At 46.4% G+C, this 72,089-nt stretch overlaps 3 protein-coding genes across 3 annotated transcripts; all 3 read right to left on the bottom strand.

Annotated features, from left to right (window-relative positions):
* Positions 1–7,044: 7,044 nt before the first annotated feature.
* LOC142802750 (uncharacterized) lies at positions 7,045–40,512 on the bottom strand. Its single transcript, XM_075887779.1, has 5 exons — positions 40,301–40,512; positions 39,787–39,897; positions 38,813–39,004; positions 36,033–36,158; positions 7,045–7,168 (listed from the first exon to the last, which is right to left on the bottom strand). Exons 1-5 carry the CDS (start codon positions 40,371–40,373, stop codon positions 7,101–7,103), a joined length of 570 nt encoding a protein of 189 aa, XP_075743894.1. The 5' UTR covers positions 40,374–40,512; the 3' UTR covers positions 7,045–7,100.
* A 219-nt stretch (positions 40,513–40,731) lies between these two features.
* LOC142802772 (kelch-like protein 10) lies at positions 40,732–56,200 on the bottom strand. Its single transcript, XM_075887811.1, has 6 exons — positions 55,872–56,200; positions 54,564–54,770; positions 48,082–48,287; positions 46,445–46,677; positions 41,347–41,542; positions 40,732–40,756 (listed from the first exon to the last, which is right to left on the bottom strand). Exons 1-6 carry the CDS (start codon positions 56,112–56,114, stop codon positions 40,732–40,734), a joined length of 1,110 nt encoding a protein of 369 aa, XP_075743926.1. The 5' UTR covers positions 56,115–56,200.
* A 9,097-nt stretch (positions 56,201–65,297) lies between these two features.
* LOC142802751 (kelch-like protein 35) lies at positions 65,298–66,950 on the bottom strand. The gene is made up of 2 exons (XM_075887780.1): positions 66,811–66,950; positions 65,298–65,470 (listed from the first exon to the last, which is right to left on the bottom strand). Exons 1-2 carry the CDS (start codon positions 66,929–66,931, stop codon positions 65,316–65,318), a joined length of 276 nt encoding a protein of 91 aa, XP_075743895.1. The 5' UTR covers positions 66,932–66,950; the 3' UTR covers positions 65,298–65,315.
* Positions 66,951–72,089: the final 5,139 nt, after the last annotated feature.

Genomic DNA, 72,089 nt, shown 5'->3' on the forward strand with positions numbered 1-72,089 from the left:
AAATGCTTGAAGCCTGTGTGCTTAGATTTAGGTGCACGTTAGAGAACCCCAGGCTGTCGAAATTTCCGGAGCCCTTCACTACAGCGCCTCTCGTAATCCCATCGTGGTTTTGGGACGTCGAGTTCCAATAAATATATTTCTTCTTGCACAACAATCTATTATTTTGTCCAACTTCTCATAAACACGGATAGAAAGTTATGGAGACGAGGCCTGAGTTAAGATTTTGCTCTGATTTTCAAAATAACGGCTTTACTGAAAATGTACCCGTTGACTAGTTTCTAGTGGTTGATTATTGCAGCACAAAGCAACACACACCAGTTATGGTGTGCGCTGGCTGTGTATGGTAGCGCACACCAACACAAAAACGACTATGTTCTCCTTTTGCTTTCACGTTATCCGCCGTGGTTGGTCAGATGTTATGGTTCTAGGACGCTGAACCCAAGGCCACAGCTTCTACCTTAGCCACAACGGTGGCGTTTTGATGAAGACGAAATGCAAGTCCGTGTATCGCGCGATGCATGTGTTCGTTCAAATAAAAAAAAACATCAGACGGTCCCAATTTCCGGAGCCCCCAACTACACCGTTCTCTTTAACCATATCGTAATTTGGGGACGTGAAACTTAGATATCAATAATATTGTTTTTGTGTTTGTGCTTTACCCGATGTGTGTTACTGTACAGCGTAAGTTCCTTTATAAAAAAGAAAGAAGAATCGGGAGGGGGTTGAATGTTCGGTTGTCCAGGGTAACTAGTTGTTCGATTGTCAAGCATACAAGTGGTCATACGCATTTATACGATTACTACAGCTGCACTAAAGATATCAAAGTCGTAAACTTGATTGTCCTCCATATCTTTATTTCGTTGTGAAACTGCTGTTCCCGTTATATGCAGCGCGTCAGGAGGGTAAACAAAAGAAGTTAGACCAAGTAGAAAATAAAAAAGCGGAAAGCTATTTTATCCGGGTCTGCCGCAGAGGCTGATGCATTGATGACTTGCGTATACACATGTCAGCCTAATGAAATAAAGAACTTCTAACCTTGTTTAGGCAGCAGAAATAATTCAATCGTACTTTCTGTTTATTTTTTTTTCTAGAACGCATGAATCGAACTTTATAAATTCACAATTTAACAGAAATGATGATCGCTGTCTTACCCATCTATTTCCTTCCATACGCCCTCGCTTTGTGCGATTTATACGGTGTTTGCTCAGCGACACAAATTGGTCAGGACATGTTTGCGCATTTTCTCTACTCTTTTTATGCAATACAACGACGTCTGAAATTTTAGGTTGCCGCCAATAAAATAGCACTGCCTGCCTCCTTTTCAGACCTTTGCTGGTTGAGGATAACAAAAAATAACTTAATATGAATCAATCCTGTATCATTTCCCTCGTACGCTGGGACAGCGTGTGGACCGCACTTTTCAATATTCTCCTCTTTTTCAAAGTCATCGTTCTTTCCCATTGCGACACATCTCGAAAAGAAGCTTAAAACATCAATAAAATATTCGTAGCTTCAAAACTGAAGCAGGAACAAGCATGTTGAAGTGAGGTAAAAACGAAAGGAATTGGCTTTGGTTTTCGATCGTTGCTGAGTGAAATTCAATTACAAACGCGCACAGCTCTATGGAAAAACCAAGCTTTCAAGTGTTCACAAAATTGTTTTAAACGTAATGTTCGGTGCTTGCGAATGTTGCGGCGTTTGTTGAGCCCTAATATTTGTATTTCCAAAGCTGGTTTCAGGGAAGGAAGGATCGTTCTTGACTGTTAATACGATGACTTGCATACAAATTCCTGTGTACGGTTATGGATTTCAATTTAGAGGCAGCGTATCGGTTGAATTAATCTTAAAAATTTGGCATATATAGCAAGCACTTTGGTAAAAGGTAATTTAGCTTTATGTAATATCAGTATCAAAAAAACTATCAGCAAACGTTTATTCGCAGCAATCAAATGTTTCAGCCTATTTCACATTTGAAAATAGAAAACATAAAAAGGTTCTCCCTGAATACTTGCGTGACTTTAAGTTAGGTCTTTTTATATTTGCTTACATAAATAGCTGTCTGCAAACATATCACAAAAATTAAAACAATAATGCGTGACGATTGCAACGCATTAACGCTTCGCCAAAGAAAGACTCAAAGCTTTCTTAATGTTCTGAAAATAGGTTTTTAGAAGTTGCGACTCGCCACATAATGGTCAACAAAGATGCTGCCACGGCATACTTTTCTTATTCTTTTCTAGTGTTTCAACACAATCAGACGTATTATCCGGCTAAAGTTTATAGCGCTCTTTGTGATGAGCAACCGTGTGGTCCATTTCACCATTGTCTCATTAGGGTTCGTAAGAACCGGTAAAAAACGCATATAAAACGAATTATTGAGAGTACCACAGTGAGAAGAAATACCAATACAGAACATTAGAGCACACAGTGTTAAGTTTGGCCCGGAAATTCGTCTGGCGGTGGTGGTAGTGGTTATAAGATAAGAAAAGGTACCTAATTTCTGCAACCCGGTCGGCAGCATGGCGCAGTGCCTGAAATTCGTCTTGCCAGACGCCATTGTGCGTAAGCAGGTCTACTGTGGAGGCTCTCATTCTCTTCGGCGCCCAATCTGCCAGACGCTGTTGAAGATTTGAGTGATTACCCAGACAATGTGGCAAGCAAAGGCGAGTTCCCGACTTTCAAAGGTGGACCCTTTCGTCGTTCCTTCAAGCAGCAGTGGTGCCTGATGACCTCGGCGATTCATCTGGAGACGGGGAAGCTGCTGTGACCGGCGCCAAAGCTGACGGGGGAGCGGCGCACTTTTAATCCTCAATCAAGCAGCCGACCGGCCGGCTGCCTATGCCCGCCAGGCATTGTCCCTGCTAGCCGGAGGATGAGACGTCATGTCGCCACGACATCGTAAACAGTTCTAGAGAGGACGACTTGACATCATCTTCCTTGGAAGAGACCGTGGCGGCCGCCGCAAATTGCCCCGCTAATTAAGCGAACAAATCGGCGGGTCCTTTGATGTAGGCTGTCAGGACCGTGGGACCTCTCGACTAGCGGCACACACACGTCGAGGAAGAGCCCTGCTGGCGCTACCTTGCATTGCAGTGTCCACGACTGAATATTGGACGTTCACGTGGACCGTGCATGCTCGTCCCCCTCACCTGTTTTGTGTGTGTGGTTGGTGTTCCACTCGGAGAGGAGGAGCCAGACAGAGCTTAAAACGACGCCGCAGAGTGCTGGACGTCGCTCTGAACCATGTAACGGTTCAATCACCGCGCTCGTGGTTTGTGAAACCACTAACCCTTCTTCGCTGTAAATACGTGTAAATAATGCCACAAATGTGTTTGTTTTCGTATCCTCTTGTCAGCGTTCCTCCCCCCGGTTACACCACGCCACCGGGTAGACCCCCATTCGCGACAACTGGTGGCAACGGTGAGATGGCATCATCAGCTACTTCGTCCTGGGTCCGCAACAACTGGTGGCAGCGATGGAATGCCATCAGCGACCTTCCTTCCGACCCATAACAACAGCTTTACGTCTATTTCTTTTTTTTCAGCCAAAGCAAGGACACCGTGAAAAAAGATTGGCATTTTTGGAGCGCATACACACTCAAATAGTTACATCTAATAACTCGTGGACGTAGAGACGAAATTGATGAATTCACTGTGACAAGATTCGTGAAAGGACGAGCAAACGCAGGTAGCCAGTTTTTGCTGTCGACTCAAGACTGATGCCTAGAAAATATTTGGAGGTTCGATGCAAAATAACCGCACAAATAAAGTTACGCCTTTGGAATACAAAGCTAATAAAGCAAAAAAAATGTTGCAAAACGTTGAAACCCAAAGGGGGTATTTCAATCAACACTTTCTCCCGGTCTGTTGTTAAAAAAATTGAGCATGGAGAGGCTGAAATGCAATGCTTGCAATTAAAATGCTTCGTGCGTGTAAATGCATGTGCACGAGAACGTAAATTTTGTGACGACCGATGTCGGGAAATTCATAAAAACGATTGGTGAACCAGAATTAAGAAAAAGATGGGCGAGGCGCCACGGCGCTATAACTGACGTTCTGGGTGAATGAATGAAGGCAACTGTTCCAAAAGCAAAAAAATAGCAGGTCTTCCTTTCGGTAAAGAAAAGACTGAAAATTAAAGAAAGAAGGGCCACAGACATTTTAGTACAAGATATCTTGTGCTCCCAACAGAAATCGTGCCCCTCAAAAAAAAGTCACAGCTTTGCCGCGAAGGCGAAGCAAAGAATGCAATAGCAACGAATTGGAAGGTCTCGCGCAGAATGGAATGCAGATCGAAACGTGTATCGCATTCCTAGCGCACAAAGGACGCACGAAATGTACTCACAGGTACAGATTAACGCGCATAAGCGTCTCAGTTGTTACTTCGCTGTGGCTGAAAAGCACGTCCTTTTCGCAAACAGAGACTGTGCAACGATCGAAGTGACCTTTGTGCACCCGGTAACTACAACAGAATCGTTCCGATGAAACCCAAAGGCTAGGCAAGACGTACGGTTTTCCCCTCTGGAAGATAAGGGCGCGCGATCGAGCGTACACCCCCTTATTCTCTACGCGGGCTAAACTACGCGTGAGAATTGAGAGCCGCCGCGCGCTCACTGCGCCATCTTGCTGATAACGCTGAAAACATGATAGTTCCTCTCCCTCCAAGATGCCCGCCAACATTTGTAAGTGGTAAATATGAATAGCTTGCCGTTTGAACGTTGAAGCAGGTACCTTTCGGTGGCTCAGTGGTTAAAGCGTCGCATTCACGACGCGGAGGTCTCACGTTAGATTCCGCGTGCTCCTTTTTCTGCGATTGTTTTTCCTTTTGTGCGTCTTCATATATATATAGATACATATACATATACGGTGCATGACATCGACGCCGACGGCGAATCGCAGCCAAAAGTGTCCACATAATTGCTAACGCAATAAAAAGTTTTGAAGCAATCGACTATAAAGATAAGGCATTAGGGTGAGAATGATAAAACTTGCGCAAGCTGCGGCCTGAAAGAGCAGGTTAGTGCCTTCGGCACATCGAGAATAATCTTCTGATGATATGCGGGTAAAATAAACAAAAGCAAAAGCAAAAAAGCAGGTAGGTTAACCAGGAACATGTCCAGTTGTCTATCCAACGCTTAGAAATTGGAAAATAAAAATACAAAAATGAAAGAGACAAAAAAAAAATAAAGTGAAGAATAAATGTGCTGACGCGTATGCATTTTTCCTTATACAACAGTCAAAGGCAGTCACACTAGGTGATTAGTTTCGAAGGCACGGGAGGGGGGAAAAATGTACGCTAAAAAAATAAAATGTATATTTTATTTTTTTTTTGATAAAATGTATATTGCTCAAGATTTAGCGTTCATACTTGCGCAATTGGCAATTAAAAAGCGAATATTGCGCATATTTGAGGCACCATAAGAACACGTCCAAATTCTGTATGTGTGTCTTTTTACTATAAAAGGCATACATAAGTAATTCTAAGGGCCGTAGCGCTTATTACGCTGTGCTGACGATGCAACGCTTTCACGAAAAAGCAAATGTTTCCAACGCTTTGCTAAGGCGACTCGGTGGAGGCAGCTACCCATCGCCTTGCGTTCTACACTTTATCGCCTCCGAGACAGGCACGCACGCCACGCGCTTCGTTTTTCAAGATAACTGCCAGATAGCGCTCATGTCTCACGTGTGACGTGACTTGATGCGCTCGTTCGCTTCCGCTGCACGCTCGAGGCACTCTGACGCAGCGCCTCCAGAATACAATTCACCAATTTTCTTGCCCAAAACATCAAATAAACGTTTTGTTCCCTCTCTCCAGACGCAAGACTATCGTCTTTCGATGACATTTGCAGTGTAGAATGCAGATCCGGGGCCATTTTTTTCTAATAGCTGGCAATCTTCATCCAGCGTATTTTGCTGACGCTTTTTACCGCCAATGCAATCTTGCCTCAAACGGAGCTTCGGAAATTAGACGCGAACAACACAAATTTCAATAAAGGTACCACCTTCGTTCGATTTTTTTAAACTTTTGTATTCGACATAACGATTCCGCCAGAGTGCACTAACCTGCATGCCCATTGTAGCCTTCACGAAAGGCCCCTCTTCGACTTTACAGCATGTACATTCCTGTTTCCACGTCGAAATCTTCATTTTCAACGCTTTTGACGGTTCGATTTGGCGGCCTTATATTCTCTTTAAAGCCGCAAAAAGCGAGCCAGGGCACGAAAGAATAACTTTTCTCTGACAATGAAGAACAGTAGTTCTACTGTGTGACATCGCTCAAGGACTTTCAGAGGGATGTGCGCTCCTTTGAACGGTAAAGTAGGCAACCTTCGTTCCCATGATCGATCCACTGTGGGTCGTTTACACACGTATAAAAGCCACAGAGACGAAGTGAAAAGTGTGTCCGCATGCTATCGAAGGAGACATCGCCGCTTTACAAAAAGTCGGCCGCACAATCGTGCTATGTGCCAGTCTCCTGCAGCACTGTGTCTTTACTTCTGTCCCTCTTTTTTTAATCGCCTATCAAAAAAGTGAAGTGGTGTCGCGTTTGTGTGTCTGTTTTCGGAAAGCAAAAAATCTTCCATGCTTCGTCGTTTTCGATGTGGCTGTATTTTGGAGAATATTACCGGAAAAGTTTCCTAGACCTATGATTGATCGAACGTGCAGCACATTGGTTGCAACTTGTAGCCGACTACAGCTGCAGCTGTCTGGCACGAATACGAATTTTTAGATAGCTCAGCTTCTGAAGCAAGGCATAAATAAATAGGTGTCGTCATGTTAACATAGTGTTTGGTAGCATGAATAAAGTCATCATCCTTCACTCTGCCCTAGTTAAAAATTTTCCTCAAGAGTTGTAGGCAGCGTAGAAAAAAAATACGGCGCTTCCAGCAAGGAATTGACGAGGCTCACTACTACGGATTCGTAACACCTGACACAGACAACAACAGCTTTCCGTTTCTCTCTCTCCGTGTCTCTTGATTGCTATTTCAAGCAGCAAAAGTGAAGCTTTTAGGAAGTAGTCTGCTTTACGTTTGACTTGTAGTGTGAACAACATGCCGCAACGGTAGTAGAAGGTTCTATCACTAGAGTGCGACCAGATTCTTAAACTCTTGCTACTGCGTGGTGACGGTGCCTTTCTTGGGCCAATGTGTCTTCACGCTCATGGGTGTCTAGAAAGAAAGAGAGAGAGAAAGAACAAAATAGAGAGGCATTGAGGCACCTATCACGTTGTAACTTGACTGATTTGCGGCTACTCAATTTTATTGGTTGTCACAAAGCATGCGCTGGTAATGCTAGGCAAGTGCTCTGAACCTAAGAATTAGAAGAAAAAAAGCACCGGGAGGCAAGGCGGCCTATAAATTGATGGTCGTAATACCTCTTATCTAGACGATTACACAACGTATTACGTCGCTGATTTCTCAAATGGGCCCAGCAACACTTTTCCAAGTAGCCATGAAATGAATTCAGTTGAAGATTTTATTGCCTCACAAATTAACTGTTGCGAAAATTTTTTCAGTATCCATCCCATACGAGCGCAGTTACAGAGATTTGTCATACGCGGCAATGGCTTTCTCTTCTCTCATCCCGACGAAAGCAATGGAAGCTAAAGAGGGAGGGAAGGAATGGGTGGAGAAGGTACGCCCCGCGCGCCACTCGACCTTGAGCACTTTTTCTCTTTTTTTTTCTTTGAGTACGTGGCTTTTCAGTGGAATCATGCGTGCATGCGCGGCCCCAGTAAGCCCCGAGCGCGCCACGCTGAAATCAGCCAACGATGTGATACTCGGGGCTATGACATACTAATTTTTGAGTATGTTAGCATCATTGGTCGAGTGAAGAGAAAACACTTTTTTCATAAATTTTGAGCATTTATTGCAAATTCCAGGCGGCGTGCTGCACTGTATTTCATGGCTCGCGTGTTCTCGCGAGCCTCGACTACCGATCAGCATCGTTTTCTGACTATTCTCAAAAAGTGTTGCAGAGTTCTTTACCTAGCATTTTCCCTCAGAAAGTTAAGTGAGAAGACGAAGTAATAGAGAAGTAGTCAATGGTCTGTAGTGTAGTTCTTTTTCTCGACTCTCTGAGTAGAGTCGCGTCCACGTTTGTGTAGAGCACGCGAGAGCAGCCGGCCTTTATCTGGGGGGGGGGGGGGGGAAGGGGGGTGACCTTTTGCGCTAGTTGCTGGGTCTGCCGTAGTTTGCCCAGCAGTGTGGCAGCTTGAGCTAGTTGGTATGGGATGACGATAGTTATAGCGCGAGAACAAAACGACGACACAAAGACAAGAAGGACACGAAGGACACGAGCGCTCGTGTCCTTCGTGTCCCTATTGTCCCTGTGTCGTCGTTTTATTCTCGCGATATAACTATTGTCTTGCAGCAGCTTTGGCGGTCTCATAGGCATGCACACATGCTACACATGAGTGGCAGCCTTGGAGAGTGTGCTTGAGTAATCGAATATGCATTCGAGCCTCGAGGTACTTACGGCACGTCTATGTCAAAAAATGACGTTTTAGGGCTGATAACACGCGTCTGCCTCATCCAGGACAAACGATTCGCACTTTCTGGCTGTTCAACTATTCGCGATTAGATGAGAAAGTGACACTCCATGGGTAGTGCGCACAGGTGGCATAACAAAGGTGTTTGCCAACATAATTTGTGGTTGTCAGTCTGTTCAGATCTGTGATGGCTGTTTGGGCGGACATGCTCATGGGCACACCTCGTCAGATCCCGCGATTGCCGCAAGGTGTCACACCCAAAAGTCAGGCCAGCAGCTCGCATGTTTTACAAGTATGTGTACATGGCTGCACATAGTCTATCACTAGTGTGGTGCTTTTTAAAGTAAAGGTTGGTTTTGTTATATTGATGCATTGGTTTTCCTTTCTTCTTTTATTCGTTCGTTGATTTATTTGTGATGTATATTCAACTTTCGTGGGATCAGCATCAAGGATTCGAGCAATGTTCGCAAGGGCAGGAATACAATAGACAGCAACAAAAAAGCAATTCGTTGCCGTTAGGATTACATTATAGTTTGGCGTGAAGCCAGGAAAAGCGCATGCCTTCAGATATTTCTTCCACTGAGGTTTTTTTGAAGTCTATATGATAGACTGCAGGGAGGAGAAGACAAGTTTGCGAATATTGATTGCCTTTACTTTTACCTAACTCATCAGGCGTTCAACGAAGAGCGTTGTTCAAGGTGCTTAATGAAGTACTAGATGAATAGCTAAAGTAGTTGCTTTGCCTATCAAGAATTTGTCGTACTCCTATCGTTAACGAGCGTCCGAAAAACGCAGTGGCGTCGTTCATATTTGTGGGAGTAGGACAAGAAGCTATCGCGAGAACAAGAGCGGATCGCCAACGCGAAAAGCAACATACTTCGTACTATGCAAACATTCTTGGAAGAAAAATAGGGTTGACATAAGGGCTTTTTCCCAAGCCACTATTATAACTTTTGTCCGTTTTTGTATTCTTCTCGGCTTACTTGTGGTCATATTTTAAGCCCTTCTTGACTAAAAGCAATGCTTCCTAAATAGCGTAAACATAGGAGCTTTCTTGCCCCCTTTTAGCGTTCGCGAAACAACACAGATGACTTCTGCTGATACTTTACAACAACTACCACTACTATTACTGCTAGTAAAGTAAATATTCAAGTTAATGTAGCGCTAATAGATTATAGTCTTAATATTATATTACTGCAACCACTGCTACCACAACTGCTACTTCACCTACAACCTGTCAATAAGCTTGGCCTATACGCCTCCCAGTTTTCGTTTCCTTGCTACCTTATATTAATTTAAATATCCCACGTCTTGCTTCATGGAAAGAAATTGGGCACCTCTTGGTTGACGTAACGTACAAAATATATTAGTTTCATAAAAAGTACAAGAATATCAATGGAGAAAATAAATCATACTGACATTTCAATAATATTTCGATGACACAGTCTTTTGCACCAAAGTATGTTCCGAAGAAAATCAGATCAACTTCAATTTAGTTCTGCTGGGCATATTAAATCATCACAGCAATCGCACAAAGACATGAAGCAAGACAAAAATGCACATAGGCTTTCGAGAAGCCTACATGATGCGGCACCCAGCAGCACAACCCAACATGGTTTTTACAAGTTCTTGCAGTTGTAAGAGCAGCCACTTATTCAACTACCACTGTTTTATCTGCAGAGCAGGTCATCCTATTCCATGTGTAAATGATATGAACACATATCATAAGTCCTTCGTGCTGTATGTAATGTTGACGGCCTGAACTCATTTACTTCTTTTTTTAATCTTTCCTTCCTTTTTCTTTCTTTTATGCTTTCTTTCGTTTTTGTTTAGCAAGTTTAGCATCAGGAACAATCACGGAGATGAGTGCCTAGTTTAACTTTATTACATGTCTTCCATTTAACTATAGTACCCGATCTAACGAAAAAATAACAAGAAAACAAGAAAGCAATTAGGCGTGCCGATTTTGTATACTTCATACATCATTCTTTCTTTGTTATTGCGACCCACCTAAAGAGCACGTGCCCTTCACACGCACTGTAACGCACGTGTGCTTTAGTCGATGATTTAAGAAAGGAAGACATTATTTCGCTGTAGGTTGCAAGAACATATTGCCATGATTTCCACTGTCGCATAGTTAACGCACTGTACGCATCTTCTGTACATAAAGTTTCCTTAGTGTAACACTCGTTATAAAAAACACTAGCATGAAACATTGAAGTCTTAATTCACACGAGTGAGCTGGAGTGTCTCATAATTATTGATTGATATGGACGGTTTAACATTCCAAAACCACTATTTGATCATGAGGGACGCTGTAGTTGAGGACTCCGGAAATTTTGACCACCTGGGGTTCTTTAACGTGCACCCAAATCTGAGCGAACGGACCTACAGCATTTTAGCCTCCATCAAAAATATAGCCGCTGCAGCGAAGATTCAATACCGTGACCTCCGGTTCAGCAGCCGAGTACCTCAGTCACTAAACCTACACGGCGGGTCCTGGAGTGTCTCATAGATACACAGTATATATGAGGGCCTAACTGTCACAGCAACATGACGCACTAAACTTAAAAGTTAGAATTTCGCCGTGTGGAGTGAACTGTGCAAGGTATGAGCCAAAGGGTGACAGTCGTTTGGGTGTATGTGAGTATTTAGGCATAATGTCCAGCAAGACTCCCACTCTTCATAATTGGAAGTAGTTTTGTCACTAGCAATTGCTTCCTCACAAGCTTTTTGTAATTGCGGTGGTGCACGCTCTACAGGAGCCGCTTGCATGGATCCGTGTGGCATGCATGTCCACCTTCAGTTGTTGTGCAGTGTGTTTTATTGCGATAGCAATTATAAAAACACTCTCGACTGTATTTTGCCACCGGTGCCAGCGTCGTTCTCGACATCGGCGTTGCTGTCACTCCCCCTACATGTATACGTATCTATATATGAGAAAACGCAATTAGGAAAAAGATACAGAAAAAGACAGAAAAAGAATTAAATGGGGGACCTCTGAACTGTGCATGCGAGGCCTTAACCACTGAACTACGGAGGAGCACCTCCTTCAATGGCCGAACAACAAGCTATTCATATCTACCACTTTCCACGGGTGACAGGCATCTCGGGGGGAACTATCGTGTTTTCAGCATTACTAGCAAGATGGCGTAATGAGCGGGCTTCACCACATCGTCACGACGCGGCAGCGTGCGCTGTGATCACCCAAACTTACTTTGCGTCGCGAAGTAGAGGCGGCTGGACACCCACTCGCGTGCGCTTATATCGTGGTGGGGAGGATCGTACGCATTGGCTGGCCTTCGGCTTTCGCCGCAACAATTCTGTTGTAGTTACCGGGCGCACAAAGATCACTGCAATCGTTGCACATTTCTATTTCTAAAAAGGGCGTACTTTCAGGCACAGCGAAGTAACAACTGAGACGCTTATTCGCGTTCGTATGTACCTGTGAGTATGTTTCCTGCATCATGAGTGTGTGAGAAACGCGGAGCACGTTTCGATCTGCTTGCCTTTCTGCGCGTGACCTCCCGATGTGTTGCTATCGCGTTCATATCTTCGCCGCGAAGCAATGAACGCGATAGCAAGAATTACTCACAGGTACAGATGAACCCTAACGAGCGTCTCAGTTCTTACTTCGTTGTGTCTGAAAAGCGCGCCCTTTTCGCCAACAGAGCTTTTTTTCTAGGGGCGAGTGTCTATAATGTGTGGGTCGTTCCCTCCTTTGAAGTATTAGTAGCAGTAGTAGTAGTAGTAGAAGTAGAAGTAGTAGTAGTAGTAGAGGTAGTAGTAGTAGTAGAAGTAGTAGTAGTAGTAGAAGTAGTAGTAGTAGTAGTAGTAGTAGTAGTTTTAGTGAATAGCAACTCTGTTTATGAATTGCTGAATATATCGCACATATCACTAGATGGAATTAGTTGTTTTCGTATAGTTCACAGACAGACAGACAGACAGACAGACAGACAGACAGACAGACAAACGGATGGATGGACGGACGGACAGACTGACAGACGGGCGGGCGGATGGACGCTCCGCCCAACTCATCATCAATCACTCCGTAGATATGCTGCGAGTTTTTTTCTATTTATGTAAACTAGCTAGTCTGCGAACGCACTTTTAGTATCTAATACAGCTATGTAATGATGGCAACAATGAAGTTTGTACCTCATTCATTTGTTGATACAACAGTCACTTCGGCAACAAAAGCGACCCCCATAAAGGACTATGCTTACCGATAAACCAATTGTAGGTCGCATTGATGAATTTAGGAGTTCTGTCTAAACGCCGCACTTTGCATGGCAAAGAAAATGAAATAACATCTTTTTTAACATTTACACTATTTGAGAGAAGGCCACGATTGAGGAAGACGCAACGTTTTGAGCTATTGCTGGCTCTACAAAAAATGAAATAAGAAACAAAGCAAAAAGTCGAAGCCCGCTGCTCCTGGACCCAAAACCCACCTAAAATAGAAACGCTTCGTCAACAACTATGTTGCTCACCGCCTCTATGATTCAAGACGAATACATAGTCCAACCGTCAGTCATTTAGGATTCCCTCTTCGTGCTCGTCTATTATGAATGAGCGTTTAAGGATCGTCTACGACGCCTCAAGCTGTGCGAATCCCAGACGTCCAAGGGAGGGCTGACTTCACCAATGTACTTTTTCTGCGAGAGCGTACTTTTCTCACCGAGGTGACTAGTCTTAGCAGTCGTTCTCTGCTTGCGGTTGGCTATTGTTTTTTTCTTAGCTCCCGACAATATGGCGACTAAAACGTGCCCTTAGAGGTACTAAAAAGTAAGAATAATGGTGTTCCCCCCAATGCACTTGAAAGTTACATTTAACACGTGTTTTACCTTGCTTTTGGTGTTCATTTCGTTTCCGTCGTTCACTGGCCTTCTATTCCTACATAAAATAGCACGTTTAGGCAGACGTGACAGGCACGTTAAACAGAGATGCAGAGGTTGATACATCGTCGAATGACCTGAAAGCCTGTCATTTTGCTGTGCGGCGGCGGTGAGTTTCAGACAGGCGATATTGACACGGTACTCCTTCGGAGAAAGAGCGAGTTTTTAAATTGGCCGATCAGTGTCACAAACACAGCATCTCACAGTTGTATTCAGAGTGTCACGCACACTGACATTCACATGTAAAACAGCCCCCCGAACAAATAAGAACCAACCGCGCCCACTGTAGACGAAGTGTCTAACTCCGTGTTGCCTAAAATTTGCATATTCGCATTGATGATGAAGGCATATGCACACACCACGCTGCGATCAAGGTGCTTTTTGTCGTTAGTTGTTCAACGTACCACGTGTAATCTATACTAGAATATCAGGCCTTTCGAAGATATTTTTTTTACTTTTGTAACAATTCTCGCATGAAGGGCCACAATTGTGGAGATGCGCGTGACCGAACCTAGTTATCATGTGCGTTCAATCACATACATTATGCATACTGTGTATATGAACGCCTGCAGATGTTTCTTTTTTTCTGTGTGAGGTTGAATAGGTTATTTTTTATGTAAGCGAAAGGCCTGCTTCACTTTGTACTCGACACGGACGAAAAAAAGAACATCAGTTGCCAGTAAATGTATCTACTGCGCATCTATCTCAATGCACGAGTCTTGTTCTATAGCTTCCCGTTGTCGCATTGCGTACAAACCAGCAGTATATAGAAAGGAACACACCTATAAATTATGCTGCGCCGACCATATCACAGGCGGACGCTGCCGAAAGACGTGACCTCAGCGTCAGAATGAGCCTAACTTCATTGTTTCGAAACGATACACCAATTTTGGTTGTGGCAGAATGGCAGAATGCCATTCTGCCATTCAAATTGTTGTACAGTTTTTGTGGCAGAATAGCAAATTGCCATTCTGCCACACCCCAACTGATGTGGCAGAATGCCGTATGTTTGAGCTCCATAGTTTTTTGTGAATAATTTTCATTTCGCCTGTCAAGCGTGGTCTACTGCAGATGAGGGATGTAGGTAGAGTCCTACGGAGCTCTACCGGACACCGGAATGACCGCGGGTGTCGCTTCTAGGCAGCGCTACAGCTCCGAGAGTGGCACTTACAGTGATGACACCCAACCCTACAACGTCAGCAATGATGAATCAGGAGATGACAACTACAAGCTCGTAGGAAACCACAAGAGAGAGAGACAATTTCTGAGCACGTCACCCAATTCGAGTGACCCCACCATGCGAACTTCGCATGGTGGGCTCCATCCGTTTCATGCCAGTTCTCGCTAGTGACAACATGAGACGCCTTAATCGGGCAATCCGTGTCTGTAGAGCTACAGGAACTGGTGCCAAATGAAGTAAAGGAAGTCAGAGTCAATAGCCGCAAGAACATCCTAGAAATTGACGTCAATCATGTGACTGCGCTTGACAGATTGCGTGAAGTAAAGAAACTTAATGGGATGAAAGTCCGCTCTCATATACCGCTGGGCAAATAAGTGAGCACTGGGGTGATAAGTGATGTTGCCGAAGCCATTACCAACTTGGACCTACGAGTCTCGATTAAGCCGGCTTCGAAAGATACTATTATTACAAGTATATGTCGTATCGGTACATCATGATGCGTAAGAATTACAGTTAAGGGCGAATCACTTCCATCACACGTAAAAGTGGGCCACTTCCGACACGCAGTTAGCCCTTTTATACCGAAACCACTTCAGTGCTGGAAGTGCATAAAGTTAGGTCACGTAAGTGGTGTGTGCACGAACTCTACTATCTGTTCCCGATGCACTGGGCACCACAACAAGGACACGTGCCAGGCCACCACTCTGAAGTGCTCAAACTGCAATGGGCCACATGATGCCGCTTCGAAGGACTGTCCTTTTATTCGAAAGGAGCTAACAATACTGAAGAAAAGGGCCAGAGATGACATCTCATACCGAGAAGCAGCCGCATCCATTACGCGACGACGGTTCCGTCGCCAGCACTGCACCAAAGCCACCAAAGCCTCGACGTCTTGCGAAGCACGTCCAAAACCACCTCATCCTCCCCCGCTCTGGCCAAGCACTGTCGGTTTCAAGAACAAAGGTGCTTTTGCTAGCAGTGGAGCCGGTTCATCCTCATTACCCAGTCAGAACGCAGCTATTTAAAAAGAAAATGATGCCTCTACCAGCAATGCAGGTGACGCTTGGCCCGAACTCCCAAAAATACATGCGCCTGATGAGAGGCATCAGATTTTGAGAGTGAGGGGCACTTCATCGGTACTTCATAACTTGACGGACGAAGCACAACTTATCGGCATGGTTAGCACCCTGGTCACTGCTGTGCGCGTGGTGCTGAGCAAGATGCAGACACCAATAGTTCAAAGCTTGTTGCAACTGCTTGACACCATCACTCCAGTTCTCGCAAGCCTTCAGAAGCCTGCTGCTTAGGAACACAAGCGGCGCCATCATGGCTTCATTATCGGCAAGATTTTGCGTGCGTGGAACCGCAAATACAAGTTAATGCAACGAATGTGCTCAATTTATTAAGATACGTATGTGACTCACCGCCTGTGATGTTAAGCACGTAACTGCCATTTTGTCGACGGCATGAGTGACATTTCTCTCCTCCTCTCTCTCACTAACTTTTATTCCCCTTACCCTCTCTCCAGTGCAAGGTAGCCTGTTGGGCTTAGCCACGGTGAACCTCCCTGCCTTTCTTTCATCCTTATTTTCTCTCTGTCTCAGTCTTATTCCTTTCAGCTAAAGTTTGTCCGACAAAAAACCTCATGAATAGCGCTACCAAATAGTCAATAAGAGCACATAATGTTGCAGATCCTTAATGTCGCCAGTTTTTGCTTTCATGGACATACTCCGCTTATATGGAAGACTAAAGCATCATCCATGATCGCTAATACAACCTATGTTGCACAACGTCTCACCTAATGCACGCATCTAGTCAGACGTCACATGGGGAAAGCTGCTCCTGTGTAAATCCACCGTTTTTTTGCCCCATTGATTGAATGGTAATAACATTCATCGATCGGGATATCACGGCGTTCATTATACGGCGACGCGTAGGGACTGCAAGCGCAAGCTTCTGCGCATTCGCGGGCAGACCTAGGCTCAGGAAGCACCAACGTCAATCTTGCTGCGGACAGACGGTGATTGGCTGTACTTCTCGACATGCGTAAAAATTCTGAGTAAGCTCTTGAAGTCTGTGCATACGCGCACACGGTGCGCATGAAGTGCACTGGGACGAAAATTTTATGGCAGTAATTTGCACGCATTCTTTACCAGGCTTCCACAACGGTCTTTACTAATGGGGGCTTAATTTTGAACCTGCGAATATCCCTAGTTCCTCGAAGTGCGCATCCGATGCTTTAGTGGTGGATGGGTTGCGTGCAGCGTCGTGCAAAGGCGTTTAACATTGTGCTGCTCTGTTCCTGCATTTGCTTCTTATAATCTGTGTAACGGGCAAAAAAACATTTACAGAATATCAATGGAGTGAACGACGATGAGTGGGTCAAAGCGTCCGTCCATCAATCCGTCTTCCTGTCTGTCTGTCCGTCTGTCTTCCTGTCCGTCTGTCCGTCTGTCTTCCTGTCTGTCTGTCTGTCTGTCTGTCTGTCTGTCCGTCCGTGCATTCGAGCGTCCATCCGCCTCTCTGTGTTTTTAGTCCGTCCGTCCGTTCATTCATCTAGTGAACACTTCAAGTGCTGCCATCTTTTATCTATTCATCATATATTCATCATACACAATTGCCGCCATCCAGCGCACATTCTAAGGACTAAAGGAGATGTGGCTACTACAGCGACACAAGACACGCACGACCCACGGCGTAAGGAACTTTGCCCCTAAAAGTAAATCAGCATACAAACAGGTACAGGAAATTGTCTGGGCATTGTTAATTTGTTTCTTTCTTTTTTTTCCAGTTGGTGGGCTAGATGGTGAGAACAGGCTGAAAGAAATTTCAGGGCAGGCAGGAATAACAAGAAGAGCAACTAGAAAAAGAAGCCAGCAAATGGCCATTTTCAGGAAATGAGGTGAGACAACGAGCAGTGTTAGTCTTGGCTTGTCTTCGCTTCCCGCAGCTGAATAACCTCGGGAGTCGTATAACTCCTAATGGTTGAACAAATTTCGTACGCCCGGGCGATTGCATCTCAACCTACGCCAAGTTGTCCATGCGGTCAACGCAAAGCTTGGCTTGCCTGATTATTGCACACTAGACGCAAGAAAAGAACAAATAAATAAGAGTAAACAAAAATAAGTAAATGACCCAAACAAAGGAATCGCTTGTGCGCTTCCTAAGGCGGACGTAAAAATAAACATATAAACAGAAGACCACTCATCATCTACTGCTATCACATCTACACTCTCTCGTTTTAGATCAACGAGGGCCATTCTAGCCTTAATGAATGGAAAACAAAGATCATCTATAGTAAAACTAAGGCACAAATAACAGAGATAAAACAACCAGAAAATGAGTAAATGGCCCGTGTCTACAGAAACAACTGAAGCTCCCATCTGGCCTACCTAAGGTCATAAAACGCTGGAAGAGGCAAGAAATAGCGGCCATTATTTCCTTAGCCACAGCGGTGAGAAACACTAACGGTGTTTTTCCCAGTGTCCCGCTGAGAATTTCTCACACTTTTCTCCCACGAGAGTGGAGCCTTTTTATGACTTCTCTTATAAAGTATAGGTTGCTACGAATTAAGGAATCATTTAGCAGCGAGGCTATTCTGTACATTGTCCTAAATATAGTGCGGTTTTTGCATACGAAACTAGTTCGTAACACATCATGAGAGGCTACAGTGCACATAAGATGGGGATTAACAAAGAACACACAAGCCAACGATGGTGAGTACTATGTCTTTTAGCGCTGCAGCCTTTTATGGTTTCTGTCTTGAGTTTCTGCAAGACGCGTGTTAAAGCTCTGCGGATTACAGTGTCAGCAGAAGACTCTTCAACTTGATATGCACCAGAGAAGTTGGGTATCTTGTGAATCTGTTGTAAACATGGCTCATCGTCTGGTGGGTACACGAAGAGGAGAGTCTGAGAAGAGGGTAAAGCAAGGTGAGAAGTGGGAGGGTGCTGCACAGAAGCAGTCACAAAGTAGTTTATAAGGATATTCATGAGCTCCTTTTTTGCACTACAACCACAGGCACTGAAAGTTAACACAATGCCCCCTCTGCCAGAAGATGTTCTGGTTAGCACGAACCAAGGACGTGTCTTAGCTAATGAGATTACACTCTCTTTTTTTGAAGCTTGCACATGAAGCCACTATAGCCTCCATTTGTCAGCTCTTTCACAATGAATTTATCTGAACAAAGTACTGTATATTGGGGACAAAAAGGAATCGAGGACAACGCGCAGTTCCTATACGTCAACAAAAGCAAATCGTGACGCTTCCTGCTGAACTCACGCAACCATGCATATTTTTTAGTTTTATTTTGCTAGAAAGAACTGCACGTTTGGAGCTTTTTTTTAAAACAATATTGGCATTATATGGTAAGCACTTCTGTTCCTTCTCAAATTTAAAAAAAGAGGCAAAGCACTGCAACCCGTTTGCGTATGAAAATACACCCTTCTGTTTTCTTGTGTCTCCCAGCAGATAAGCAAACATGGTCTGAAGGACCCCTGAATTGATCCACCGTTCTTTCTCTCTCCATTGCCCCTTCACCCTTCCTCGCCTCAAGCTTCACACGCGTCGTTGAGCACACATTTGGTTAAGCATCAAAGCTCGCTTCGGCGAAGATCTAGGCAAGCACACCAGAAAGCTGCAGCAGATGAAATCCAGAGAAAAAAAACGAACCTTTACGTGATATTTTACAAGCGGAAAACATGCTCACCTCTCCCGAGACAAACGTTTTTGGAATGAGGATTTCCTGGAAGGAGCGCGCCGCTGGGTGGGATTTTTGTGTACGATGTGTTGTTGCGGTGTTTATATCGGCAATATGCATCCGCCAAAGTGTTCCGTGTGCCAACCCTTTTTCTCAGAAAACAAGTAAAACGACGACCTCCTGCTTTATTTCTTTTAAATACAAGGAAATCAAAATTTTCGACGTTGCCTGCTACCTTCACGTCAGTGTTGTGAATTTTTTCTTGTCCACGATAAAAGTAATCTTCAAGCACGTATTCAAACAAATTATTAGAGGTTGCCATAGAGTTTATGATGATATCTCTGCATGAAACAAGATGAACCAAATAACAACAAAAATCAAATGCAATGCTGAGCATCTGAGCCGATTTTCATTTTATGCGGTCTATGTTACCTTATACAAAAAGAAGCCAGAAATATTGCAGTGGCTTCGGTTTGATTGCATAGAATATAGGTGATTTCATACTTATTGCACTCTTTACTCTGCATGCATGTGAATGAACATCTGCATTTCTAAATTAATTACACCACTCCCTCTCCCGCAACAGACACAAACGCACACACGTATGGTTAATGTGCATTTTATGGCAAGGTATGAGTTATGGGCAATTGCTGGCACCTCGATAATTTGTTTACGAAGCATAATCTTGCTTTCGCACTTTTCACTTATATTTTTATCTTCCTTGCCTTATGTTTGGCTACATATATAGGAACGGATCAGATATATATTACTTGGCCTGCCAACTTTCCTTTATAATTATTGAAACGAACAATGCGTGAAATCATTCAGTTTATCATAATTGTGATGACTACTTATTTTCGCGATGATTTTCAACACAACTAAAGAAAATTGTGATATGTAAGAGGTACTGTTATAGGTTCAGACAACGTACAGCCGAGTTAGAAACCTAGAGACAGAGAGCTCTTTATGAAAAACAGAGAATTGGGTGCAGAGAACTATTCGTGGGGCAGGGTATTGGGGACTGAAAGACAAGAAAAGAGAGAGAGAGAAAGAAATATCAAAAAATTTAAATGGAAAGAAAAAAAGTGGGGCACCTTTAAGCTTCACCTTTAGGAGTTGAACGCGATAGAGATATCCGGCTCTAGTGCGCTCTTCAACTGCTAAGTGCGTACTTCATAATATGTTTTGTTACATACACACACACACGCACGCACACACCCCCGCACACAATAGATTGTACCAACTCGTGCGCGCGTATGGTACATACAGGTTTTTCATCTAAAGCAAGACTCGCATGGCCTCCAAGACATACGCCGCGCGCTCGCCATCTGGGAGGTCATAGAGAATCTCACAATGCCTCACAGATAGCAGAACATCATCTAGCGTTTGCTATTTGATTTATCAACGCCTCTGGAAAGGCATAATATGTTTTTCGCTAGATGGACATCGTTGTCTATTTTTAGAGCTGTTTGAAATTTCCTGTGTGTTTTTAGCGGCGACGGCTGCAATATCCCGGCTTTTTTCGACGTAGTTTGAGGCCTCCCAAATGCGCCACAAATCGCCGAAAGGGCTCGTTTTCGTCGTAAGGCCTGTCGAGCAAAATGTGTTAAAGGGGCCTTGAAACACTTCTTCAAGTAACCATGGAATGAATTCACTAAAAAGGCTTATTTCCTCACGAATGCAACGCCTCAAAAATATCAAGAATCCGTCCAGTGCGAGTGGAGTTACACAGGTTTGTCGCATGCTGCGATTGCATTATCTCTTCTCTCGTCTCGACAAAAGTGCTGGAAGCTAAGCATGGAGGGTTAGCATGAGCTAAGAAAATACGTTACTCGCGCTTCGTGACCTTGAGCACTTTTTTTTTCTTCGAATGCGCGGTTCCCTCGGTGTGATCGCGCGCGCACGCGTGGACAAGTAGCGGCCTCCCATGGCGATCTCTGTATCTTGTTTTTCGCTCCTGGACGATTTTTCGCTCACAACCAACAGGGCTAACGCTGACGGTGGGATTTCTGCGACATTAGCTCTGATAGAGTGACTTATTACGAGTTTTCAAGGTGTCACTACAGAGTTGATTTGATTGATATGCGGAGTTTAACCTCCTAAAACCCCCATATGATTATGAGAGACGCCGTAGTGGAGGGCTCCGGAAATTTCGACCACCTGGGGTTCTTTAACGTGCACCCAAATTAAGCACGTGGGGCTACAGCATTTCCGCCTCCATCGGAAATGCAGCCGCCACAGCCGGGATTTGATCCCGCGACTTGCGGGTCAGCAGCCGAGTACCTTAGCCACTAGACCACCGTGGCGGGGCCTTCGTTGGTTTGAAGCCTGGCGAAATATTGGACGCCCGAAAGGAAGAGGAGTGGGCACCACGCATGATGCCATGGCAACCTCTCCTTTGCTCTCAACTATTTAAAGGAAAGCATTTAGACTCTCGAAATATGATGTCCCTGTTTGTACTGAAGCAGTGTTTGCTCACCCTATATAAACAGCGAGCAGAGATGACGCAGTCAGGCAAAAAAAAATGGAAGGGGAGGTAGGGACTACTGTTATATAATATACATCGGCTGTCAGAAACGCAACTTCAAATACACAACGCCGAAAACAGAACGCAGAAATAATCCCAAAGGACGAAAGGCATGTGTCTTGCAGAAAAAAATAAACACATCATCAAAAACAATTATTTGTGCTGGCAAGAGCCTGACGGCTACGGCATTGATTTCCGAAAAATGAGACCCACCCCTGTCCCGACAAAAGAACCGTTATATATTGCCGGACTGGCTTCGGTCCGGAAACCAAGATTGCGTCCTTGTAGGTATCCCGGTCCGAAGGCAGGATCCAAATCTCACCCATATGTTACTCGATTAACGAGATCAGGGAAGCAAGAACGGCTGTAGTTTCACTACAAAAGCAACGAACGGAGCATAATCAAAACGAGTTGGCCTTGAGTATTCCGTGTGCCCTTGCCGACAGCGGATGCCTCAATTGGGCGCTAGCCTAACGGATATTATTGCCTTGAAATGCCCATGTGATGCCTACGCTATAGACAGTTTTTACAAGTAAATGTGTAACTTATGTGAAATAATGTTTCATTTGAATAGCAGCAAGTAACAAAATTACTGTTTTTCGTAAGCACACAAGGTTACCCCGTTCATATTGACTATTAACGGTGACAAGGTACGCAGTAAAAAAAGGAAGCATCAAAATATACCAAATGCATTGAGCAACACCTTGGTTAAGAACATAATTTTTATAATATTTAAAACAGTATCTTTGAAAAAAAAATCGGCAAGTGGTTATGTCAGCGGGTCATGGAATATGTGTGCGCACTGACGGTGTGTTTTCGGTGCGCGTTAGCAGGCATTTGGCGGCGTACCGTAACAGTAAGTCAACAGCGCAATGTGGGCCGGCAGCATAACTCTGCTTTACGACGAATTAAAGCAGTCGTCGGCAGCCATGAAAAGAGGAAGGATGAGCATCTGTGTGGAGAATCACGCTAATTTCTTGAACGATCACGAAAGCTGTCTAGCAGTGTTTGCTGTTCGCAAAATGTGTGATTCTTTCGAAGCCAAGCGGTGGTCTGGAACCCCTTTAATATGTCTTTCGCATTATTATTATTATTATTAATATTATTATTATTATTATTATTATTATTATTATTATTATTATTATTATTATTATTATTATTATTATTATTATTATTATTATTATTATTATTATTATTATTATTATTATTATTATTATTATTATTATTATTTGCTTTGAGTACATAGAGAACACGAAGACAGGAAATATGGAGTGAACAGGCTGACAACTGCCACCTATATGGGCACAACGCGTGCCTGCTCCATCGTGAAGGGGAGGCAATAGAGGAAATAAGAGAAGAAAGAAGGAGAGGGAAGATGAAAGTTTTTTTGAAAAAACGAAAGAACACACTCGTGCAAAAAAAGTAGTCACATGAGAAATGCCTATAAACGGAATGACCGGGCATTTCAATGCAGCACGAAGGGGCGGGGCTTTCTACTGTTCATCCTGCTTTTGAAGGCCGTCGAGAACTGGGACGAGCGCCTCCAAAAGCTGTTCTACGGCTAGGGCTGCTGGTGTCTGGTGACCGGCTATCAGGGATCTAACGGCATCGACAAACATCTCAAGTAGGTTGATGAGCTGGGCATCGTCTTCGACAGAGTTCGTTTCGTTTGCAATTTTTCCCACTGTAGGAATTCGCTTCGTCGAAAAGGAAACCACATGTCTGATTGACCACGCATATTAACGCGAACTCTCTCAGGATGCGATAAAACACCGTTTATGAATAACTAAACTAGCTCGAACTAACTGTGTGAAAAGACGCGAAAATGCTCCTGCAAAACCTTTTCAATGACGAGGTCGTTTAGCAAATCAGTTACTTGCCATGAGTCATTCGCACCACTTTTTGAGGCAGCTATGCGCGTGTGTTGAGAGGCAGCGCAATGTTTTCGTATCTTTCACACCTATAAGCATAAGTCAATTGTGGGTACAGAATACCACTGCTGTCATGGTCTTTCGCAACTTAAAGAAGACTGCTTTGAAAGACCTCTAGGCATCACCGTTACGTACCTTTATTTACAGTTCTATATTCAGTCATTATTTTTCAGACACTTGAAAATTACTTGGGTGATGCTTACGTTTCCATTATTTTCTTGTGAAAGTGCCACTAAAGTGTGAAAATAATCTTTGTAAAATATTTTATTTGCTTCTCACGATAATCACAAGGGATGCTCTGTTATCAGGAGGGCTACACATAAGCATGTTTTTGTCGCTCTGCTTCTCTCACGAGTTTCATAAACATAGAATTTGATTTTAGCGATATGAAAAGTGATTGCTGCATGAAACTGGGACGATGCATTTCACGCAGCAGTATGTCACAGAAATATAATGACGCATTTCTGTGACGGAAATACGTCATTAAAGTCTTCATGGACCCCAGCACCAAAAAATGTCACGTTGAAAGAAAGAAAGAAAGAAAAGGAAAAAAAGAAAGAACAAAAGAAAAAATGAAAGAAAGAAAGGAAGAAAGAAAAAAAGAAAGAAAGAAAGAAATGAACAATTTCGAAGGAATGGGGCCATGTTGAAAATATCCCGATATTTTCTTGTAGTGGCTTACTGATCCAAAACGACCACCTCAAACGTTGTATCCCACGGCAGGAAACAAAAGTTGTACTGAAGAAAGATCAGCAGAAAGGCACGTTTGTTCTGTGTTACTTATTTTTTATACTTCAAAGTCAAGAATGATTGCTACAGACTATGTGCCTAATTACGGAGTACAGTGCAGCCAGCACAGTACGTGAAATACTTCTCTTGAAAGCCGGAAAAACGGAGACAAAACCAGTGGTAAAGCATATATGAATACATACATGAATAACGAAAAATGGCAGCGCATATATTTTTTTTTCACAGCAAAGGACGTCGTAATACAATAGTCTTCTGTATGGAGGCACTGCGTGACACATAGTGCCATCTGGCAGTGATGTGATGAAATGAAAGTTTATTTAGAAAGCACAACCACTTGAAGATAGCAGCCGTGGGTCATTTTATTTATGGCCCCTAAATTTTTTCGGCGAATTGTAGATAACACCCAATTTTTTGTTCCTAGCATCGTATTGTCGGCGCAGCGTAATAAACCTTTTGGTCTTTAGATTTACGTATCTATGTATTTTATAAATAAAAACACGCATGGCCTTCACTTACGTATTAATGTTCCGCCTCGAGAATGCGTAATATATGCTTTTTTATTGACTATGTTCACGAGTATGAACACAGCCTCCAGATCAAGATGGGTGGGCTTCCAGCTTAGGGCTAAACTTTTGCCGTGTGGCTGAATTGTTGGACAGGCACCAACAGGCAACCAGACAGACAGACCAATTTTTAGTGTATGAGGGCCTCTAGTATTTGTGTATACTGGCTGAATGAACTTTCCTTTGACAAAATTTCTGCACTGAAATATCCCAATAGTGACTATTCAAAATAAAACAGCTACGGAGCAGAAACCTGGAGACTTACAAAGAGGGTTCTGCTTAAATTGAGGACGACGCGGCGAGCATAGGAAAAAAAATGGTAGGGGTAACCTTAATAGACAAGAGAGCAGAGTGGATTAGGGAACAAACGGGGGTTAAGGATATCATAGTTGAAATCAAGAAGAGGAATTGGACATGGGCCGGGCATGTAGCGCGTAGACAGGATAACCGCTGGTCATTAAGGGTAACTAACGGGATTCCCAGAGAAGGCAAGTGGGTTAGAGGGAGGCAGAAGGTTCGGTAGGAAGAAGAGATTAAGAAGTTTGTGGGTATAAATTGGCAGCAGCAAGCACAGGACCGGGTTAACTGAAGAACATGGGAGAGGCCTTTGTCCTGCAGTGGACGTAGTCAGGCTGATGATGATGATTATGATGATGATGAAAATAAAACAACTGCGGCATAAATGTTCAGATTTGGCGTTCGCGGATACAGACACAGTCACAGCGTTATTATTATGCGGGCTCGAACGTCCCAAAACCAATAAATGATTATCACAGACGCTGTAGTGGGCCCACGAAATCTCCCGACTATCTGGCGTTTTTTAGCGTGCACTGAAATCACACAGCACACTGGCCTCTACCATTTCGCCTACGTCGATATGCGACCAGCATGGTCCAGATCGAACCCACGACCTTCAAGCCAGCAGCCGAGCAACGTAGCCGCTACACAACCACAACGGACAAGTTACAGCATTCGCTACGTGTCTGCAATAAAGTAAGAACATGTGAAAAGCAGCAGTGCGGCATATAGATAATAAACGGTACACCCAAGTTGCGGTTGCTCCGTGCGACTATAAACGGCACCCTCCTGTTTGCGGTTCGCGACCCCAAACTGATAGACATTTCTCCCTTATTAATAAATGTCTCAGCAGCAAGAACATTTGCTATAATTGTTTTTACTCTCAGTGTGACGCAAGAATTCAATAGTAATTGCTCCCGTTGTTTATATACTTTGTTCTCGTTAACGTACGTTTATTAAGAAATGTGTCAGCAGCAAGAGCATTTTCTATAATTGTTTTTACTCTCGGTGTGACGCAAGAATTCAATAGTAATTGCTCCCGTTGTTTATATACTTTGTTCTCGTTAACGTACCGTTCTTTTTTTAATGCGAAGCATTTCTTAGTAAACTACGGCGACTTTGCGCGTATCTATTTATCTAGCCGCTGACTACATCTCAGCTATCGGAGTAGGCATGATATTCATGGAAGAGGCCGGTATAGCCTTAGCCATGCGTAACCCAAAAGCCACCTTAGTTCTCACGGATTTCCAGGTGGCGTATCGCAATTTAGCCAGAGGTCAAGTCGGCCGGTTAACACATTTGTAGTGGGGAATTCCTTGTAGTGGGGAACTCCTTTGTACATTCGATTCTGCAACAGGCTGTGGCCCGTCGTTAAGAATGTCAGTGGATACAAATGCTATGGGTACAAGGGCACACAGGAGTTAGAGGCAATGAATGTGCTCTTGCATTGGCCCACGATCTCTTACACCGGGCCTCCGTTGCTTCATCCACAGTGCACCTTCTTGCTGACCCGATTATCCACAGCCCCTCCTTTCTTATACTGGCATCCTGCAACACACCAGGCTGAGTAGACGCACTCTACACCCACCTGACCCTAAATTAGATAAAGCATCGCAGGTCACGTGGAGACGACTACAATCATCAGCATTTACAATTCCTTATGTATTGTCCAAGATTGACCTCTCGATGTACAATTCGCAGTGTAGGTTCTGTCCCCAGACGGCCACTTTATTTCATATAGTCTGGGAGTGCCAAAACAATCATAGTAGATCGGCCAATCATAACCCTACAATCGTCGAGTGGGAGGTGACCCTGTCCAGCTCTGACCCAGTGCAGCAACAGGCCCTGGTCGACCGAGCCCGGATGGCGGCAATAGCCAACGGTCTTCCGGACTAGGAGGTCCAACCACTACAGTGGCTTATTTATTATCAATAATTGTGTTATTCTCTCTCGGAGGAAGAGGAGGAGGAGCTCTTCTCCATCGATGAAGAGGGATTTCATCTTCATCGATGAAGAGGCACTAGTCTTGCCCTTTTATGTTGGTCTGTGACGGACGAGTGAAATTTATCTTAAGGCCAGCCTGGTATTGGTAGGCTGATGTATCGATGCGTCAGCAGTAATGATAAGTCAACATGTAAATACGCGAAAATGTCCAATTCATGTTTTATTACTGGCTCTTGTTTACCTTGCAATGTGCATACGTGTATCTATCTTTTTCTGACACATTTTTGTGTGGCTGTGCTTGTGTCAACCATCGAATGTACACGTTCTTTCCACGTGATCTCATATCCATGTTCATGCGAAGCCTGTTTTGTCGTCATCGTTAATATATGTCGAACAAGAAAATGTTCTGTTGAAACGTTAATTACGTCTGTGACAACAAAATTTTTCTAAACCGTGACAGTCCAATGAGGATTTGGCAGGCCAATTGGTGGTGACAAGGTTCACGAATGCAACATTCTGACCTCGTTCACGGCGTAATTTTTTAGAGGCGACGCTCCTCTTAGTCAAGCCTTGTCCTGCATCACGCGTAACCAGCAGTATACCTCCCGATCAGTATAATAAGTTGCGCTGCCTCATCACCAATTCTCGGCTCATTTCCTAGATGCTGTTGGTCCGATCGAAGTGTGTGAAATGGCATAGACACACGGACGGATGGACGGAAGCATGGACGGGCGCACGCACAGACGGGCGGATGCACGGACGTACCAACGGAAGCACGGACGGATGGACAGATGAACGTATGAAAGCATGGGTGGACGGATGGACTCATGCACGAATTAACGGACGCACGCCCGTATAGACGGGCGGATGGACATACGCCCGCACTCACGCATGCACGCACGCAGGTATGCATGGGGGACGGATGGAAGCATGAGTGGAAGCATGAGTGGATGAACAAATGGACGTATGGACGCACGCATGGACGGACGCTTCGCCCCATTCATCATTCACTCCGTGTTTACGCTTCAACAGGGCATCATCAAGTGTGAGGCCCACGGGACAGCTTTATGCTCCCCTATGGTAGAGTACCTATAGTACTCTAAATAATTACCCACTTTTAAATGCGAAGCATTTCTTTGTCACGCGATGTCACGTGTCGTGCTTCGGCGTATTCCACATACCCCGCCCCCCTGGTGGTGGTGGTGATAGTGGTGGTAGTGATTAGAAGAGGAAGAAAGTGCCTAATTTCTGCAGCCCGGTAGGGAGCACGGCGCAGCGCCTAAGCGTGCTCGCACCTCGCGTATCGTGCCGCATGGTTGCGTCTCGTGCCAACTGTTTGCTCCCTCCCCTCTCTAGCTTCCCAAAACCGACTGCTCGAGCTGCACAACCGTTCACTGGCCACCCAGTATATGTATACGCACTGGATCACACATCAGCGTCCCACTACTCGTTGAAGCTAACGCCTCTCCTTCATTCATTGCATAAGAATAATAAACGCGAAATAACACTTACGCATTCCCAAACCATACCCAATTACGCAACATTCACGCGACACCCTCAGCACTCTGCGGCGCGGCGTTTACTCAAGTTCACCCCGTAGGAAGATGCGGGAGGCATTGCTTCTGAACAGAGACTTTCGGCAGGAGGGCCTGCTTTCACCAGAGTGATGACTCTGACAAAGGCTGGCCTTCCTGCCGAAAGGAGGCTTTCTGCTCTCCCATAGTAGAGTACGAAGTACTCTAAGCTGTTGAACGCTTCTTCTAAATACTCTTACCTGTCACTTCGTATTCACGTAGCGGGGATCACTTTCCGCTATCTCATTGTAGAATACCAAATACTCTGAATGGTTAAACACTTTTTCTATACATACAAAATGCAAGTAAGTTAGTTGTGAATGTTATCAATAATGGAGTGTGTGTTGTGCGAGCCGGGACAGCACAAAGCTATCTCGCAGTAGAGTACATCGTAATCTAAATCGTTTAACCTTTGGTCTACACCAAGCTTTTTTCTTAGTTTTACGGGAAGGTTATTCCCCAAAGAAGAGTACATGGTACTTTGAATTGTCTGAAATTTGTTTTAAACACACGTCTTACTGGGTTTACATGCCTGTGGTGGAAATCGTTGCGCATAAAAAACGAAAATCTTGGCAGCAACACAGAGCGACTGCGTAGGAATAATTTCACAGTTGTTTCTTTTCACGTCATCCCGTATTCATGTTCATGTAAATGAAGTCTGTTTCGTTTTGGTATGACGTGAAAGGTTTTTTTTTTCGGCGCCAGGAGAGCTTGTCAGCAGATGCCCAAGGATCTGCGAAAACGGACAACACGAAACGGCTGCGGTAAAAAAACATACCGAAACGTTCTCGAAATGTGCCACAGGAGTGGTGTGAAGATGACGATGATGATGATGACGATGTTAATGTTGAATTGATGGCGACAATGTTGATGTTGAATTGATGACGACGATGTTGATGTTGAATTGATGACGATGTTGATGTTGAATTGATGACGACGATGTTGATGTTGAATTGATGACGACGATGTTGATGTTGAATTGATGACGACGATGATGAAGACGATGACGATAACGACGACGGTGGTGGTGGTGGTGGTGATGGTGATGGTGGTGGTGGTGGTGATGAAGATGATGATGATGATGATGATGATGATGATTGTGGCGGTGGTGGTGGTGAAAAATTTATCTTGGTCCAGGAGCGGTGTACTTTTTTGTATAGTCTGCTCTTTTGTATAGTTTTAGATTCAAAATTACACATACAGGATTGCTTCGTGTATAAAGTCAAGTATCCCGCTCACGTGAGGACTTTCGTACCGGGAAAAAACATGACACTGCGTGAATGAACGCGTATGGGATCATACTGTGTCGATTACAAGAACAGGAGGAGTGAACTTCTCACACAATGCGGCTCGTGCATGCGTATGAGGCCATTATAAAAACGCTGGAAATTCTGGGCAGAAACAAACAGACATTTGGGCACATCAGCTGTCAGAAGCTCTTTATATAAAGGAAGTGGTCGACAACTGCGTAAGCGATATTTCCATTACTCTGTGTACACAGAAAGAAGCTGTGCGCAGCTTTTGTTGACGTGAGATAAGTTTGAGGCGTGTTTACTCTCTTTTTCTTCGACCCTCTTCCTACTTTTAGGGAAGTGGGAAAAGTGAATATAAGCAGCAATCAACTCAATAAAGCCAGTTTATAGTTCACGCTCTTTCCATCACCGTTTTTCATCCCGTGTTCGTCTGAGTATATGCTCAATGGCTCCCACCACAAGCACTTTCTATGTAAATCCGCACGCAAACACAAACAACAGCGTCCCACACAACTGTAATTTATCATATTCAGTGGATAGCTTACTTACATGCAGCCTAGCTTTTAAAAAACAGAATGCAGCTCAAATCAAATGCTCCTAAAAAATTAAACATGCCATTTGAATCAAGCCTGGAGAGACCTGTGGTGTAAGAGCCGTAAAACCTCGCCATAAAGGAATGAATGGCATCCTGCTTCAACACCGGGGGATCGACGCGTGCGACGAAGAATTTTTTTTTAGGAAAGTATCGCTAGTACCCTGGTTTGGTTTTGGAGCTTAGAATCAAGCTCCTTCACTCCATATTGCTTTTGACCAAGCTTTCGACTGCTTGAACATGGAAAGATTTCATTTCATTAAATAAACGAATTTTTCCTGTAGAAATGCCGGCCTTCACAGGGCGAGTAGTGAGAACTACGAATTATAAGAAGTATGTTAAGATAACATTAATTGAATTCACCTTTGGATACACAGGTCACATGAAAGCAGACTGGGGAGGGGAAAAGAAGAAGGTAGTGAGCGTGTTGTTTTAAAGACTTAGCTCCTAATGCTTTCTTTAACGTCCTCGGTTCATGAATATCCTGCCGGAAACCTTTTTTGAAACGCAATGTTCGCAAACTCACACATTCTTTTTGCACTGACAATACGTATATGTCTTGGATAAGTGCACACTAAGTACGAACCTCATAACTTTGTCACATATCTATATATGTACAATTGTAACCACGTCTGTATTACACCGTGGTGTGGCAGCAGCCGCATATTTGCTTTGAAAAATTCCCGAGCCACGCAGAAACAATCTTCCTACTTATCCTTACATCTACAAGTGTACTGTTTCAAACAAAAACCCTTTAATTGAAAAAGTACCATCTAAATGCTTCCTATAAATTCTCCTCGAGTATAAATCTTCCTAAATCCTTGCCATACTAATAGCAGTCACAATCTCAACTATTTAATACCAACAGTTATCTCGGCGCCAAAAATTCATCCAGAAAAGAAAACAAAGGAACATTTAGACACAAGGCGTGCTCTCCATCGAGAAGTAGGAGTTACGAAAAGCCTTATATAGCCCACTCTACCGCTGGTACTGATGTAGATGTAGATCCTAAACTCGTAGCTGACACTCAACCTGGGGGATCAGCCAAGAATCGGGTAGCTTAACAAAAAAAGCGAATGTATATATTTAAATACTGGCGTAAAGAAAATTTACTGATTTCTCTAGACAGCATTTTTTTTTGTCTTGCTGCTGTTCATTCAGTCTTGCATAAACTGGAAAGAACAAAAGACCTAATGAAACTACTGCTACATTTGCCCCGAAGAAATTTATACATATCAGCTTTTAGCCATCATCCCTCTTCCACCAAGCGTCAGCTTTTTGTCGGTCTCTCATCACGTTTACTGACACTGCAAGATGTGCTTCTTCTATCCTCCCGCATGACCATAGTCCTAACGACCTACGCGTTCATCTGGCATCGTCTTTGATGGCACGACAAGATGCTTCGTTGCAAGGCATTGCACGTTCACACTACCCTCACATCTATCGAAAAGGCTCCCGGCGTCCCATTAGGCGTGCAATGAGCCGAGTCGGGCCACGTACGCGTAAGCATGCAGGCTGAGTTTCTGCCCCTCTGGTGCCTTGTCGTAAGGAATGACCATGACGACGAGAGCAGGAACTGTCCGTGAGGCATTACACGAAACTGCACTCGACACTTACGCACTCATGGACTACCCACAATGTTTAGCTTCCGGTGAACGCTTCCGCTGCCTATTTCTGCGAATCCGGTTTCCTGCGCCTTATTACCGGGGACACATTGCTCCTTTTCTGTGAGGTCACGTGACAACCCTTACTTTTACTACCATATCTCTTGTTTCCGCTTATTCGTTATTTTTATGGCCCTTGCTTCCACACATCCATACCAGGCGGTCAGATGAGGTTTCCGTTTCCTCTTTTTTTTTTCACTGTAGGGACCAATCTTCATTAGCAGTACAGTGTTATAGTACCGTGACAGAAAGATTGTGCCTGAACTTGGGCGCCGAAATTCAGATAACGCTGATTGCCTCTTCATCATTCGATCCTGACACGGCACCAACCACATGTTTCATTCATGTATCACCTTCAGGTACGATTCTGAACAGGAAAGGTAACATTATCAGCTGCTACACGCCTTTCCAATTGATGCAGTCAGGCATGTACGCGGCACTTTTCCAAGTAGCACGAGTGTGGCAGTGTGCCGGTACACTTTGCTTAACTTACTTAAAGAACCCACATCCCTCATTTCACGCTGTCAGTACATTATTCCATTTGCTTGTTGGCGCGCAAGAAATGAAGCGTTCTGTATCAGCCAATGCACACAGAATGTAAACTAAGAAGAATGGTACGGGCTCAATGTATAAAATTTAAATAAATCCTCTACTATAAATAATGCAGTATCCATCATTGACGCGTGATATGAAAATGCGACGGAGCCCCTAATATTAATGCACGCGTGCGCGTGCCCATGTGTGCGTCGGCACCGGTCGGCACGGAATCCAGCGAGCGAATCGACAGGAATGAGGGCACATTCTGCTCGCGCTCACATATAGAGTATTTTGAGCGAAATATAAGAGGGAAAGAACGGCTTACCAACATTCCGGCATTTAATTATGTTTGAATTTATAAGCAAATTTTGGATAGTTTTGATTGTTAAAGCAGCGATTCTCAACCGGCTTTTGCTAGTAAAATCGGATATGTAAGCGACGTGTATAGGTTGTCAGGATGAAGAAAAAAAATGTACACCATTCTACAGAATGAAAAAAAAAAACACCAGGCTTGCGCGGAAGGTGCAGCACAGTCACAGCGAAAGCTAGAACAGCGGCCTTTCAGAGCCTTTTCTACACTCGTTCTACACTTGTTCTACACTTGTTGGGAACCCACTATACGGCATTAATAATTTTTGGGTAGTAGGCTGGCATTTACTATGCTATCCTTCGTCATTCTTCTGAGAAGCGTGGTATCCGCTGAACACTCAAAATTTTGCGTTAATTGTACATTCAGTAGCTCACGACGATGAAGTATTATGTCTTAAGTGGGTATGCGTCAAAGTTATTAAGTGATCGAAAACGAGCTTTTGTAAGGGGTTGGAGCATTGGACGACCCACTCGTTACGCTATTCGCGGTGTGCGACGCCTGGTTGTTCTTTTGCTGTTCTAAAACGCTCCATTGCTTATATTATACCACAGTTCCTTTCCCGACATCAAGCCTGCCTAAGGGAAGTGTGCGAGAGAGTCCCAAGCACCGGCATGGCTCGGTGGTAGAATACTGGGCTGGCACAACGCGGAACCGAGCCTCACTTTGTCCTTGGCACAAGGCTTTCTTTTATTTCGCGTAACATTAGTTAGACACCGGCGGCGGCGGCGGAAAACTACGGCGCTGCGCGTGATTCGAGTGTTTATCTCTTTACAGCTTTCGGTGTAGAAAAAAAAAATCGCAGCATATTCACGGAGTGAATAATGATGAGTGCGGCGAAGCATCCATCAGTCCGTCCACGCTTCTGTGTGTTCGTTCGTTCTTACTTCCATCCGTGCATTTGTCCCGGCATTCGTCCATGTGTCCATCTGTGCGTCAGACGATGGACGCGGATGATTCACGGTTTACCGATAAAACTCTCCGAAGCTTGATTGATTTGTGGGGTTTAACGTCCCAAAACCACCATATGATTATGAGAGACGCCGTAGTGGAGGGCTCCGGAAATTTTGACCACCTGGGGTTCTTTAACGTGCACCCAAATCTGAGCACACGGGCCTCAACATTTCCGCCTCCATCGGAAATGCAGCCGCCGCAGCCGGGATTTGAACCCGCGACCTGCGGGTCAGCAGCCGAGTACCTTAGCCACTAGACCACCGCAGCGGGGCAACTCTCCGAAGCTTCGCCCCACTCATTAACGTTCCCTCAGTGGATATGCTGTGAGGGGGTTACTAACATACATGCATACATACAGGTGACGACCAACCCACGCCTTGTGAAGCAAAACTTGCCCAGAAATTGCTTACGCTTCGCCTTATCAAAGGCGGAACGTGATAACGTTATCTGCCCCTGTGAACATCGTCATCAACCATTCTGCAAGGAAGGGAACGTTTGTGGATATTTAGTGAAATAGTCCGCTTTGAACATTTGAACAGCCTAGTGCAATAATTTCGCAGCTGAAGCACAGTGAATAATTTTATATGTAATCTTGTTCTTGTTCACCTGTTGCCCGTGGCGCATTCCCACCTTGGGGGAATGTCATCTAGGTAGCGAATCGCCGACGACTAATATCAGTTCATCAATTTATTATTAATGTTCCCATGCAAATGCATCACTTTGACAGGATATTACAAGAGTGCTAGCAGTCATGCATAAGAGAGCTAGCATTCGTAAGAAATCTAGAGAGAAGACAAGAAAAAAGAGGAAGGCCGGGAGGTTAACCAGGAGGTGTTGAGAGCAGGGTGGTGGCTACCGCTCGGCGTTGGTGGAGAAGTGCTTGCAGACGTTAAGGCTCTTCACTGAGCAGGCCGCTATGGCAAAGCAAGCTTCGTTGAGGGGTGCCACTTCTCGCCAGCTGTCAGAGTTAGGGCAGTAGCGCTCCACCTCCGCTATGATGTTCGTGCCTGAGGTTAGCCGGAAGTAGAAAAGAGGGGTCAGTAGTTTTATGCAAAGCAAAAGGGCTTCAAAGAGGCATGCTGGATATATGCATCTGCAGTGGTGATAGCGCAGCAGTAGTAGTACTAATACTAGTAGCAATAGCAATAGTAAAAATGATAGTAATAGTTGTAATAATGTTAGTAGTACACAGTTGTACTGAATACTGTGGAAACTATAGTGCAATCCTATATATTGTAAACCTATTTAACACAAGGAAACTGTAAATTGGAAATTCCAAGGTTTTTTTCGTAAATATAGATGAAAATAGTCTTACGGCTTGTGAAGTGTCTATCTTGATTTCTGTTTAGCGTGATAACCTGGTCTCGCTTTACTCCGTTCTTTGAGCACGCAACTTTCCTGCAACTTTCACAGCGTGCCACTCACCCATATCTACCGAATAACTGAACTCAGCCTTGCACTTGCCCTGAAGCGCACGGACACGGCCGTACAAGCGCGCCAATCGTGTATAGTGAGCTACCGAAGGCCGACGAGTCAGCCGTGAAGGCTTCGCATAGTCCCGCGACAGCAGCGGCGAGGCTCCGAGAGAGCGCAGCTGCGACGCCCGTCCCGAGACAATCGCTTAGCTGAACGTCACACCTGCCACGCTTGCGCTCCGGTGGCTCAAGCTCATTGCTCCACGATAAATGAGGTTGCGAGAACTGGGATGGTAGAGCTTTCGTGTTAGAGTACCATGATATATATGGTGGTCTCGATGAACACAGCGACAAAATAAGTCCGAGTAGTTCGTGACACGGCAAAGACACTACTCACCGTCGTACCCACCGATGATGTACAGATTGCCGTTGAAAATCGCTGTGGCGAAGCTGCTGCGGCAGCTCCTAATGGGGTTCATCTGATGCCACGTAAGCGGCTCTTCTCCATCTCCACTGCACAGAACTGTGAAGGGGATACGAAAAAACAATCTGTAAATTCGTAAATTACTTTTGTAGCGCAAGTGCTATAGCGGAAACAGTCGAGAGTAATAGCTGAGCAGCTGAGCGGGCCCAGCAGAGGGGTGGAGGGGCCATTGGAGCGCCAAACCACGGCCGCTGCATAAGGTTTTTCAATCCGTGGCAAAACAAAATGACGAATAAAATAGTCAAACGAATGCTCTGCATGTTTGAGCGGAAAAAGCGGAGCGCATTGTTGCGTCGCCTGTTGAGTATGGTTGAAGCTACTGTCGATCGAGCAGATGCTTTGTCTGAAGAGCGCCCACACGCTGATTCTCTGTGCACGCTCCGCTGAGGTGACGAAATGAGCGGGCGAGCGCCGAAGCATTCTCAAAGAATCTGATGGGTACAGAAGCATGCAGCGCGTCATAAAAATTCTGGCAGATTTTCAGTCGCTATCGTGGACCACAAAGAATACCTCCTCTCGTTCGTCTCACTTTACACCTATATGGCAGAAGTAGCTGAACAGGTAGCGATGGCTATGGTGCTACTATATCCTAAACGCACTACCATTTACACTGACTCCCGACCTGCTTACGGGCCTTTCAGTCGGGTCTAGTCTCAAAAAAAAAGGCAGCTAGGGTCCTTAAAGGCAGGTACCTGAGAGACGAACCTCATGACATCATCTGGTTGCCGGCTCACTTAGGTTCGGACGTAATACCGGGCCGTCCAAATCCAAATGAGATCACTCATAATCGTGCGCGAGGATTCGTGGGTCGCGGAGATTGGGAGCACCCTAGTGGTTTGAAACAGCTCGAGTTCCGCTCGTCACTTTTCCCGAGATTAGCTCACACTACATAGCATTAGACGAGTGTTCCCATCTCTTCACCATCAACTTAATAGAGCTTAATCTATCACAATGAGAATGCTCCAAACGGACTCTTACCCCTCAAAGAACTTCTTGATTGATTGATGTGTGGGGTTTAACGTCCCAAAACCACCATATGGTTATGAGAGACGCCTCAAAGAACTTCTTGAGTACGGTACATGCGCGATGGACCGAACATGCACAGACTGCGAAGTTAGCTCATTAAAACATATGCTCAGGCGATCTCCTGCGTTGAAGGACTACTGTCAAGAAGCCTGGTGGACCGCTGCTATCAAAGATCTCATTTACGACGTCCAGCTCCTGGCTGTCCGGAAGGCCCATGAGAGGGCGGACAGGCTCGGCCTCCCCGTCCCGACATGGGTCTAGTCACGAGTCCGATGTATACGCATCTCATCCTCTTCCTTCCGAGCTAAATAAAGTCTTATGTCGCTCTTTCTCACTCCGTAAAATCACTGGCTCGTTCAGCCGCGCACGCGCAGCTTGTGTCTCCACTCGTTCGCCGATCCCGCTGATCCACTCAGCTATTACTTCCTACAATGTCCTGCGCTGCAAACGTCGACAAAAACATTTTTTATGTGGGCAGTGATGTCTACACTTTTCCAGTTTTAACGGTTATATTGCGCTTATTTGATACGTGAGATTTAACATCCCAAAAGCACCTTATGTATACGAGAGACGCCGTAGCGGAGGGTTTCGAAAATTTCAACCACCTGGTCCTCTTTACTAAGCGCCCAAATCTGGTCACACGGGACCAAAGCATTTTCGCCTCCATCGAAAATGCAGCCGCCGCAGCAGGAATTTGATCCCGCATCTGCGGGTCAAAAACCGAGTATCCAGCAGACCACCACGGCGGGGCTGTTATTCTGCGCTATTTTGTAGCTTATAATACATAATACGCGATTTCTAAAGTTACTTTGAGTTCAAGTTTCTTCATATTTCATTAGGCATTTTCCTTACCACTTGTGTCAAATATTGTAAACAACGCATGTTTTATCGTTTTTTTTAATTTCATAATAGGTGCTCCAACAAACTTCAGCCAGTTAAATAATGGCCCCTTATCTGCATATTACACCGCAAATGTCGTCGAAAGACGATAGTCTTTCGTCTGGAGAGAGTGAACAAAATGTTTATTTGATGTTCTGCGCAAGAAAATCTGTGAATGGTATTCTGGAGGCGCTGCGTTAGAAAGCCTCGAGCGTGCAGCAGAGGCGAACGAGCACATCTAGTCACGTCACACGTGAGACATAAGCGCTATCTGGCAGTTGTCTTGGAAAACGAAGCGCGTGCGCCCTGCGTGCCCGTCTCGTTGGTGATAAGGTGTAGTACGCAAGGCGACGGGTAGAGGCCACCACCGGGTCATCTTCGCAAAGCATTGGAAACACTTGCCTTTTCGTGCAAGTGTTGCACGGCCAGCGCAACGTGATAAACGCTACGGTCCTTAGAATTACCTATGTATGCCTTTTCTAGTAAAAAATGCACATACATACATACCAACGTGTTGTTATGGTGCCTCATATATGCGCAATATTGTTTTTGAATTGACAATCGCGCAAGTATGAACGCTGAACGGTGAGCAATATTGGTGGGCGTTGCGGATGGGGTCCGCCGTTTGGAGTATCGCTTGGCCATTTTGCTGCCGTTTAGGGTACCGTTAAAGGCGGACAAACAAATATACAGAAAGACACAGACAGACTAAATTTTTTGCGTTGAAGGTCCCCAAGAAAGACTACCATGTTTGAAACAAATAAACCATCGATGCTCGGTCAGCATACCCGATTGCAGACGTCGGCGGCCATTGTATCCACCGATGACGTAAATGCGGCCATCGAATACCACCATCTGATGACAGCAGCGGGGACTTGGCAGCCTCTTCGCCACGCACCACGTGTCCTGGGAGGGCGTGTACACTTCCACACTGGCATGCACCTTCAGACCACTCACTCCACCACTCACGTATATTCGCCCTGTAAAAAATGAAGTTAGCATTATAGGTAAAAAAGAATCTCTGCTGAAGCAATCAATATAAGTTGTGTCACAGTGCTTGTGCTTTACGACATATTACGCTATTATACGGTACCTTCGATGTTAGCATAGAATTACTCTGAAGAGGTTTGAGAACAGAAATAGAAGGCAGTGACAATTGCTCGGCATCACCGTCGGCCAGCGGCTGCAACGAGTTGGGCGCAGGTGCAGTGCACGCTGTCACTATTTTTTTTCCTTTGTCTACCGCACCCGGCAAACCAGACAGCCGTTTTCGCATGCATGATTGGAGTCACCACGAAGCGAGCATCTCACACGCGAAAAGAGCATTGCGCACGATGCTTACTACTATACGCTTGCGCTAAACTCGTCGCAACTTCACTGCTCCAGGCACAAGTCATTTTTTTTCGATTCCTTCTACAGTATCGTCCTTAATGAAAGGGAACCTGTGAGCGCGTGGCCTGTGCTCTGCGGCGGCTGCCTACAGCACCGTCAACTGAGAGCCAAATAAAATAAAAGACGCCCACTTTTGCCATCATACATTGCCAAACAAGATAACAAGTCATGGCCGGTGGACAAGCGCTTAGACAACGCTGCCGCTCCGTTCCCTAAACACCACCAAAAGCGGCCATGCTTTTTCTTTCAGCTCTCAGTTGATGGTGCTTTGGGAAGCCGCCGAAGAGCGCCGGTCACTTGCTCGTGTGTTTCTTTTCATAAAAAAATTGGCAGTGTACATTTTTGGCAGCACTGCATTGTCGTAACTTGCCTTTAAAAGCACAAGCGCTTCCGTTACTTCGCTGTCTCGTCATGGCGCGCACCAAGGTCCATTGGTTGGAGCTGGGGCTGTAGCGCTCCACAGAGGCGATGCACCCACCGGCTGCATTACAAAAGACCGTAATTACTAATACTTACTTGTCTTACACAACAGTCTTTGCGTTTTTGAGTATGTCCTTTCATGCAGACACTTGAAACCAGAGCTAATGTCAGCGGCTCCCTTAGCAGTCTTGCAAAAAAGCCAAGGCAATGAACGAACGTTCCAATACCCGACAAGAGGCACCTCGGCTGTTTAACTAGGCCGCAAGACCTCGCGAGCCTGTGTCAGTCTTACGTAAGTCCAAGGTAAGGTGCTAACTACGGCCAGGACACAGATACCAAAGATCTGGGTGCCTGGATAGAGCAGAGCAGATCTTTAGGCAGGAGTTGAGTAAGAGATTACACTCACTCACCACACGCACTCTTTTACTAACAGTGCACACACTACGTTTCGCAGTGCCACGTACCATTGCAGCCTCCGATGGCGTACACGTAGTCTTCTAGTGCGACGACGGAGACGTAGCCCCTTGCGATTTTCATGGTTGAACAGCTCTGCCACGTGCAGCTCTCCAAGTCAAAGCAGTCACAGGAGCGCAAAAACGAGTTCTCCCGCACTCCACCCACCACGTACAGCCGATTCTGCAGCAATGCTATGCCGTGGTATGCCCTGCCGAATAAACACGCGTCTTCCTATTATGGCTATCTCGCATAACGTGTCCTTTCAAAGTAAAAAAGAAACATTCGATGGACACGCTCCTTTTGTGCAATAAATTAGGTTTAGGACACTTGTAAAGCGAGATTGAATCAAGTTATCAAAAATAACTATCCACGTGACTACATCACACACTTCGAAAATGCCCAGCTTGAAGTGTTAATCGCGCAAAAGTTCTATTCACAGTTAAACCTTTACGAGTGTCGCAGGCCTGAAAAGCGTCACGGCAATTTTAATACATACTTCGAAGTTTGATCATTCGGGACTGCACTCCAGATCGGCGCGTTTGAGAGGCTACGCTATCTGGCCTCCATATTTGGAAGGATCACCATAAGTGCCAGAATTAAGAGAATACAAGAACCTAAATTTGCAGTGTATATCAAAAAAAAAGGAGCAGCAGTTCAAACGTCGCAAGTTGGTATCTACAATATGCGAAGCTCTTCCAAGTTGTCAGCGATTATTACTGATCAAGCTTGTCTCAAAGACGTTCTCGTAACAAAACTATCCCATGAAAGGATATAGAAAAAGTAGACGGGGTTTTAGGAACCGGAAGTGGAGACCAGAGTGAACTAATAGACCACCGCGCAAATACGGAAAATATTGCGCGGCATCTTACTGACGTCTTTTCGATGACCGACGTAACATCAGAAAATGTTTTATGGAAACCGACATGAAACGCTCTTGTGTTGAAACAGTGTCCGCAGGTGCTGCTTCTTCTGGCTGGCCTATACATTTTAGAATAATCAGATTTGTGGCTGCTCTAGGGTGAAATAATGCGTAACGTGCGTACGCCAAGCTTGCCTGGGATTTAATCCTTGCATGCGACTCATAAGCCACCGTCCAGCCTTGGGATCGTACGTCTCGACGGTGTCACGCTCCCCGCATTCATTGAAGCCGCCCACCACGAAGAGCATCTGGTATGGCATGCGCGGCAGCCAGCGCTCGAGGTTTCGCACTACGCCGCAGCTCCCGCAAGGAACCTGAGTGGGCAGTCCTGCTGCGGGAAAATGTTTATTTGTTATCGTTAGCAGAAGATCATTAACCACATATTCAAAAAAAGCTTAGATTATTTTGCATGATGTTAACAAAAGTACCCCTTCCGTCACGAAAAGTAGCGACAAGGGTTGTTTGCAATACCGCAGCGCTTGCACTCCAGCCGTTTGAAGAAAGACACTTTATGTCGGAAGGACAAAATTTGGGCTAATTGGGGCTAATCTCGCACATAAACACCCTTGTTTCTGCTTCACTACAGTACACTTTCAATCAGGTGCCAGATAACGAACGTCATATAGGCGGCGCACTCCTGCGTACTGTATAAAATCCTGTATATAGGAAGCCCATCAATAAAAAATACCCGTGACAGCCCCACGGCGCGGAAGTAATGCCTATAGCCAGTAAGAGTGGGCGCAAGAAGGAAGAAAAAAAAAGGGGGAGAGCCGCCCCCTCTGCCACGCCAGCGTGGCGCCAGGGGACGGCACCAACTTACGCAGAACCGTTCAGCGAGCACGAACGTGGGAAAAAAGAGTGAAGTGCCCCCCCCCCTCCTGCCACCACGTCGCCAGCTCGGCGCCCGGCCAGCATCACGTTCACTGTCGCCTGCATGCCGTGGCATTAGTGCATCGCTGTTTCGTGCCGCTGTATTGTGATGGTCGTTTTTCTATATGATAGTCTGGGGTGGATACATTTTTCAGTGCCTTAAGGCACACTTTATTCCAGATATCATACCTCCATCCATTTCAGCAAACAGTGGGATGTGTAGTCCCAGTGTTACTTTTTTTATTTCTTTCTCAATAAAAGTGTATAAACAACTTTTCGTTCACGGGGAAGCACTGAAGTGACGCACGAACACAAGTTAAATGCTCTTGCGGTAAGCGCACCACGAACCGAAGTCGGAGCCGAAAGCGCTCACCGGGGTTGTCTCGAGTTCATGAAGCCCTACAAACTAGTCACTGATCAAATGCATGTGCAAGCAAATGTATATGGCACAAAAACAGTTCCAGGTTCCGTTGATGGTTTGCAAAAAGCTGCTTGCTAGATATATACCTCCGCGAAATAACTCGGCTGCATGCGGTCCCGAGTTCGATTCCAAAGCTGAATGTGCTTTTCATATTAATCTTGTTCAAGGTTTGACGAACACCTTCAACGATTGCAAATGGTCTTCCAGGCCATATGGGCCGCAGGCTTGACGCTCAAGCCGGATAAATATCACTTCTGCTTTGAGGAATTACAGTTTCTTGGCCAAGTCGTCAGTTACGCAGGAGTTCGTCCAGATCCCGAGAAAGTTGCCGCGGTCACACAGTTTTCAACACCATGAGATAAAAAGGCAGTCAGGCGTTTTCTGTGTCTCTGTGCATATTGTCGGCGGTTAATTCCAGATTTTCTCGCATCGCGTCGCCTTTAACTCGTCTCACGAGGGATGACGTTGCATTTGTTTAAGGCGACGAACAGGAAGCTGCTTTCGATGACTTGCGGCAACGTCTACACACGACCCCCGTGCTTGCCCATTTTGACGAGACAGCCCCTACAGTGCTCCATACTGACGCCAGCAATGTTGGCCTTGGAGATGTGCTTGTGCAGCGCCAGGACGACGAGGAAAGAGTGATCGCTTACACAATCAGAACTCTTGTCACGCACAGAAGCAAATTACTCGACCACAAAAAAGAAATGCCTCGCCGTTGTGTGGGTAGTTATGAAATTTCGCCCATACTTGTATGGCCGCCCATTCAAGGTTATCAGTGACCACCACTCGTTGTGTTGGTTAACAAGTCTGAAAGATCATTCTGGGCAATTGGCACGCAGGAGCCTTAGACTACAGGAATTTAATATAACGATGGTGTTTAAATCGGGAAAACGACACACAGACGCAGATTTCCTGTCTCGATCACCAATAGAGTTGGCTGCTTCTTTTGAAGAAGAGACTGCGTTCCTCGGAATCCTCGACACGTCAACCATCGCAAATCACCAGCATGACGATCCTGAGCTACTTGGCTTGATTAGAAGGACAAAGCCAGAATGTGCCCAAAGCCTTAGCAAGAGGACTATCGTCGTTATGTCTGCGAAACAATGTCCTTTACGTCAGACGGGTCCGCCTGCCTGCTTATCGTCCCTACCACTCTTTGTTCGGAGATATTGCAAGCGTGCCACAACGAGGTCATATCTGCATATTTAGGCTACACGCACATACTGGGCAGAGTTCGAGGGAGGTATTACTGGCTTAGAATCACCGCTGCCGTGAAGCATCATGTTCGGACCTGCCTCGATTGCCAGCGGCGCAAGTTGCCTCTGACGAAACCAGCCGGTTTGCTACACCCTGTTCAGATCCCGACAACGCCATTTGACCAGATCGGAACGGACCTTTTGGGCCCACTTCCCACCTCTAGTGTGGGTTACCGCTGGGATATAGTGGCGACCGACTACCTTACTCGCTACGCCAAGACAAAAGCCATCCAGAGAGGCACAGCAGAGGAGGTAGCCCGGTTCTTCATAGATAACATTGTGCTGAGACACGGTGCGCCGTCGAGCGTTATAACAGATAGCGGAACCACATTCACGGCCACGCTTTTAGATCATGTGTTGGGGCTTCGCGGTACTATTCATCGCAAGTCGACAGCTTACCATCCACAAACCAACGGGTTGACCCAGTGGCTCAAAAAAACTCTGGAAGACATGCTTTCAATGTATGTGGACATCGAACACAAAAACTGGGACGAGATTCTCTCTTACATAACGTTTGCATCATCACCATCATCATCATCATCATCATCATCCCGTTTGTTCCCTAATCCACTCTGCTCTCTTCTTGTCTTTTAAGGTTACACCTATCATTTTACTTTGCATTGCTCGCTGCATCGTCCTCAATTTAAGCTGAACCCTCTTTGTAAGTCTCCAGGTTTCTTCTCCATAGCAAAGTACCAGCAAGATGCAGCTGTTATATACCTTCCTCTTGAGGAATAGTGGCAATCTACTTGTCTTGATATGAGAGTGCTTGGCAGATGTGCTCCACCCCATTCTTATTCTTCTAGTTAATTGATCTCGTGGTTCGGCTCCGTGGTTATTACCTGCCCTAAGTAGACATAGTCTTTTACAACTTGAAGTGCACTACTACCTATCTCGAAGCGCTGCTCTCTTCCGAGGTTGTTGTACATTACTTTCGTTTTCTGCAGATTAATAATTTTAAGACCCACCATTCTGCTCTCCTTGTCTAATCCGTAATCATGAGTTGCAGCCCCGCCGCGGTGGTCTAGTGGCTAAGGTACTCGTCTGCTGACCCGCAGGTCACGGGTTCAAATCCCGGCTGCGGCGGCTGCATTTCCGATGGAGGCGGAAATGTCGAGGCCCGTGTGCTCAAATTTGGGTGCACGTTAAAGAACCCCAGGTGGTCAAAATTTCCGGAGCCCTCCACTACGGCGTCTCTCATAATCATATAGTGGTTTTGGGACGTTAAACCCCACAAATCAATCAATCAATCATGAGTTGCAATTCGTCCACTGAGTTACTCAGCAATGCAATGTCATCGGCGAAGCGCACGTTACTAAGGTACTCTCCACTAACTCTTATGCCTAACTGTTTCCATTCCAGGCCTCTGAAAACCTCCTTAAGCAGGCGGTAAATAGCATTGGGGAGATTGTATCCCCACGTTTGCATACAATACTGCTAAACAAGAAACCACACGGATGACCCCATTCATCATTGTTCACGAACAAGAAGTAAGGACGATGTTGGACGCGATGCTGCCACACGAATGCGATGACAACGAAACGAGTGCTGACGCGTTTACTCAACGCACAGAGAAAGCCAGGCAGCTCGCACGTCTGCGAATATACCAACACCAAGAGTACGACACAGGTCGCTATAACCTATGTCACACACCTGTAGCGTACGAAACTTGGGACATGGTATGGGTGTATACGCCTGTACGAAGACGGGGACTATCCGTAAGGTTGCTCAGAAAATACTTCGGACCTTATCGAGTGCTGCGATGACTTAGTGACGTTACCTACGAAGTAATCTGGGATAGCCCAAACTGTACAAGGCGTCGCCAGCACCGACCTGAACTTGTGCCCGTAGTGCGCATTAAGCCATACGTCAGCCAGTGACTCTGCCAGGCACCGTCGCTTGTATACAAAGTGACTTTATGCGCGAATCACTGACTCAGCTATTGCATCGGGGCGATGCTCGTTTAAAGGGAGGCAAATGCCGCGCTCGAAACAGACAGAGAACGAAGACGACGTGCGCGCAAACAGTCTCGAGAAAAGAGACACTGAAGAAGACGCCGTGCTTTTCTTTAGGTCTCTTTCTCTTGGCTCCTGCATCAAAATACACGCCGTCGGTTTTCGGACTCAACGTCTCGGTGATCTGCTTACGTTGAACCGCGAGAATATCATTAAAAGATGCGGTATGGTGGTTCACCAGATGTACGGGCGGACGTACGTGGCCAGTGGACGGACGATTCATGGTTTACTGATATAATTTTTCTAAGCCTTGCCCCACTCATAATCATTCAATTAGATGATGTGCTCCGATTTTTTTGTTTGCCCTGTTTTTTTTTTACTTCGTGCGATCGTGGTTACGGACAGCGGCGTTGGCGGTGGATAGCTACGGTGGGCACGTGAACCATGTTGTGATCTCAAGACAACTTTCACTGTAAAAATTACGCAGCAGACGCAGCGAGCATAAATCACTTTGCAAATCATTCTCAATAAGTCTGTTTACGGCTAAATTCGCTAATACAAAACCACCAAAATCAATTCAGGGTTTCTTCAATACCATTTGTAGTGCAAGCTATTTTCGCTAATTCAGGCCCCGTCTTCCTACGTGTCTCGGCAGCAGCTGAAGCTGTCCATAGTTGTAAATGCTTGCATGTACGGAAGCTGTAAGAAGACACAACTTTGGGACTCACGCCTTGCGGGCGCACCCACCGCTGTGACGTCAGCATTGTTGCCGTCACCACGTCCTTCGTCAGAAGGGGTCGCCACATGTGCGGGCAGACAGCTGCGGGCAGCGTACTGCAACAGCAAACGCGCACAGGGCGAGAACAGACAGGGGGCCCGCTGCTGAGCTTCCAACACAGCCGCGTTGTACGCGTCGATACCCGCCAGCGTCGGGCTTGAGTGGCAGCAGTCTGTCGGCTCCCTGCGAACAGTGACTCGTTACTTTTGAATGAAATCCTCGCACTCCTATTGAAATCTGAATCATCGAAGTCTAATTATTTAAAGTAGCGTCGGAAGCGTTGTGCGGCATATTTACGCACAGCGCCGACTCTCTGATTAGGCTTTTCGATGAGACTTCATCGGACAACGTTATTATTATGGTCATTATGAGCTTGTTATATAACGTCTGCAATAACAGCGCATCTGCTAATGATCTACAATTTACCCTGTAGTGCGCGAACTGATTCTGTTTTACGCAATTTCATCGCTCACCCTCCCCCCTCCCATAACTCGGTGCCGCCTCTGCTACGTATTTCACCTCTTGAGTGTCTATTCCTTGACTCTCGACGTCGACTACAGGAGTGGCCAGTGTGGGGGAGGGGTTTAATTTTCTCCGCTCCCGCCTGAAGTTGACATTTTGCATGCGACTACATACATGCAGCAGTCACCAGAAGCGGAATTCGTTGGGCTAGTTGGTCACGCATGTTCTTACATGACATGCGTGCCAGGATTGTCATCTTGGCACGTCATATATTTCATCATTCATTGAAGTCACGTAACACCAAATTTGGTATATGGGGAGCTGTTGACATGCGCAAGTTAACAGCTGAAATCGAAATCAACGAATACTATAGCTGAGTGAAGTTTTCGTGATAACAAGTAAAAATGTATGATCCTATACAGGTAAGACCTTGCTACACTACTTCTCTCTTGGCTCGCAGTTTATTTATAACAAAGCGGGGTAGTACTTAGTACTAACTGTTTAAGTTTAAGCCAGGAAAGCTGTGGTAACTGCATTAACCGTTTATACCCTTTTAATGCCATCTTCGACAAAGGCAACATATCTGAAAATTCTAGCGCATCCAGCGTACATTTACATGTTTCTAATCCCACTAATTAGTTTGTGTACTAAATAAACATCGGTATCAGTGAATGTCTCTGGTTTTGCGTGCCAAAACTACGATATGTTTTTCAGTCATGCTGCACTGAAGTGATTCAAAAATTTCATCCACCCGACGTCCTTCTACGTGAACTCAATTCGGTTAACATCTCGCCTCCACCGCACCGGACTGCTACTGTAGTGCGCTAGTGCGGACCAGAATAATTCGACCAGAAGACGACGACGACAACGCACCAAGCACGAGATGGTTGCACCTGCTCTTGTTCGCTTCGGACTAAATGGTTCCAGACGAAATATCCGTTTGTGGCCTCAAAGTGTCGACGTCTGTCTGTATTACTTCCACAGTAGCATCATGGACGATCACCATAACCACATTACCACCGAGGCTGCTAATTCATAATCAAGCCTTCTGTAGACACGAATAAACTCGCATCATTGAGAGCCTAAAGTGCATTCCACGTTGGGTACAGTCGCCCCACAACTTACAATGATTGACAGAGGCCGACTCGGACAGACTCCAGAAGCCTGAAGAGATCAGCACCTGCCTTGACTGGGGAGGCATTTCTGGAGTACCAGCGCACAATTGAGTGCAGCACGTCTGTCTCGGTTCGCACCCTCAGCTCGTTAGAGGTAAGCAGTTCGACGAGCAGCGCCTCCGAGATGCCCGGGAACTCGTCGCTCGTGCGCCACACCTGCGTCGAACGCAAAGCGCGGTGCCGAGAGACGCATCAGTTACTGCATCGATGATATCAGCAAGTGAGCCTGAATACGGGCGCCGCCATGTAAAGAGGGACAGTGCCGCGGCTGCAATGAAATATTTGTTCAAGAATTAATAAAAAGAAACTTGGGTCTGTTCGTTTCTACATCGCAGAGCAATTCATTGGAACGCCCAGCTGTTCAAACTCTAAAGATGGCTTTGTTCAGAGAATAAAGCGCAGCACTCTATCGATATCCCACTTGACCGGGTCCGTAAACGACAGTCAGTTCAAAGGCGAGTCAGTATGTTTCGATGCGAAGCAGCTCTTTTATTGGCCTGCGTAACGCTCAGCGTCCGTGTCTCCATGCCAACGAGCCTCGCCATGCTCCCCTCGCTGCAGGTGTTGTGGTGCTGCCAAGTAGGTCACGCCTCCCCTCGCAATACGAGGTGGCGTCTCACTTTCTCTCGCCTGCCACGCAGTTGTTGCATGTCTCCTCTTTCTCGCTTCACTATGTCAACCACCCGCAAAATTTAGTCGGCGTCGGTGTACATCAAGTGAACACTCTTTCAGCTCGTTTATCTGCGATGGAGAGGACGCCGGGAAGCGAAGCTCCTTCACACGTCGAAGCGCTTTTATGGTGGCTAGAACTGTAGCGATTTGGCCGAGCCCGGTCGTCGCCGGCATTGCAAAGGTCATCAAAGCCGATCGCGTTCGCAAATGACGACGTCGCGCCTGGAACACCAACGAGGCGCAAGCCAGGGAAGCCGAACGCAAGCATCGGTAGTGGAAGACAAACGACACCCACGAGGTGCACTTCAAGCACGCCGATCGCGTTCCAGAATGGAGACGGCGCACGGGTAACACCGATGAGACGTGAGTCAAGGACGCCTGGCAGAAGGCCAACGCCGGTGAATCCTTGACGTCACAGTCGTCGGCAACGTCTCAAAAGCGTCCGCCCGCAAGCGCAGGGCCCCGCCGGCCAATCCGGAAGTCACATGGAAGAATGACCTTGTAGGCTTATGCCACAGGAGCGAAAGAGAGACACGCCTGAACGATAACCGATGCCAGCCCGGAACGTGAGCCGTGGCTTCACGTGCCACGGCCTAGCGCCTTCTTTATTTTCTTCTGTCGCCATCGCGCGCTCTCTGGTTTGCGCGCCGCCCGAACGAGGGCGCTACAGGGCCCCCCCCCCCCCCCGTGTAGACTGGAAGTCGGAATGTGACATGCCGTTTGTGCTATTCCAACGGAAGATCAGTCGTAGATGAGAGGCTTTCTAGGGCGGTCTCCAGGTACGCCGGCTTGAGTCGCTCCAAGCTGACTGTCTCTTCACGGCCGTTCTGAAGTAGAGTGGCAGTTTTGGGGGTGCGGTGAAGGACGCGGAATGATCCGTCGTAGGCTGGTGTCAAAGGTGGTCTGACCGCGTCGTGGCGCACGAAAACATGTGTTGCAGTGGCCAGATCAGGGTGGGCGAATATGGTCTTGTTTTCGGAAGGTCTGGGTGGAGTGGGCCGGAGGTCTTGAACGCAGTCGAGGAGGCGTTGTAGGAATTGCTGTGGCTGGTCTGGTAGCTTCGTTGACGTGAAGAAGTCTCCCGGAAGCCGTAGAGAAGTGCCATACACCAGCTCTGCTGTTGAGCACTGCAGGTCTGCCCGGATGACAGCTCGTAAACCTAAGAGCACCAGTGGCAAGGCATCAACCCAGGTGGCTCTATTGAGGCGGGTAGTCAAGGCGGTCTTCAGTTGTCGGTGAAGGCGTTCCACCATGCCTGTGGCGCAGGGATGATAAGCCGTGGTACGGCAATGTCTGGCTCTGCGGATGCGATTAACGCAAGTAAACAGCGAGGACTCAAACTGACGTCCACGGTCTGTTGTCACGGTGCCAGGACAGCCAAAACGGGATACCCACGTAGAAATGAAAACGCGGGCAACTGCCTCGGCTGTGATATCTTGAATTGGAACAGCCTCTGGCCAGCGCGTGAAGCGATCGACCATGGTCAATATATAACGGTACCCCTGAGACACTGGTAGAGGGCCCACAATGTCTAGATGAACATGGTCGAAACGACGGCCGGGTGGAAGGAAAGGTTGGGGCGGCGTCTTAGTATGACGGAAGACCTTTGTCATCTGGCAGGGCAGGCACATGTGCGTCCAAGCGCGCACATCACCGTTGATTCCAGGCCAGACATAGCGCTGGGTGAGAAGACGCTGAGTATCCCGAATGCCAGGGTGACAGATGTCGTGTAAGGAGTGGAAAACGGTGCGTCGTAATGAAGCGGGAACGAAAGGGCGGGGAAGGTCAGTTGAGACATCGCACCACAAGCGCTCAGATGATAATGGATGAGGCACCAGGCGTAGTCGGAGAGAACGGGGGTTCTCCCGAAAAGCGGCAAGCTCTCTATCATCCTGCTGTGCCGAGGAGAATGAGGCCCAGTCGATGGTTGGCGGTGGAGAGTCAACCGCGGCTATACGAGAGAGGGCATCTGCGGCGGTGTTGTCAGCTCCTTTCACGTGGCGGATGTCAGTCGTGAACTCCAATATATAAGCCAGATGGCGGTGTTCACGGGGCACGTACTTGGATGAGTTAGTGCGGAAAGCATACGCCATTGGCTTATGGTCAGTCAGCACGTAAAACGAGCATCCTTCCAGGAAATGCCGAAAGTGCTGTATTGCAGCGTAGATGGCTAGTAATTCCCGGCCAAAGACGCTGTAGCAGGTCTCAGCAGGAAGTAGCTTCCGAGAGTGAAACGACAAGGGTCTCCACTCGGAGTTAATGCACTGCTGTAAGACGGCTCCGACGGCCACGCTGGATGCGTCCATCAACCGTCAACCGAGTAGGGGCGTTGACCATCAACCGAGTAGGGGCGTTGCTGCGTGGATGAATGAGAAGCACGGCATTAGCGACCGCTTGCTTAGCAGCAGCAAAGGCGGCCTGGGCCTCTGACGACCAAGGAATGGCGGAGGACGGGCCGGCGGTAGACCGAAGGAGGTCGGTGAGTGGTCGTAGCAGTTCGGCACAGTGTGGTATGAAGCACCTGGAAAAGTTCACAAGCCCCAGGAATTGGCGTAATTGGCGCAGTGTTGTAGGCTGTGGATAATCCTGAATTGCTTTAACGTGGGACCGGAGAGGGCGTATTCCTTTGGATTATATGTGATGGCCCAAGAACTCGAGCTCAGATGCGCCGAAAGTACACTTAGAGGCGTTCACAACGAGGCCGTACTGCTGAAGACGTTGGAACAGAGCGCGTAGATGGTGCTCATGATCTTCAGGTGTGCGGCTGGCGATGAGGACATCGTCAAGGTACGCGAACACAGTAGGAAGACCCCGTGTGACCTTAGAAATGAACCGCTGGAAAGTTTGAGCTGAATTGCGGAGTCCAAAAGGCATCCGCACGTATTTAAACAACCCAGAGGGCGTCGTGATGGCGGTCTTAGGTATGTCGGCGGGCTCGACAGGAATCTGGTGGTACGCCTTAACAAGGTCCACTTTGCTGAAAATTGTGCAGCCGTCGAGGCGCGATGTAAAATCCTGGATGTGAGGTAGAGGATAGCTGTCGTGGACAGTCTTGGCGTTCAACGCTCGATAGTCCGCACAAGGACGCCAGTCACCAGGATCACGCTTTGGCGCCAAATGCAGCGGGGAAGCCCAAGCGCTTGACGACGGGCGGATAATGCCGAGCTGCAGCATGTGGTCAAACTCCCGTTTAGCAATAGCTAGGCGGCCTCCGAACAGGTGGCGTGGTCGAGTGGCTGCCGGTGGACCCCGGGTGACGATGTGGTGTGTCACCGTATGTTTAGGCGGCTGAGTGAGGTTGCACGGTTTAGTTAACTCCGGGAAACTCGCCAAGATTTTTTCGAACAGTGAGGAAGGTATCAGCATGCGGATGGCCATTGGAGCGATGTCGGACAGGACTCCCGAGATGGAGAGACGAGTCTTACCATCTATGAGGCGGCGCCGCCGCACGCTGACTCCCAATCGAAGTATGAGAGGAAGTCCGAGCCGATGATCGGTTGAACCACGTCTGCGATGACGAAAACCCACCGGAAAATGCAGCGAAGGCCGAAGTCGATGGTGAGAGATCGGAGCCCATACGTTGCTATAGACGAGGCGTTGGCAGCACGAAGCACTTGCCCCTGTGACTTTGAACGATCAGCCTTAGTCGGGGGCACAACGCTAATTTCCGCGCCCGTATCTATAAGGAACCTGGCGCCCGATAGCTGGTCCGTGACCATGAAAAGGCGGCTGGGACGAGAAGGGAGATCACACGCCGCTGTCAGTGATCCCGGCAAGCGTTTCCCTGCCACAAACATGGGGGTGTACACTTCATGGCTCGGTGTCGGAAACGCCGGTGGTACCAGCAGAGGGGTGGAGGGCTGGGACTCCAAGCATCTCGTGTGCGTGGAAGAGCTCGACGACCGGAACGAGGCGAACGAGTCTCCTGCAGGGGGTTCCGGAGTGCGGCAATGGAGGCGGCGAGTTCGTCGATGCGGGCCTCAAGGCGCGAAATCGCTGTGTCTGCTGGTGGTAAGACAGCGTTGACAGATGGGGAGGTCGCTTCATGAACCTGATCGGCGAGCTCCACCAGGCGGTCGAGATTGACGTCGCCGGCCGCCGCGAGGACGAGGCGGATTGGCTGAGAAAGGCGTTGGAGGAAGAGCTCGCGAAGCAACGCTGAGTGGGCAGAGACGTCGTGTTTCCCAAGAAGCTGTCGCATTCGTCGCAGTAGTTGGGAGGGGCGCCTGTCGCCAAGGTCCCCCTCTGCAAGGAGCTGCTGTAGGCGGACGCGTTCCGAAGGCATGAATCGTTCCAGCACCTTGGTTTTAAGGTGCTGATATGGCGTAGTGTCCGAGGGGTTGGAGAGGACGTCGGAGAGCTCGCTGGCAACGTCAGGAGGAAGGACGGAGGCTACGTGGTAGTAGCGTGTCGTTTCCGAGGCGATGCGGTACAGGGAGAATTGCACCTCGACCTGATGAAACCAAACTTGCGGGTCCTGTGGCCAGAAAGATGGGAGACGCAGTTGCACGGCCGAGACGTCCTGTGGACGTGAGGCTTGTTCGGTTGAGGGTGCATTCGAGTCAGTCATTGTCTTCGTCCGGGTCACCACTTGTAGGCTTATGCCACAGGAGCGAAAGAGAGACACGCCTGAACGATAACCGATGCCAGCCCGGAACGTGAGCCGTGGCTTCACGTGCCACGGCCTAGCGCCTTCTTTATTTTCTTCTGTCGCCATCGCGCGCTCTCTGATATGCGCGCCGCCCGAACGAGGGCGCGACAACCTGGAACCTCTTGTAGACGCTCCTGCTCCGAGTGCGTTGCCGTGCGCACCGAAAACGTCACAATCCTCGCGCTGTACTTCGCTACCAACCTGCCTAAGTGACAGTTTCAGCGCTGTCTGGAGGAGACGCTGACTGATTGGGGCGAGGCGTGTCGACGCGTGCCTCTTAGAGTCGCGGCATTATCCAACGTTGACCTCAGCGGATGAGAAAGAGAACGGCTCGTCGAATACGCACGTGACGTGCACTCGCTGAAGTTCGATTCGGTGGAACGGCCACTACCCACCACGATAAGGGGACCGCGCATCTGTCTGGTATTTGCCGACGTCAACGTCGAATGTTTGCAGAAACATCTCATTGTGCACTTCACTGATCCGAAGGCCGTGGTAGCCAAGGCGAAACGCTCGTCAGCTCCGGTCCAGCGCCAATGTCCAATCCATAAAAAAATGACAAGACGTGCACCAGCCATCGCTTCCAACGATTATTCGAGTGCTCACCGCAGCCCCCGCGTTAGCACCATTCAACCCGTGACGCCACCCGTGCGCAACGCTGATGCTTCGCTTCCCATCAAGGTTCCCTTTGGGAAGATGTTAATTTTTTTTTCTCGCCAACACTATCCTTCCTACAAGTTCGACTTTGCCCCGCCACTTATTTCTTCATAAAACACGTGGAATGTCAGCACTAACCGATAAGCCAGTCACGGCATGTGAATGCCGTGACTGGCTCATCGCTTAGTGCTATCACGGCATGCGAATGGCGTGATACCACCGCGGGTTGGGGCGACAATTCACAACTGATATTTAACGTATATCGAAGGCTTGAGAGCTTACCTTTAATACAATGTAGCTTTTTTCGTGCGAGCACGAAATGCCACCTACTAAATTTAAGCTGCCTGTGCACGAACTACCGGCGTGAACTAGCTAGTGTTTCAGCAGGGAAAGTTTTTGCAGGCGATCACCCACGATGAAAACCCAATTTCTGTGCAATGCGAATCACTCGCCTGGTCGAAGTGCTCACGCGCGTAGCTGAGCACCAATCGCTTGAATTCTGGGCAGTAGAACCACTGTGCCAAGGCGGCCATTCCCAGACAGTTTTTGATCTTCAGGTTGCGCAGCATGTAATTCAGGCAGCAGTTGCGCGCCTCGTCCATGAGCAGCATGTCTGCCGCAACCAGGACCTCGGTCACGTTGTCCTCGTTGAGACGTAGCTGCAGAAGTACGAAGGAAAGACGGCTCAGTTACAATACTGCGATTCGCAGAGTTATACTAAGGCGAAGGCCTAAGATACCTCATCAGACAAGAAAACCGAACGTCGGCGTTAACAAGAGTGATGCGAAAAATCATTAAGTATGACGTCACCTTACCAACTTTTCAAGACGTCACACACCTCCAAAGTTTGTGACATCATCGCATGACGCCTTCGCTCGGTGAAAGGTAGCTTAATCACGGAGGCAGTGCGAAATCAGGTAAACACTCAAAGTGGCAATGCGTCTGATCTTGGAGTCCGTTCATAACCACCGTAGGTGTATAAACTTTATGAAAGAAAGCCGGGTAGGATGGGCACATAGACTGAGAGAGGAAAAAATCACAGCATATCCATGAAGTGAATGATGGATAAGTGGGGCGAAGCATCCATCAGTCCGTTCGCGCTTCCGCCGTCTGTTCGTTCTTGCTTCGGTCCTTCCGTGCGAGAGTCCGTCCGTCCGTGTATCTGTCGGTCCATTCGTCCGTCCGTCCGTCAGTCCATCCATCTTGTGAACTCTCCAAGCACCGTCATCTCACATCTCATATTTTCATCATATAGAAGTACTGCCATCCAGCGGACATTCCAAGGGCTAAACGAGAGGTGGCTAACTACTACTTCTACTTCTACCAACCCAACCCAACCCAACCCAACCCAACCAACCAACCAACCAAACCAACCAAACCAACCAACCAACCAACCAGCCAACCAGCCAACCAGCCAGCCAACCCAACCCAACCCAACCCAACCCAACCCAAACCAAACCAAACCAACCAACCAACCAACCTACCTACCTACCTTCCTACCTACTACTACTACTACTACTACTACTACTACTACTACTACTACTACTACTACTACTACTACTACTACATGAATCGCGGACGCACAACCCACGGCTGAAGGAGCTTCGCCCCTAAAAGAACGGTAAAGAACGTCTTTCATTCACACGTCACGTCCATGCTATAATATACCGACGTTAACTGAGTTTTCCATCCTATTGTGATACCTATCGTAATCACCAACGCACTCCGTGTCTTGATGGAGTGGCAATTAGTCGGCTCACCGTGTTCGAAGTGTAGTAGCGCAGCAACGCAGTCATCGTGGAAGCAGAGACGTCTGTTAGCAAAACGTCGCGACGGCCCCCGTAGTCCACGGAGAAGACGACCTGGAAGACGGGGCTCAAGGCTGACAAGAAACTGCACGGGGCCCTGAACTCGCCTCCGTCGGCCGTGCGAATCACGCAGTCTCGCGAATGGCTGCCGGCCTCCAGCGAGGAGACCTGTTTCTTTGAGGAACACTCGGACATGGCTGCCGGACGACCGAGCTGACGCGTCGAATGCAAAATGAACGCGAGTGGGGCACGTGGCACGAGCCTCGCGTGAAGATCGCGTTCGTCGTCGTTTTCGTCAAACTCGGTCACCAATATATATTTCACGAGATTAAAGGAAGGAATGGTTATTTCAAACGAAACTCAAGAAATAATAAAAGGCGGATGGAACTGATTCCTCTGAATCATAAACAAGCGATGGTTGCATTGAAAAAGCTCTTCACTGTGCTTTTAATTATTATGTACACGCGAAGTTTTATTCTGTGTTTCATACAACCGCTCAGTCAGAGTGAATGATGATAATAAGAATGACGACGACGACGATGCATATTAAAATTATAGTGCCTAAATAATGACAATGGCAACGATGAGGAGGACGACGATGATAGCAACGATATTGATGATTAAATAGTGGTGGCGGCGGTGGAGTTGTAGATTGTGATCCACCATTTGAAGCTACTAACTGGACAGTCAACAACAGTGCCATAAAAGAAGAAGAAACACTTAAAAGCAACAAAAGAGAAAAAAATTCACCCAACACTCGGCTAATCCCCTGCATGGGGTAAGAGCGATGGTAAGAGGAGGAGAAGGTCGTATTGGAAAGTGCATCTCCGGCCTGCTACTCCTAACATGCCTAAGACAGTAAGGCGTGGCGACAGGTGACTACAATGAGCTACTAAATACGCAGTGCAGCTTGCTGGGACGCGCCGTACACGCAATGCTTTTATGGCACAGCTGCTTTGCGTTTAGTTTCGTTACAGATTCGTATGAAGTGTCATCATCGTGAACAGCGTCTATCTTTTCAGCATGACGCCGGAAGGTTGTCGCCATATGATGACAAATTTCACGTTAAATGTGATCGCGCCATTGCAACAAAATAGGAATTACTATTCAAATTTTTTTTTCATTCGCATGAGTTTTCAGTGAAAGAGACAGAGAATAAAGCTCTCCGACTTTTCCAGCTTGAAAACTGCAAAGATAATCTAAAAAAGCGCCGAACGCCATGTGCTGGAGAAAACGCACCCGCGACGCTCCAGGCGCCGTTATTTGAAGAAATTTAAAGAAAGAACTGTAAGAGCGTTGATATATATAGATCATTGCAAAAAATAAAAATCAGTAATGCTACCTAACATTAGAGAAGCGTTCGCGAGCTGGCTCATTTCGGATGTGTCGTTCCCTCTTCAGTACCACATTGTTTGTTACCATCGTACCAGCGTTCTTAATTCGCTGGACGTAACAGGCAATGTCATGCGAGCTTCGTGTACGGTAGGGCTCTCAGTTCTATTCATTGAGCAGGTTCCGACGTGAGAGGGTGAGGGAAACACGGTAAGGTGTGCCCGCAAAAATCGAGTCAAGTGTAAGCATCCATTACATTGTATTTTGATATCTCTACGCTGAATAACTTTGCACTGCGTGGCTTTATCACTTCCATTCTTCAGGCACTTGTCTCTTAAGCCATCAGTGTACGCAACCAGCTAGAAAAAAATGTAAAACTGTGAAGTCGTTAAAAGTGTTAGAGGGTCCCTTTAGGTTTCTTTGGTGCTGGGTTGATTATCTCGAGTGCTCGAGTGGTAGTGGCTCACCGACAAAGTTTTTTTCAGCTTTCAAATTCTGATGGGGAAAGGACTCCGTTCAAAGGAAGAAGATTTATTCGGCTTATAAAAACAATGGGTAGCCTACTTTAATTAGCTTTTTATTATAAGAAACACACTATACTTCTAAATATATTCCAGATAAACTCTTTCTACTATATATCGTCTTTATGGGCGCATATATGTGTGCGGATTTGGGCGCGAGAATTCTCAAACTTAAAGGGGGAAGTGTAAGGACCATTCCTACATGTTCAGCTACACTAAATAACACTAAACTGTTTTTCTTTTGTATTACCTCATCACTAAAGCTCGAGGAACAGATTCGATTAGAATACAGGGCTTGCGTATATGCTACAAGCCACGTCTACCTAGATTAAGCAAGTTACCCACCTCTGATCATAGAGTACGCGCGCATGATTCCAAAATGACAAGCGTTATCTCTTACCTGCATGCCAGTGTAAGTACTTTTTTCTTCTAGTGGCTCAAATTATGCTTGTGCATTGATTATGGTTAAAAACAGTAAGAAGTTATTCGATTGTTACATGCAATCTCACCTGAGCTTGAGAAGCCGCGGGTAATCTTTAGGCAGTGTAAACAAAAACAATCGATTGATTGATATGTGGGATTTAACGTCCCAAAACCAGAATACGATTATAAGCGACGCCGTAGTAGAGGGCGGCTCTATAAATTTCGACCACCTGGGCTTCTTTAACGTGCACCCAAATGTGAGCACACGGTCCTACAGCATTTTCCCCTCCATCGAACATGCAGCCGCCGCACCCGGTATTCAATCCCGCAACCTAGTATAAAGAAAAACAATTCAAGTGTGAAGTATTTTCATGTACACTGACGCGCCCATTACTTTACATTCCAGTAACAGAAAGTTACCCAAACACGAAATTACCGAGTGTCGGGTAACGACCGTACATTTGAACTCGCTCGTTTCCTTATCTGCGCATCAAGGTTGCACGTAGAAGTCCTTCCGATATTGCTGGAAACGTCGTCGTAACTGAAACAAAGTTTCGAATTCCATCCGGGTGCGAAAACAAGGACAGATCAAGAAAGGAGCGCTCTATGAGCTTCTATAACGAAGCTGTCTCCATTATATCAGCCTGGTTTGCGCATCGTGTTATGTCTAGTCCACCCTGCAGGCCAGACTTCACTATAAATTTGGGCCATAGCGCTACTAGAAGAAAATAATGGTAAGACAACGATTTAAAGCTTTGTGCTTTAGCTTTACCCCAGAAATCTAAGTTAAAACAACAAACCAAAAATCAAGTGGATTCAAAAAGGGAAAGGCCGGGAAGTGCGAGCAAGAACGGAAGAATGGTCCTGACAGCGAGGGCGCTCATTGAGGCTATATTTTAAGTGTCGTTTACTTCAGTCGCCTTCCGCAGGACCTAATACAGTATAGTAGTGTCCAAGTTGATTAAATTTCGTTCGCTTAGATGACCCGGAGCTAAAACGGCCAAGGCTTTCTGTACAAAATACATATCTATAGGGTTTATAGTTGAGCCACTACGTGGCCTTAGGAACTCTTTCGTGCCGTTTGTTCTCTAACCGTCATCTTAAAGGTGTGATCGATGTTGTAGAAAACCGAGGAAACAGACTCGAATTGAATATTTCACCTTACACATGGTCTCTCTGAGTCGAATTTCAAGAAGAAACAAAGAAAAATGAGCTACTTCCAGGCTGTGAAAACTTGTGGAAAGCGATAATGGAAGTCTTTTTTTTTACAGCACCACTATCATAATCACCATAATTTCAATTATTCAATCGCTTATTCACTCAACATTTTAGACACGTCACCCGAATGATATAGATTTGAGTTTGAGTTTAGTTTATTTTACCACGTACAGTTGTACGTACGTGGTAAGTGACTGTGACAGAGGAAACAAGCTGTATAAGACAGCTTGACAAAACCCCATACATGGACGGCTTAGCCTAAACATAAAATAATAACGCTATTAAAATTTATCTCGCTTGTTTGTTTTTACCAGGAGAGCAAGACGAGCGTCACGTACTCTTCAGATGGCTAGATCCTAGGAACTAACGGATAATAATACGCCCACACTGCCCGAAATCAAGGCGAAGATGATTGCCCGAGGTCTCTCTATGATTCGTCCAACGAGCACTCTAGCTCGTAAAAATCGCGTTACCGCGCAGTCATTTGTAATAGCTGCTGACACGAAGTCCCAGACGTCGTTCCGCCTCCCATTCAATTTTCCTCGCCAAATATAGCTTATGGTTACGTTAGAAGTGCGGCAGCTTGGGCTTGTTGGTGTGACAGGACGATAGTTATTGCGCGAGAACAGAATGGTTTGTCCTTCTTGTCTCTGTGTCTTCGTTGTGTTCTCGCGCTATAACTATCGTTATGGTTACGGCCTGGAAACCCGACACGTTGCCGTATTTCTGGTCTCCTATTTATATCAAGACTGCAGATTTCTTTTACTTTGTTAATATGACTGAGTCGTTTGCATAAGGAAGGCAGTTATGCACACCAGGAAGAAAGTTTTTGGAAGTTATGCCTCGTTTGTGGTGTATTTTTTTTTATTTGGAATTCTGCTTCTGTGATGCGTTTTTTGTTGCCTAACCCGTATGCGTCTTATAGTTACGACCACGTGTCTCTCGCCTCACTTCTTATATGCCTTCTCTTCCACCCTGATGGTGCCTCTGAACGCCTCGTTGATATTTCTTCTCTTGTCGGACGCGCGTTCCCACTTCGCGCGAACCGGCATCAGTCATGCTTTACACGTCGACGCGGGCAGCGCAAATATTTATTCGCCGCGAAATACGTGTAAACGTTATTCTACGCTGTCACCGAACCGTCCAGTGGACAAGCGAATCATGACTTAAATGCTTACCGCTTGTCAGGCGTGGGAATAAATATTTAATGAGGTGGAAGAAAACAGCAACCTCGAAACAGCTGTCGAGAAGTAATAAGAATAACCATTATTTTTAAATAGCTGTTAGACCGGGTCTCATCGCTGTCGTATTGATAGCCTACGCGCACTACTCAAAAGCGATTAGGAGTATTTTATGCATTTGAAAGGAAATTTCGACAGTGATCATGATAATGACCTAGAACATCAAGATTTCCTGTCATCGTCTTCCTATTGGGATGAGTCATTGTTAACATCGTAATTCCTACACTATAGCAACAGTGTTTCCGTAACACCAGTTGGAAGTTCACAGATTAAGAACACTCACCTTAGCGTGAACATAGCAGCGACGCCACTGTTATTATGCAATCACATGTCGTTACTAACAGCACAACTTCTTCGGCGTGAGAATCACATCCATTTGAAATGTGGAATGAGCGTTTGGGAATCAGTGTTCAGTTTAGTGTTCCCTCTTTCCGTGCAGGTGGTACTACAGCACCGCCCACATTTGTCGATGACCCGCAAGACATTGAAAGCACATGTGCTTCTTGAAGACAGCGGCTCTATGAGGACCTGTTGATTGTGGTACAATCCCACATGTTGCAGTGAATTCACTGCTTCTCTTCTTTTTTTCTTCTTCTTTCTTCCTTCTTTTCTGTTTCCCTTTCCTAGGAGGTGCTATTGTATTCTTTGACTTCAGAACCTCTGCTGTATATTTCCACTATGTAACCTTTGTACTAATTACAAAATAAAACTTATTCTGATTCTGACAATCCCCCAGGGTAAGACGCTGCCACAATTGTATATTTTCCTTTTTTTCTTCACTTATTTCCTTCTGCTATCCCCATTTATCGCTTTACTCCTTTCTTCTTTTTCGTATGCTTATTTTCTACTTACCTATTTTCCCGTCGTCATTTACATTTCCCCCTTCACTGGCATAGTTATATTCGCTTCTGTCCTTCCGACCCTAACTTCGTAATTTTTATTGATTACTTTTCTTTGTCGTTATTTTTTACCTTTCTTTTTTTCATTCCTCCGTGCTTTTTTTGCTTTTTTTCTTTATTTCTTTGTTTCCTTCATTCTTTTCATCTTTCTTCATTTGTCCACTAAGTCACTGCGTGACAATAGCGTCGCGCCTGCGGCAATACATATCATTTTGCCCAAATCCCCTCCGGGTTCACGACTGACCCTTCTCGGTGGTTTTCTCATTCAGCCGAGTGGCACATTCACGCTCCCAATTTATTTCTTTGTTGATGCATTTTCTTGGGAACTATGTGGCCAGCATAAGTTGTTTTCTTGACGTCGTAGTTTTTTCGCAGTCTGCCTTTTTCCTTACTCTCCCCTAAAAGCTTTTCTGCAGAGTGTTGCACTGTTTCTCCGCACCACGGGCTACACTCGGCACATTAGCTTGCTGCCAAAGGTTTTCACTTTCCGAGTATTTAGTTCTACCTTAGCCTGTTGCAGTTCGATAGACTATGCGTTAACTTTTTTTATACGCTGAGTATGAGACCACTCCACTGTCTGGTTTACAAAGTGTGGTTTGGTCAATAATCCTTGATTTTCTTCTGCTTCTTCTGCTCCTTCTTTTTCTTATTTCTTCTTCTTCTTGTCATTATATTCTTCCTAGTAGACCGACGTCACCGAGCTGGAACAACTGCTACGCGCGGTAGCAGAAGAGATGCATTGGATTCCCCTTGAAATGAGACAAAACGTACATCGAACAGCAGCGTTTTTTCAGCTGTATTAGGTAGTCCGGGAATGGACCACAGGTAAGACTTGAAATGGGTCCTGACTTCCAAAAAATGGCACAGTCCACCCTCTTCCTGCGGGAATGATATTCGTTGGGCGACAGGAATGCGACATTATAGTTGATTCTGCCAGTGTGGACAAAAGGCACGCAGTGATACTCTTCAATCCAACTGACAAATGTTTTCATGCAAAGGACTTCAACAGTGTCCCGGGGACATACTCGAATGGTATATGAATACCAGAACAGACTTACGTCAAGTTCAACCATCTGGACTCTCTCCGCTTGTTTGTATGTTTGTTTGTTGGTTGGTTTGTTTGTTTGTTTGTTTGTTTTCCTGGACTCGTGGCTCACACCCACTCAGGGAGATTGGCCAAGAAAGCGTAGTTCATTTTTTTCTGTGAGCATTATACCATGTGTAATGAATTTGTATTACAATATGACTAATGTAAGCAAAACCACATAAAAAAGAGCAAACTAAAAAAGAAAAATGGAAAATTTAACTTGAGAGATTTTTAGATTTCAGGTGTTGTCAATACTACTCAGCTGCGTTTAGTTCACCACACCATTTAGAATTTTTTGATAAATAATTATTTGATTGAAGATAACCAAGTGATACATTTCGATGCCTGAATATATACGCAAATGGCATTGAAAGCATCCCTGTGGCAATGTCCCAAAACTGAGGCACCAAAGCTTAGTGCAGTTTCCGCCGTCAATGTAACGCCTATTTTCAGAAATGGAATAACCAGAAGTCTTCTTCTAAGTATAGCATACCGCTTTCTTGATTTTCTTATGTTTCTCCTGCTCCTTCTTTTTCTTTATTTCTTTCTCTTCTTGTCATTGTCTTCCTAGTACACCAACGTCACCCATTTGGATGCCAATTAGACACTTGCAATCAGCAGCTCCTGTACGAAAAAACTTGGGCATGGCGATGCGTCAAACCTCCTATCAAACGTGAAGTCATTTGAACAACCAGTCGTTTGTTAGAAAAAGATCGAATAAATTGACGATGTGTGCTGGCCTTCGATTCACGCACCACAGCAGCAACCCGTAGAGTAGGACTGCGGTTTATCGGGCTGCAGTTTATCGTGAATAAACCCCTTTTTAATTGCAACGGTACGCTCGATTTTCTTCACCATTTACACTGTGACAGCGCTTACGAAGACTGCACGCTGTACTACCCGGACGCTTGGAAATAAAGTAGCTGAAAACGCAGTTCAGATACATTTTCTCGTTTGCTGGTGAGTTATGAAAAAAGGCCAGCAGCCTCTACTGTTACTAGTATCGGCAAAGAGAAAAAATAATTGACGTCATTTTCAAATGCGGATGACATTACGGGCCCGTGTTGTCGCTGAGTGTCGTCGCTTTGCCACATGCCAAAATACAAAAAATTATGCAAACAAGAGGTGCTACAGCTGAAGGGAATACCGAATTCGGTCACAGGACGACGCTACAGGTCAAGTCTGCACTGAATAGTCAAAAATAGGCCACCGCCCCAAAAACTAAGGTTTATTTAGAAAAAAAAATGCCGCCCGCATCTTCCCACGGGGGAACTCGAGTAAACGCGTCGCAGAGTAATGGGACATCGCGTGAATGTTGCGTTATTGGGTATGGTTTTGGAATCTTTAATTAGTATTTCGTCTTTATTATTCCTATTGAATGGAGGAGGAGCATTGCCTTCTGGTCTAAATTTCCGGAGCCCTCCACTACGGCGTCTCTCATAATCATATAGTGGTTTTGGGACGTTAAACCCCACAAATCAATCAATGATATGTGGGGTTTAACGTCCCAAAACCACCATATGATTATGAGAGACGCCGTAGTGGAGGGCTCCGGAAATTTCGACCACCTGGGGTTCTTTAACGTGCACCCAAATCTGAGCACACGGGCCTACAACATTTCCGCCTCCATCGGAAATGCAGCCGCCGCAGCCGGGATTCAAACCCGCGACCTGCGGGTCAGTAGCCGAGTACCTTAGCCACTAGACCACCGCGGCGGGGCCACAAATCAATCAAATCAATCAATCAAGGAGCATTGCCTTCAACGAGTGGTGGGATGCTGATGTGCGATCCAGTGCGTATACATATACAGGGTGGCCAGTGAATGGTTGTCCAGCTGGAGCAGTCCGTTTTCATTAGGGGTGAGGATATCTCAAAATTATTTCATCTCAATTTTCTGTCAAACTATCATTTTGGTAGGTTTCTCATTTCAAGGAACATTTTTATTATAACAAATTTTTAGCACATTTCGGGTACTTAATGAGCTGCAAGTAGTAAAACAATTCAGGTGTATGTGTAATTTTTTAATTAGTTCTCAGTGTTGTGCATAACGCTTACATCTTCCACAATATTCACATATGCAGATTGCTCATTACATCGGGAGGACTCAGGTATTATGCGGCCTAACTGCACACTAAATATTTTTTTCCATGGTGATTTAAATTAGTCTGACGAATCCGCGGCGGCATCTTTCAAGCCTGAGGCTCCTTGCGGTGTTAAATCCCAAAAACCAATCAGTCATAATTACAATGGTGCCCAGGGCTTTCCAAGTAGACGTGTGCTTAGACGAGTGTGGACGCAACGGACAAAAGCCAAGAGGTATAAAATCCGTGTGGGGTGACATATTTGTGCGATCGCGTGATGGGAATTTCTCACAGTATTTGTTGTTGCAGACACTCAAAGCTGATGCTCTAGTTAGTTTGGCTTCAGGCTAACACCCAACCTTGGTGTCAACACTATTTACTCATAAGTACCTCACCTGTGCACGGCGTTCGCATGGCTATGATATGCATGCACCTGGACGTGCAAGCGAAAGTAGAAGAAGAAAGGAGACATACATGCGTATAGTGTTGACGGGACGACTCACCTAATAAGAGTGAGTATTCGTACGAGCCCACAAGGTTTCACAAAAATGAAACGTTTATTATTGAAATTCGTTAAAGAAGCGGCCGCCAATGCTAGCGCTCGGCGCCGGCGGAGAAGCGTCTGGAGATGGCGAGGCCCTTCAGTGTGCAGGCGGCCATGGCAGAGACCGCTTCGTTCAGCGGCACCACGGGTTGCCAGCTGTCGGAGGACGGGCAATAGCGTTCCACCTCCGCTATGGTGCCCACGCCTGATGATAGCCGAGAGCAGACAGGAACAGTCAGTAATTGTTATCAAAGCAGCAATGCTACGACAACCAGAAAAGCGTTTCTACCACCGAAAAAGAATTTCAAAATGCTTGTACAAACCACACCTGCGTTGTTACTAAGAAAGGAACTCTTGTTAGGGAATCTTGTATAATTATTTAGTGATGCATGCTTTCAACGCGAAAGCCTTGAAGCGCCTGTGTAGCTAAAATTTAGCTGTCTCAGTCGCTTTCCACAAGCGAAAAAAATCATAATGTAAATGCAAACAAGAAAACCGGGGTAGTTGAGCTGAAATCCAACTTTTGTCTCCTGTGCGGAAGTTGGACGTTGTACGACAGAGCCACACTACTGCTTGAAGCTGTTCCGGCAAAATAAAAATCTATACACAAGTCGTGTAGTGCGACGAGTCACCTATAGCACATATGCGTGCGTACGGGGTAGTAGGGTGGGGTCAGCTGCTTTCCTAGTCACCTAAGAAGGGTTCGCCAAGCCAGACACACACTTCCGACAAAACAGGAAGGGGGGCGCTATTACAATACTTCGCCACCCCCCCCCCACCCCATGAAGGGGAACTTCGTGCACGCTCATGAGTTAACTAACACATGTAATATTTGCAGATGTCTGGAACTCCACCAGGTGTCACAACGTTATAAGTATTTCGCAATGAGTGAGTTGACGTTTATAACAATCGTTCAAGCACAAAAAAATAATCAACTAAATCAACAGCACCAAGAATGTATGAAACTACGCAGAGTGCGTGTGTGTACTTACGGACACAAAGCACGTACTTCACTAATTGAAATAATCAAGAACTGCAGCGCAGTGGGCACTTCTGAACTGCAGTATTGTGGTACTTGTATAGTGTGAATTGCCTCTTTGAGAATCACTGATTGATTGATTGATTGATTGATTGATTGATTGATTGATTGATTGATTGATTGATTGATTGATTGATTGATTGATTGAAATGTGGGGTTTAACGTTCCAAAACCACCATATGATTATGCGAGCCGCCGTAGTTGAGGGCTCCAGAAATTTTCACCACCTGGGGTTCTTTAACATGCACCTGAATCTGAGCACGCGAGCCTACAAGGTTTCCGCCTCCATCGGAAATGCAGCCGTCGCAGCCGGAATTCGATCCCGCGACCAGCTTTTCAGCAGCCGAGTACCTTAGCCACTAGACCACCGCGGCGGGACCCTTCGAGAATCACTAGCTCAATGAACCAAAAGACGACAAGGGCGTTCTAGGGTACGAGGTTTCTCGATACACATGTATAGAAACAAAGGTTGACTCTTCGCAACATATCAGAGGCACCATACTCACCGTCGAAGCCACCGATGACATAAAGCTCGCCGTCGAACAACGCCGCGGCAAATGTGCTGCGACCCATTCTCATGGGGCACACAAGGCGCCAAAAGAGTGGCCTCTCATCGCCGGCACACATCACTACAAAAACAGCGAAAGTAAAGTATCACACTTGGAACCGACCATCTGCATAGGCCTAAAGAAATTAAGAGAAACACACTATGTTGTGGGCACATATTGTCTGTTTCTTAGTGTAGCGAACAAAAGGCCACGTCGCCTGGCGTATCGCGTACTATGATATCGATTACAATCGTGAGTACGCTTGGCGAGAATACGGGCGCCGCACCGTGCTATCAGCGATGCACATACGTTTACCATCCCGAAGCTCTGCACAAGCACTGTTCATTCCTGGCGTGGTTATTGCGCTATCTCGCCCTTCAGTGAGTGCCTTTCACGGAGGTGACCTAAGATGACGCGTTGCGTGCAACGGTGATATAGTGCATGAATCATAGAATACACACCTAGCTCAGGACAAGTCATGGTAAAATAAGTGAATAACAATCGGAATGCTACTTCCCGAAAGCACGAAATCATTACGATTTCATCCACCTGGTTCTTTTTTTTTTGGTAACGTGCGTCTAAATAGAAACACAGCATGCAGATAAGGCTACCGCGTTCGATATTTGATCCCGCGTGCTTTGAGTAAGACTGGAACTAATGGTAAAGTAGTCTCGCATGCGCAGAGCTTCGTATTGGAGTTGGTGGGCGTCTCTGGCAGCTCCGTGCGGGCCGCAGTCTTGTTTTGATGTTAAGTGTGCTCACGACTGCACACTACAACGAATTCAGTATGCTTAGCTACTTTGTTGAGGTCATGCGCATTGGCTAGACGTCGTGTTAGGCTCACGATGCTTCAATGGATTTTAAGAGACTGCACTTAGTCTTGACTTAAATGGCTATTCTGGTGTGTAGCAATCAGGGCGTTTTGATCGAACGTCTGCACCGCTCATTGGTCCGCATACCTGTGCTCAGCCGTCGACGGCCATCGTATCCACCGATGATGTACATCCGGTCACCAACTACCGCCATCTGGTGGCTGCAGCGGGGACTTGGTAATGACCGCACCAGGCACCACGTCTCGTGGCTGGGCGAGTACATTTCTACACTTCTGAGCACTTTCTCGCCGTCGAAGCCGCCACTGGCGTATATCTTGCCTGTTAAAGAAATTCCAGCTCGACATTACAACCAACAGACAACGAAGTAAAAGCAGATCTCCCAGTGGCTCATTATAATTATTCGTATCTGATCAATTTTTTATGGACGTGAGAATTGCTTTCCATAGGCTTTAATACCGAAAGCCATCCTAACTTATTTTGAACATGATAATATTCATTATTTTTGTATCAATTATTTACGGCTTGTACGTGGCATCATGGACGCGAAACGTGGATTACACCTGGCGGCTTATATGTCGTCAAGGCAGTGTGTTCACGTTGTGCTTAGCCCTGATAATTGAGATAACAACGTAGCTACAGCGTTTTAGGGCCTCGAAGCATGAATTGTAGCGAATCCTCTGAACTCTGAAATGGGGCGAACACTTGAGTACCTTCTAGTGGGGCTACGCAACAAGGACGCCGCTCGCGTTGTGAGTCCGTGCTTGGCCGTAACTGTCGCCATAGCGTATGATCGCTGATTGCCGGTTAATTAACGCCTTAACGAATTGGTGGAAAGTGCTGCGTTTCCTTTCGGTGCCTTTGGAGCTTCGATCACGTACCCTGCCATCTACCATGCCCTACCAAGCGCTTCCTCCCATGTCACCCCCTTGTCCCGGGGTCCACGGGATCCGCGATCCACCCATTTTCACTGGCGCCGATGGCACTGACGTGGAGGACTGTCTCAACATTCATGAGCGCGTGAGCGTCCCCAACAAGTGGGACGATGACGGCAAGTTGACGAACTTGGTGTGCTACCTTGCGGGCATAGCCAGTTTGTGGCACAACAACCACGCGTCTGATTTTGAAACCTGGTCCAATTTTAAGACCACTGTCATCAACGTTTTCAGTCACCCTGTCGTCCGTAAACTGCAAGCCGAGCAGCGCTTACGTGAATGCGCTCAGCAAGCTGGTGAGTCATTCACCAGCTATATTGAAGATGTCTTGGACTTATGCAACAAATCCAATCACACCATGTCCGAGTCTAAAGGGATCCGAAACATCATGAAAGGCATTGACGATGATGCCTTCACGATGCTGCTTGCCTAAAACCCCACCACAGTGGCTGAGGTCATCACACTGTGCCAGAGCTACGAGGAGTTCCGCCGGCAGCATTCGATGACCCGTCGCTCTCCACCACAAGCTGCAACGCTTGCTGGCTTCAAGGCCAGTTGTGCCCAAGTGGCATTGATGGCAGACCTCAAGTGAGGAAATCGCGTGCCAGTTCTCTCTCCTGCCCTTTGCCCACCCACCGGCTGTCCAAAAATCGACCACTACCATTCGTCCACCCATCCCTCCAGCGATTGAGCAGAAAATAGCGGAGGTCATGCCTGCATCATCATCATTATTATCATCAGCCTGACTACGTCCACTGCAGGACAAAGGCCTCTCCCATGTTCCGCCAGTTAACCCGGCCCTGTACTTGCTGCTGCCAATTTATACCCGCAAACTTCTTAATCTCATCTGCCCACCTAACCTTCTGTCTCCCCATAACCCGCTTGCCTTCTCTAGGAATCCAGTTGGTTACCCTTAATGACAAGTGGTTATCCTATCTACGCGCTACATGCCCGGCCCATGTCCATTTCTTCTTTTTGATTTCAGCTATGATATCCTTAACCCCCGTTTGTTCTCTAATCCACTCTCCTCTCTTCTTGTCTCTTAAGGTTACACCTACCATTTTTGCACATGGTAACCGAACGCAAATCTCCATCACGTGTTCACTTTCACAGTACCTACATGTTGCTTCAGTTCTCTCAACCTGCCAAGCATCATTAAACTGGGTAAAAACACACTCTGCGACGTGTTAAATCCGTCACAGAGTGTGTCATCCCCATTCTTATTCAAACCCCATTCTTATTCTTCTAGTTACTTCAATCTCGTGGTTCGGATCTGCGGTTACTACCTGCTCTAAGTAGACATAGTCTTTTACAACTTCAAGTGCACTATTACCTATCTCGAAGCGCTGCTCCTTTCCGAGGTTGTTGTACATTACTTTCGTTTTCTGCAGATTAATTTTAAGACCCACCTTTCTGCTCTCCTTGTCTAACTACGTAATCATGAGTTGTAATTCGTCCCCTGAGTTACTCAGCAATGCAATGTCATCGGCGAAGCGCAGGTTACTAAGGTATTCTCCATTAACTCTTATCCCTAACTGTTCCCATTCTAGGCTTCTGAAAACCTCCTGTAAGCACGCGGTGAATAGCATTGGAGAGATTGTGTCCCCCTGCCTTACACCCTTCTTGATTGGTATTCTGTTGCTTTCTTTATGAAGCACTATAGTAGCAGTTGATCCCCTGTAGATTTCTTCCAGGATGTTTATATATGCTTCATCAACACCCTAATTCCGCAGTGTCTGCATGACGGCTGATATTTCTACTGAATCAAACGCCTTCTCGTAATCAATGAAGGCTATGTATAATGGTTGGTTATATTCTGAGCATTTCTCTATTACCTGATTGATAGTATGAATGTGGTCGATTGTTGAGTAGCCTGTTCGAAATCCTGCTTGTTTCTTTGGTTGATTGCATTCTAATGTTTTCTTTACTCTGTTAGCAATTACCTTTGTAAATAGTTTGTATACTACATAGAGCAAGCTGATCAGCCTGTAATTCTTCAAGTCCTTGTCATCGTTTTTCTTATGTATTAAGATGATGTTAGCGTTCTTCCAAGACTCTGGCACTCTTCCCGTCAGGAAACACCTCGTAAACAGGGTGGCTAGTTTTTCTAACGCAATCTGTCCTCCATCTTTCAGCAGATATGATGTTACCTGATCCTCACCAGCAGCTTTGCCTCTTTGCATGCTTTCCAAAGCTTTTCTAACTTCTTCTATCATTATTGGTGGGGTGTCATCTGGGTTGCTGCTAGTTCTTATAGTATTAAAGTCGTGGTTGTCCAGGCTACTGTACAGATCTCTGTAGAACCCCTCCGCTATTTTAACTATCCTAGCGGAGGACTCATGCCTGCATACCACCCCAAACAACCTTCGGCTCCCGCACCCCTGAGTTACGACCAAGTGATCGCCAGGCCGCCTCAAGTCGTTCCAGCACCCGCCCCTCTGACTTACGCCGAAGCTGCCGCTCGACCTCCGTCCTTTGCAGCGGGTATGCCCGCTACGTATGTCGACGCGACTGATCAACCTCAGCTTCAGCCCACTATGCAGCCTTTCCAGCCACCGTTCCGTCCATCAGCTCTGGCGACATGGGTGAGACCTACCCTGGCGAACTGATGGCGCACGCCCGACAACCAGCCCATATGCATTGCCTGCGGTTACGCCGGTCACGTAGCACGCTATTGCTCTTGCGTACAGCCGGCTCCCAATTCTTCGTCTGTTGCTGGCCAGCTCAGCTGTCCCTATCACGACGATCCACCGTCAATGCCACCGCCGTCTCAGCCAGGTCCATCTCCACGAAGGTCGCCGTCTTCACGACGTCGTTCCTTGTCCCCTATGGAGCCAATTTTGGCTGCTCATGAGCGGGAAAACTAGTTGTCGCAGTCTCCAGAGCAAGGAATGCGACGCTATCGCAATGTGAAAGCCCTCAGAGCAGCTCCTCGAATGTAATTAACGTGTTTGTGGACGGTGTTCATGCATCAGCTCTTATTGACACTGGAGCTGCCGTATCAGTTATAGACGAAAAACTTTGCCGCTTACTTCGAAAAGTGACGATGCCACCTTCTGGGTTGTCCCTCCATACAGCTAGTTCGCATCGTATTCATCTTACAACAGGGTGCACAGCTTGCGAACGTTGTTATTCAGGACGTCCTGCGTGTCGCACAGTTCGTCATCATTCCGGCATGCTCTCATGACGCCATCCTGGGATGGTAATTTCTCTCCCACCACGACGCCGTCATCTATGGTGCCTTCGCCGAAATTGAACTGTCACCCTTCTCGCATTTGACGCCAGATGACAGTCCCTCGACACTGAGCAATATTCTCATGAAAGACGATACAACAGTGCCTCCGAACTCGACAACGGCTGTGTCAGTCTACTGCGCCGGTCTCTCCGACACAATTGCACTCGTTTCGCCATCCGACCGCACTTGTAGCAGAAAAAGGTTGCTAGTACAATTCGCAACCGCGCAAGTCACCCA

This window comes from Rhipicephalus microplus, chromosome 3 (assembly GCF_043290135.1).
Source record: "Rhipicephalus microplus isolate Deutch F79 chromosome 3, USDA_Rmic, whole genome shotgun sequence".
In the NCBI taxonomy this organism is placed as follows: Eukaryota; Metazoa; Arthropoda; class Arachnida; order Ixodida; family Ixodidae; genus Rhipicephalus; species Rhipicephalus microplus.

Excerpts from the sequence above, each read along its gene's own strand:
- LOC142802750 (XM_075887779.1), bottom strand. The coding sequence starts at position 40,373 with ATGAAAATCGCAAGGGGCTACGTCTCCGTCGTCGCACTAGAAGACTAC. Across the intron at positions 39,898-40,300 it reads CGCCATCGGAGGCTGCAATG|CCGGTGGGTGCATCGCCTCT; the intron begins GTACGTGGCACT and ends TTTGTAATGCAG. Across the intron at positions 7,169-36,032 it reads CATCATCGGTGGGTACGACG|ACACCCATGAGCGTGAAGAC; the intron begins GTGAGTAGTGTC and ends CTTTCTTTCTAG.
- LOC142802772 (XM_075887811.1), bottom strand. The coding sequence starts at position 56,114 with ATGTCCGAGTGTTCCTCAAAGAAACAGGTCTCCTCGCTGGAGGCCGGC. Across the intron at positions 48,288-54,563 it reads CGCGTGAGCACTTCGACCAG|GTGTGGCGCACGAGCGACGA; the intron begins GCGAGTGATTCG and ends CGTTCGACGCAG. Across the intron at positions 41,543-46,444 it reads GGTGGGTGCGCCCGCAAGGC|CAGGACTGCCCACTCAGGTT; the intron begins GTGAGTCCCAAA and ends ATTTTCCCGCAG.
- LOC142802751 (XM_075887780.1), bottom strand. The coding sequence starts at position 66,931 with ATGTGTGCCGGCGATGAGAGGCCACTCTTTTGGCGCCTTGTGTGCCCC. Across the intron at positions 65,471-66,810 it reads TGTCATCGGTGGCTTCGACG|GCGTGGGCACCATAGCGGAG; the intron begins GTGAGTATGGTG and ends GGCTATCATCAG.